Here is a 72,089-nt window from a genome sequence, read left to right as displayed (position 1 = left end):
GAGTCCTTCAGAAGATATTTAGATCCAATGGAGCGCCACGTATATCCATATAGTGGAAGTGACTGGGGCACCGAAATGCAGCCTCTAAATAACGCATTATCTGCCGCGAAACTCGTACATTTCACCAATATTTTGTTATGATAGACTAGTGCTATTCCCCGTTGAGTCCAGAGTTTTCCCGTTATCATCATCCAGGGTCTGTAGATTGACCTACTAACCTCTGACCTGGATGATGTCATCTCTGAGCGCCGCGTGTACCCGCACGGTTGGCTTGTTTACATGTAATTTGCTACTTCTAATTTTTTCCAACATGGCTGAATATTTTTCCGATTCTGAGGTTGTGGACGACGACTTTGTTTATGATGGACGTCCTTACCGTTTTGAGCCAGAGTATATGGATGAAGAGCTCGTTGAAAGGAGGATGCGGAGGCAGAGAGAGGAAGAGCTGGCCAAAGAACAACAAACCGCTGCACGTCCATGAATAGATAACAGTTAACTCCGGACTCAACGGGGAACAGCACTAGCGTATCATATCAAAATATCGGTGAAATGAACGAGTTTCGTGGCAGATAATGCGTTATTTAGAGGCTGCGTTTCGGTGCCCCAATCACTCCCACTATATGGATATAAGTGGCGCTCCACTGGATCTAAATATCTTCCGAAGGACTCCAAATAACACCAAAGTTATATGGGAGAGTAAACGATTGTATTATATGCCAGAAATAAGGTCCAGGTTGTAAAAAACAGTAGTTCCCCTTTAAGACTTTTCAAAGAGGCAGGATTTAAAAATACCACTACGACTGCACCTAAATGTGATAACCATTTACCAGATCACTGGGGACAACAGTCCCTCTTCGGTTTCTGGTGGGAAGTCAGCACACACAAGCAAACGGGGTCGGTGGGGCCTGTGGCTCACGACTATGACATAACCAAATAGTTGTCTTTCACCCAGTTTAGATTTGAAAGAGATGAACTGGAGAGTAATCCTCTTTCAGTTTGATTGATTATGGGAGTAGGTCGTTCCATTCCTTATTTTCATGCAGCAAAATGAGATCCAATAATTCATAGGATACTGTTTTGTTTCCTGCGCCGAATTGTTTACTGGCAGCGCTTGAGTGCATATTTCACTCGTCATTGAAAACATTTGCCAAAGCAGTCTTATGAAACTACAAGTGTGGTTTTAAAACGATGTCCCGTGAGGGTTTGACATTCACAAACTACAAACACACTATTTCTTTTGCTTTTTTTCCCTCCACACGCCCACTCAGACACACTGCAGCCCTATCATATAGCGAATGTAATGGGTGAGTGTGCTAATTGCTGCAGCGCTCCAGAGCAACGAGAACAGCAAGGCCTCGCGACCACATGAAATCATCTTATTCCACAAGCAGCGTGTACAGAAAAAAAAAGACCATCCATCAAGCTGTCAGTCTAACCTCTCTTAAAAGGTAGAAAGTGAAACTCTGTCTCGCTCTCAAACACACGCTTACTTAATCCTCACAACGCACCAATCATTACATGCTGCAGCTGAGAAGTCAAGCTCGACTGAATGAATAATTTGTTTTGTTTTAATCCGGTTGGTGCACCGGACGGGCGGGCCTTATTGCATCAGGGTAACTCGAATTGTTCCAAATGTGCCGTCAGCCACGGGAGAGCACAAGGATTTGATGTGCAGACTGGCTGAGGATACTGGAGCTCGTGCCAGTGTGTTTCCATTTGGTGCTGCGCATAAATCAAAGACTTACTAGGACATACCTCTGGAAGCACAAATGCATGTAGATCAGAAGCCGTGCACGGGATGTTCAGTGTTTCGAACATTTTGGACATTCGCGGCGTCCCACCGCAGCGTGTGTTGCGGTCGGATCGGGTTAATCTTCAGCGCGCCGCTCAGCTCGCGTGATATCTTTTCTGCCTAAGGAGGAACCTTTTTAATGTCTGAGCAAATAGCCACGCTGCTGTCATCCGTGTTATCTCAGCTTGGGTTTATGGCTTGTTTAATAGTGTGGAGTTTGAAAGATGTGAACCTTTATTACGCAGGGAGGGTCTAACGAGACCGTGCATCTGGCTGCATTGTGGAGGTTTTTTTTTTTTTTTGAAGGTTTCGACGCCTTGCTGAGGACAAAAGGTCAAGATACAGGTGTTCTCTTTAAATCTTGCATCTCACAATGTCTTTAATGTGAACTGCAATACTGATGCGGATGCTCTTACAAGGTTGAGAGACTTTCTTTCGTCATGTTCTCCTATATTTGGATGAATTCATTTTAGTCAGTTAGCCAGAGTCCAACAGAATAATGAATGAGGATACAAGAGGTTTGGGGTTTGCCATGAGCTAAATCCTCCGGCTTCAAGGCTCCGCGGAGCAAACAAACGAATAAACATATGTGCAAAAACACTCAAACGAGAAGAAGAAGTACCTCAGCACGCCTCGCTCCAAGCCAACGAGGGTCATTCAAGTTCTGGTCGGAGCTTTTTTTTTTTTTTTTTTTTTGGACACGTCAGGGGCCACCAGGTGGCGTTGCGCAGGCTCACACACACTGGTTTTGGTGCCATTTGGCAGAATACCACCGGCAGCGGCTTACCAGCAGAGATAGGATGAAAGTTTGGCTCTCGGCGCTGATCGCTGGCAAAGATATGCAGCTGCTCTGCAAATGGCCCGTTCTACAGAGGAAAACTACAGTAACTATGGCATAGCGTGAAGCTGCAACTGTTTTTTTTTTGTGTGTGTGTGTGTGTTTTTTTTCTCATCCACCAAATCTCTTTCATCTGTTGATCAAAACCACGGTGGGCTTCTGATACGTGGAGATTTTGAAGGGGGTTCTGTGGATAAAGCTGGACTTCTGCTCAAACACACTCACCACTCCGGGTAAAATAAAAAAACAACAACTGATAGATATACTAGATGTCCAGCTTCCACAAATTCGGTTCAGTAGAGTGAAAAGCAGCTGCAGTAAGGGGACACAGTGACAGACGTATGGATGCAGCAGACACATGTTGTTGTTTTTTTGGCATTGAGAAATAATCAAGCTGCACTTCTTTTCTTACTGACATGAGATATGATCTGCAGGACGGAGAGCAGAGCGCAGGGAACGCTTGAGAGCCAGAAATTAAATGTGCACGTGTGTGCGCGTACACACAAACAGAACATTTATAAGGGTTTTTTCTTCTTCTTCTCTCCCTGTTTTCTCCTCAGACTGGACTCTTTAAAAAACAGGGTTGAAAAATCAGAGAATATCGCTCCAGGTCCCGAGTTTCACTGCCAGCCTATCAAATACACAAAGCAGTTAAATCAAATGACTGGAAAGTGCACTTTGAACTCAGCCCCTGGCTGAGGTCCCATTCAAGCAGAAATGTAAAAGTTCCTGTCCTTGGTGGGGGCCCCCCTGTTCAGAGGTGTCCCCATAAAAAGACTTATAGCTGGTTACAGCGGCTTGGAAAGGAGCCCATAGATGGCCCAACAAGCCTCGACCGGCATTATTTCCTACCGGTCTCTTTGTTTGGTGAAGCCTTTTTTTTGGCAGGGTTCCTATTGCAGCGCTCGACTTCCCATTGAGAAAACAAGCCCCCCCTCCCTCCCTCCTCCACCTCCCACCTCCCACCTCCTCCTCCCCTCCACCACCACCACCACCGGCGTGCATGGCACTTGCAATTCAGCTCTGTGCAGCTCCGAGCTGAAACCCCAGGTTTCTGGCCTTGTTGTTTCCTTAAACAAATTAGTCAAAGCTCATTTATTTAGCTCGTATTTGCTTCATTTTTTAAAGCACATAAAGTGCGTATTTATCCGTGATACTTTTTATTACACCCCCCCCCTTCCAGGAGTTGTCGGCGTAAATGAAATGGCACCTCCTGGTTATTGTTTTCACTGCTTTTTATGAATGAGCCGTGCAATCAAAGTTCACTATTGTTTTATTGTGGGGGCAATTCATCAGCGTTCCAGGAGTTAATGGTTTCCTTGCCTGTCTCAACAGCTTGTAAAGAGCCGGAGCTCTTAATTAAGTTTGAGCCCAATTTATATTTAACTGATAATATAAAGCTGCCCTCTATTACCATACGAATTACCTTAAAAAGGTTCTGAAAACAGTTACATCCACTCGGCTTTATTCACCCCTCGTGAACATTTCTGAGCCGAAATGACTCTTGGACGGTGGACGGAGTCATTTGAAGTAAATGAGCCGCGGGCTTAAAGCAGGTTGGCACGGCCGGGAATGTCAGTCACAGTCCACAAGCAGAGCACAGTAGCACCTTTCCATGTTGCCCGGCCGCCTGTCAGCAGCTACATTAAGCCATTACACAAGTGTGGAAACCGCCCCCGTCGCTGGCCCACACCGGCACACATCCGCTCAGGGATACATACCATAATTATCCCCCCACTTCATACTCATCTCCCCTGGCAACTGCAATCATACAGCCCAAATAGCTCGGACTAATTCATTACTTTGGTGGAGGGAAGTTGGCTGCCTGTAATGACACCAATTGCCCTGACCTAAACGCTGTAATAGGACCTCTCGGTACACTGGCGAGGAAATGGCTGCAATTGAGGCTCTTCCACTTCCTAGCAACCGAAGCTCGGGCCTACAATTTGAAGGGGGAAATGCTTTGCATTACCTGTGCCCCGCAGCTTGAAATGCAGCCTAATGAAGGCGAAATTGTACGAATTAAGCAGACTTTCAGTGGGGAGGGGGGGGCAGGCAACAAACAGAAAAGTGGAAGCATGTGTGTCAAATGGGTTTTCTAGTTAATTCAGTGGCTGTCTAAGAGCTAGATTAGAGCCGACCGGAATTTGCCTGGTCGCGCAATCAGGAAAGACCAGAGGGGAAACAAACACAGGCCGTCTGTTTGGCCCCTACTGGACAAGGAGGAGGAGGAGGAGGAGGAGGAGGAAGACGAGGAAGGGAAAGGTGATGGAGGTGGTAAATAAGAGGGGGGGTGGCGGGGGGGCTCTCACTGCAACTCCAAAGAGTAGAGCCCAATATTTGACAGTAAACTGCGAGGGCTAGTGTTTCGCAAGAGTGACCCGGGTCAAATAATATTAGCAAATACTTTTTTATGATGTGTTATATACTGCCTGGGTGCCAGATGGAGAGGCTGCATGCACCACGCCGGGCAATGTAAGGGGTGACGGAAAGTTCAGACGAGCCAAGGGAATGTTTCTGAAGCTGTCAAGATGCAACCGACAGTCTGTAGTCAGTAAGTCAGTAAGGTAAACAGCTCCCGGCAGAGTCAGAATGAAGCTAAAAATGAACATATCCGCAAAAGCGAAGACGGGAGGAGCGAGGTGCGCCTTAAACAGACAATATGCATGCTTTCGAAGGGACGCCAACAATTAGAAAGACCGATATTAATAGAGCTACGTTTGTCAGGGCAGACACTCGCCATGTGGACATCCGCGCAAATTTTCCGCTATTATTCCAAAAGTACAAGATGCTCCAAATATATTCCATGTGGCGCTTTCTGATTAGGTCGTGTGGGATATTAGTTTTAGGAGCATTTTGGACGTGCATTCGGAATACGAGTCTCGGTTGGGTTTGGGTTGTTTTTTCTTTAGTGTTTTTACGATAGTTTACGACACTCAGCCTCTTGCCTGTTTATGGACGCAGCTCTCTGTGTGTTCGTGCGCATAAACCAACCGGCCAACACTTTGCAAGGCTTCGAGCGGAGGCGCATGCCCAAAATATGAAGCAACGTTTCAGGTCAGAGGTTTGAAACAAAAGGTACGTTTTTTTTGGGGATGTGTGCGCGTCCGTCGCCGACCTTTCCCAGAACACCGTTGAGGGCGTAAGAGAGGGAGGCTGTGCTTGCGTGGGAACGGGAATATTGGTGGAATATAAATTTAAAATAGGCACACATGAGGCTTAGAAGGAATTCTGTCTTTTTCAGAATAAACCGAAACAGTTTGTGCATGTGAAATAATAAAGAGGCAACTTTTTTACCTTGTGTAAGCTGAGAAAGTGGTTCTTTTTCTGACAGAACCTGTCCTGCATGCTTCAAAATCTTTCTTAATCTCTAACTTTACATTTAAGTTTAATAACACTGATGCATAAGATACAGTTCATCCATCCAAAGCAGCATTTAATTGCTGCAAAGACACTGTCGCAGCACAGAAAAGCAACCTCAGCCCGGCAGCTGTGTGCACGCCGACATTCTATCCCCACTCTGCATTACCTCAACACGCACCACAAAACACAGGCAGGCCCCCGTTTTGAGCGCTGGCTCACATCTCCGCTCTCCCATTGGTTGGCTCTTAATAAAAGCAGCAGCGCTCCTTCTGCAGGCTCATCTTTTGGAAAGCCTACCTGTGGGGATGAGGTACGGGCCCCGGCGTCGGATTGGTCGGGGAGATAATGTTATCTGGACGATCTTCAGTCAGGCGGGACGGGGCCAGCAGGAGCTGGAAGGGGCCAGATCAGCGTTCCAAAGGTGGACTGGTGAGCAGATGGAAACCGGGAGAGTTCAACTTCCCGCTGCAGTCCAGGTGAAGGTCCAGCAGGTGAACCGCCTCACCCTCCTCCTGAAACCTGAGCACACGGACACAGAGCCACGGTCATATTAGTGACGTTAAAGCGTAGATGATTTAGTTTTTTCCTGCAGAATAAAGTTGATAAAAGGTAAATTTAGATTTATAACCTCTGTCTCATAAAACAAAGAAAAAAAATCTATTTTTTAAAAAAAAGCACAAGCTCAATAAATCTAACCTTTAAATGAGTTTAGAGCTTACTTGCAGTCCCGTCAGTGCAAACATTCTCCAAGCCCGTTTAGGAGACGCTGAAAGTTGGAAAGAACTTAAAGCACTGGATGTCTGGAATCAATTTCTTTGAAATCATCCGCAGGTGAAACTGTTGCTCGAGAAACTAAAAAACACATCAAATCGGGGTCAGCTGCTGACGGACAAGAAACACTTCTCTCCGTGAAGAAGGCTTCCTGAGGCCACGTAAACCTTTACTCCCGCAGGAGCTGAACACTTGATAAAATGTTTAATTTTAGAGTTAAAGGCCTCTTGATTCATTTTGAATCACTTCCTGGATGTGATGCAGTTCCTGTGTAAACAGGAAGTTGTGAGTGGGCTTTGTTAGCCAATGGGATTTGACTCTGAAAAGGAGGAAGTAGTTAGATTTGGTGGAAGATGCTAAGAGCTGGACTCTTTAAATGTTTGCTTGTACAGAATCTCCATTTTGTTTGGTTTTTAAACTAATATCACAACAAATTAAATTTTATTTACCCATTAATTTACCTGGAAATACAAAAATTCGGTCTGCACCTTTCCTTGCCCCCATGCACGCCCATTTATGGAGTCTGTAAATGCTTTTGAATATTTCAAAACATCACTGCAAAAAGCATATTTGTGTGTGCAGTCTGTCGTCATATCATTTAAAAGTGACTCATGTATGCATGTAGCATCTTAGCATTTGAAAATTATGTTTTTGGACTTTATTTTGTAGGAAGCTTTTGTATTTAATTATGTTTTATTGTTGAAAATAACGATTAAACGTCTCAGTCTCTGCATCTGTTGTCATGTTTTTGAATCAAAAAGCAATTTTTCTGGCCCAGACCCTTTTCAGTTTGGAAACCAGCTGAGGTTAGGATATTTCACGTGTGCAGTGTGCAGCACTGCTTCAGTAAAAAAAATAAAATAAAAATCCAGTGTTTCCAAGTGGCGCACTCTCGATCATGAAAAGATGCACCATTAAATTTCAAAGCTCAATAACTGGAAGTGTGTTTTCTTTATTTTAGCCAGAAGCATTCTTTTTATTCATTTTTATTTGTTTCTTTTCACATAATTGGTCCGGTTCAACACACCGTGGAGCAAAGCACACTCTAAAAATACCTCAAACGGCTTCTTTAATCTTCCCCAAACTCGACATGGTGGATTCACCAACCTCATAATGAGAGGACCAAAACTTTGCATAGCGGCAGTTGAAAAGAAACAAACTCTCTTCTCCTCTTTTGTGCTTTCCATCTGCAGGCTGCGCCTTGTGTGCCAGTCTGAGAAGTGGGTCAGAGCGGCGGAGGAGCCCACCATCAGTCACTTTTGGCCGCTTCAAGTCACGTCACATAAACAATGGCACTTCATGGGTAGAGGCTCGTCTTCCTTCCTGCCCGGCTTCCTGTCGATCGTTCTGCCTGACTTGGCAAACTCAATGCGTCTTGCTCCCCCACCCCCTTCCTCCTCCTCCTCCTCCTCCCCCTCCTCCTCCTCCTCCTTCACCCCTCCATCCCAATCACCCATTCCTATCCCTGCAGACCTCCCTTCCTCCTGAATCAGACAGCGAGATTGTTCAAAACTGAGGAAGGGAAGGAAAAAGAGAGTAAAGGGGGGGTGACAATATGACAAAGAAGAAATGATAAATGACAAGTAAGCTACAAGAGGCTCCTGTGGAAGTGGGACATACCAAGTCAACAAGCAGGCTCCTTTGACATGTAGATGGCTGGTGGTGGTGGCAGGGTGTGAAGGTATTGAAATGTACTGTTTGGCACCTACAGTGCAGTAAACTTTTAACCCCGCCCACGACCTCCAGCTCCTTTCTCATGCAGGCCCTTGGGAGCAGATTGATGATAGCGGTGCACTTCCTCTGCAGGGAGCGCGACCTCTGCTTGAATAATAGCTGACCGTTGATTAGCCCGTCTCATTAACATTCAAGGCTACACGTCAGCAGCGCTTCCAGTCTGGAAAATAACGAATTGCAAAGATATTAGAGTTAACACGGAGCGATAATTCACACGCGACACGAGATGAAACTTGTCCAGGTTTACTTGTCCTGTGTTGAAGTAAAGCTCCCTCGCGTGAAGAGAATAATACCTTTTTGTTAGTATTTATTAATCGTTTAATTCCCTTCCTTCTGTTTGTTGAGCAAACACGTCGCCAGATAAGGCCGTAAATTAAATGATTGTTTCAAGATTCGGCCAAACCCGCGCTTTAAACGGCGGGGCCCTTTGCGACGTTATTCCCCTTTTAGGAGCTGTAAACTCTCACAGTGTTCGTGGCGTGCACTTCCTCAGGATGCCAGATAACGTATCTGTTTTATAGACCTATTCGGGTCAATACCAGTTCAGCGCGTCTGGCGTTGGACTGAGTCAGAGGAGAGCAGCAACCTTTAGCATGACGAGTTACAAGTTCATTCCGCTCGCGGGGCGATTTCTGCTGCCATTTTTTTTTTTTTAACGGCGGATCCCGATGACTCGGTTATCTGCGGCTTGGATCGCAGATAGCAGGCGGAAGTCCAAAGGATACCTGAGAGCAGCGTGACTGATAGCGGCGGCCTGCACGTCCACAGACACGAGGGGAGGCTGGAGGGGACTAGCAGGTGGTAGTTTGTGTCAGATTTGTGTCTTTACCTGTGACTAAAGTTCATTTATTTTTTTATTTTTATTATATTTATTACCCATGCTACCTCTGCAATAGCATGTACATATATAATCCCTGTAATTCCTGTTTACATTTGCACTTTATTCTCTTTACTCCTGCAGTCATGTTTGCATCCTCCATGGACAGTTTGGAAAGTTAAAACATTTACGGCATAGTTTTTTTTTGTTTTGCTTTTTGTATATACTGTGTATTGTTCTTTAAAAGTGTCTTGTACTTGCAGGTCACGCTGCTCACATGTGCTTTAAATTGCCCTCCCCAACCTCTCATTTTACTTATCAAGAGTGTTTTTTTATGTGCAATTACGCTACAGTGACCGAGCAGTTTCCCTTGTGGATGAATAAAAGTCTAAGTCTAACCTTCTCCATCTGTGTCTCTCTTTATCTCTGTCATTGTCCCCCTCTCCCTTGGTCTCTGTGCGTTTCTGCTCTTCAATTACCTCAATGACGGTGGAACCACTTGCGAGGGGTGGTGGTGGGGAGCTAGTGAAGACATTTGTCATTTGCAGCTTTTCATCTTGGGCTTCAGATCTGGACAAACTTCTGAAAGGACCATCCCAGAAACACAAAAACTTAAACTCAGTGAATGAATAATCAAATAAAAAGCATCTTCGCAGCAGTTTGATCGACATCCGTCAGAGCACGTGTCAGTGCAAAACTGTTTTCCTTGATCACTCCTACAAAGTCAGAGCTCCATACCTCAATCACGACCACGACGTGCAACTGATAGCATGGAAGTCAGCGTCTTGGCATCAGATGCAACAAAATATTTCCCCGACTCTAAAAAGGATTGCATGAGAAAAAAAATGCAGAGAAAAGAAGAAGCAGGGGAAAAACATAGAAGGGATTTTTTATTATTATTTCTTTCTTTTTTTTACTGGAGGCTTTCAGGCTGCCTTTAGTGAGAGCTCTTTTAAAGTTGCACCTGTACAGCACGGTGGGGGTGAGTCTGGAGGCTTGATGTGGGCGCAGTGTGACAGTGTTCCCTCAGGAAAGGAAAGAATTAGAGGGGGCCTTTGTTGTCTACACCAGCTACACCTCATATATATTTTAAAGGCACAAATACAAGCGAGCAGTCTGACTCCACCACCTCCTCCTCCCCTTCCCCCTCAAAAATCAACCTTGGCGGAACATCTCTGATATTCCTGTAAAGGCAAATTGAGCGTTTGATTGTGGCTACACTTGAACGTGGCCGCGAGCATGCGCCGCTGCGCCGTCGTAAAGATGAGGCACTTCCAGACAGCTGGTTTCACTTTTTCCTTCACTCTCTTCCTCCCTCTCTCTCTCTCTCTCTCTCTTGCTTTTCCTTTTGTTCGACCCAAAGCGTTCCTCTTGCGATTCGTCCTGAGTAATGGTGTGAGAATCGCAGGGCAGCTGAAGTTTCCTTTCAACTTCTCACACGGCCTCCACAGCTGGCCGTCTCCTGAGATGCAGATGAAAAACTATAGGCGCCTGCCTGACAACCACCTTTCTTTTTCCATCTGCCTTGCACCGATGCCAGGAGGGACAAAAACTCAAAGGATGAGTTGATATTATTGGAAATGTTAATGAAAATCCAAATTAACTGAATCCATTTGGAATCTGACATAATAACCCAACAAGAATCAAATAATTTTTAATGGCGCAGACCATAGCCTGTAGAAAAAATGCATGATGCGTCTCCACTTCCTCCTATTGGTCAAACTAAGGCTAGATTTCCAGGGAAATTCAGAGTCAAACTCACGTTATCGATGCCCCACTGATGCTTTTGCATTGTTATTCCTTGCTCCTAAATTCCTAGGGGACTGTGTCACTGAGCGGTTGTCATTAGTAACTGTCAATCATTATGATGTCACATCCTGTTTCTGTAGCGTCTAATAAAAAAAGAAACTTTAGTGTTTTAGTTCGGCCCAGGTCCCATCCACTAACATGGAGGAGGTGGAGCTTATGACCTATACCTCGGCCAGCCACCAGGGGGAGCTCTACTTGCTTTGGCTTCACTTTTGAGCAGCTGTCATGGCGTCCACTTTTTGTACAGACGATGGTACAGACGCAACAAATTGAGTTCAAAGAGCAACGAAGGCCAACAGTGACGTCGCCTCGCGTCCCCTGTGTCTGGACCGAAAATGTGACCTTGAACACACCGCAAACACTACAGCTGACGGCCAGCTGGCACACAATGCTTATTGCTGCATGACAAGAAATAACTCATCACACCAGCAGGTGGCAGTAGTCTGTATTCGTCATGTGAAAGGGGAGACGTCCGATTAGCTGGGAGGCTAGGAAGCTAGGAAGAGAAAGGCCCCAGACAGGGGTCCGACTAGTGCCACAGGTGTTCATCGACAGCCCGACACTGGCTAACAGCTAACCGTTGAGGCACTCAAATGTGAACAACTCCGTTTTTAATGTTTGGTTTACCTTGATATATACTGCGAACATTATGTTCAGCAATAGAGGAAGTGTTTTTAAAACGCTTTTTAAAAGTTTCTCATTTCAAGAATGTGCTCGGACCTCGGTGCAGACTGGTGCAAGCTTCAGTGCACATCCATTAATATTAAACAAGTCCATGTTTTCATCTATAAATAGATAACCAGAAACACATTCACATACCAGCATGATAAAGACCAGATAACGCCCCCACCCAAATAATCTGCAGAATAAAGAGTGCCATATTTCTAAAGTCGCATTGAGTGTTTTCAGTCCACATGACAGAAAGCTAATACAAAGATTAACATAGATCCTAAAAAATATTATTGAAAAAACTTTCAGATGTTAAAGCTCCCTTCTTTTTTTTTATGGTGCCAAACTTTCCTGAGGTCCTGCTCTGTCAGGAAAGGCCAACTGAGACATTTTATCTGCTGCTGATTTACTCCTCTAAAAACCTGGAAAGGTTAGCCCGGCCCGCACAGTAGTCTACAACAACAATTTGGGGTTTCAAGGAAAATCACTTTGGAAATTTGGGTCCGCCGAGAGAGTTTGAAAACCACTGAGCCGCTGTATCTGTTCCACAGGACGGCGTGCAGGCCCGCGTATCCGCATGTGTGACGGATCAACATCCAGCGTTGCTTTTTTTCCACGCGGAAACGGCTTTGTGCAGCAAAAAGCCAACCTCCGGATCTCTTTGCAACCAACACTCTGGCCGAGCACCGGCGCGGAAAAGAATTCCTCCAGCATTTCTGTATACTCCCTCGGAGCCTGCGTAAGTCCTCCGAGGTGCCAATCACGCGAGGGCCGACCGTGTCAGGAGTCCTACCGAGGCCCGGTGACTGACAGGTCTCTTTCTAAGAAGGGGTGTGGTCTGGAAAGAGTCAAGCTGGGTTGTATTATGGAGGGACATACTTAATAAGATCTACAGCAGGGAGAGTGCCTGCCCTTAAGGTCCAATTTCCCCTTCAGAATAATACCGCCATTGAAGGAGATGGAGATAGAATCGCGCCTCTTGCAGAGTTCGAAATTGAAATGTTAAGGACCAAGCGGAGAGGGAATAGAAATTATTAGAGTCTCTTTACACGAGCAAGGAAGCAAACTTGTCCGACGCCACCAGAGAAATAAAAGTCAGAGAACTAATTTAACCGTCGTTGTTTTCATTTTTCCCATTTAAGCGTCCTCTGCTCTTAGTGTTTGCTTTCACTTTTAAAGCACCCCTTCTAAACTGCACATGAACACATGAACACCACCCCCCTCCTCCCTGCTCCACCTCCCGCGAGGAACCTCACCACCACCACTTTCAAAGACCTGTGGGGAAAAAGAAAAAAAACATTTTAAAAAAGATGAAACGAAGGAGATTCAGCGATCCAGCCCTGTAATTCCTTGACACGTTACTAGAACCGTGTGCTTGATCTTAAGCCTAAAATCAACAACAGATAAGCCATTTCTGTGTCCTTCCCCTTTGATCTAGAGACCCCCCCTCCCAGCACGGTGGGGAGGGGGCTGCCCCTAAGCTTCCTGTTCAGGGACCCCCCCTCCTCATCCCTCTCTGCTCTGGATTTGGGGTTTGGAGACCCTGGAGGGAATGAAGAGAGGAGTGCAGGGCCCCTGCTAAGCAGATGCCGCCTCGCTCACAGTAATAAGCTGACTGTAAACACTCTGTAATACGATTTTTTTTTTTTTAAAGTATTTAAAGGAACCCGATACAGAGCTGCTGTCATCCGTCCTGACGGGCGTCCATTTATTTAGGCTGCCAGACGACACTCGAGTCGGTTTCGCTGTAATCGTCCGCAGGCAGGTGAAGACGTAGCAGTTAACTACAAAGGTTTTACAGCGATCCCCTGACATTCTCTGAGAAGCTGATTTGATGTTTTTTTTTTTTTATGACAGCCACGCGGAAGACAGATTAGTCTGAGACTAAATTATCAGCGAAAGACTGAAAGTGGTAAAGAATTTATCATTCGGGTTAAATAGCTGAAGAATAAAGAAGAAGAAGAAGAAGGAGAAGAGGAAGAGGGAGCGACATGAGGTCAGCCCCTTTATGGAGGTAATCAGAGTTGTCTTCCTGTCTATTCTCCCCCTATTCACACAGCCTGGCCTTCATTCCCAAACTGAAACTGGACACCGAGGGTTTTGTTATGGGTTTACAGCTCCAAGAGGACGAGGAGACAAACAAGGCAGCAGACAGAGAGAGAGAGAGAGAGAGAGAGAGAGGGAGAGGAAAAGGCCTCCTGTCTACCCGGCGTTGTAGCCCTGCTGTAAAACTGACACTAAACTCAGAATAAAAAGTTTGACTCGACTCTTCCTGTTAATAAAGACAGCGGCCGGATCGCTGAGGTTTTCTTTCTTTTTTTTTTTTTTCTGAAGCTAATTAAACTAGTTTGTGAGGTCGTACGACTGAAGAGCGCGACCACAGCAGCGGGAGGAAAGAAAAAGTTGTGGGCATACATGTCACGTCCCCTATTGGGAAACGACTTGACTTGCGCTCAGAGGGGATTTGAAGCATTACAGATGATTTCTAAACGTTTAAATCATGTCAGGGAAATATCAACAACGCAATTTAAAGCAAAGGAGATTGATTCCAAATCTAAATGTAGATTACTCAAGATTAGATGCCTTAATTATAAATGGAAATTCACCACAGTCTGTTCATTCACCCACTTTTTCTTTATCCCTAGTTGAGCCTGAGCCATTACCAGCATTTAAAACATCAAAATGATGTAGTATAATCAATTATTTTAAATTAAACTATGGCGATGAGTGGATGTCCTTGCAGATGTGAAGTCAATCTAAGAGAATCATCTGAGAATAGTTGATTTAGGTGAAGACAACAGTAATCAATCTGGATAGAAGCTGAGGGAACGTGGAGCTGGAGAGCAGAGGGAGCTAACAGCTGGTTATGTTGGACCACTTTTTTTTTTTTTTTTTTAAACCAGATTACTGGTTGTTGTTGTGGCAGGAGATTTGTCCCTTCAGATATAAAAGCCCAAGACAGTACATCTTCTACTGTGTACATGGGTTTGCAAGTACATGTGCATGCATTAAATGACCCCGTTGCAGCTTTAATAAATGGTCGCGCTTATGAGAAAAGTCTGCGTGAATTGCGCCCTCTTGTGGTAATCACAATCTCGGAAGTTGTCCGATTTATTCGAAACCCTTTCTTTCATTGTCCTTTTGCGTTTCCTAAAGTTACCTGGTTGTTAGCTTGCTAAACTGTGGCTTTTAGACGCTAAAGCAGAGTTTATGCGTCTGCGGGACCAGAAGTCGCAACTTACGTACGTAGCCTACGGCGGTGCGAGTCATTTATACTTGTGCACTTGTCAGTCCTGCTCGCTCTGTAAAAACGCCGCCCAAACACTAGTCGGCGCTGTGTCTTTTTTATCCAGTCGGGTTAATTTTGGTTTCTACTTCCTGTTTCACTTTCTACAATGGCGACCGACACTTTCGCCGAATTTTTGCCTGAAGACGAGTCATGCAAACGTTTGTACCTCCGAACCTCCTCAGTTAACCTTTGATCCAAACAATCGATTAGAAAATTGCGGAGATGGAGAAGCAGCCGGAAATACGTTTCTACCAAGCGGACCAGTCACAGCTCTTGTGGTCTGTGTTGACGCGGCACGTAGTTACATTTCTAGGGAGGTACACGTCAGGCTTCGGTGTTAGGGTCTGCGTAGGGCATCAAATTGACGCAGAAGCATCAACCGTCTATAACGGTAGCCTAGCAGCAGCGACTTATGCATAACGTTGTGTTCCCATTGGGGAATACACTTGGAAGACACTTGAATGCCAAACATTTAGTTCCATTGACTTTAAACTACAAGCTCACAAGTTCAGTTCAAAGGCAGCACGAGTCATTTTTCGTGTGCAATGAGCAGATTGCAAAAACAGATTTCTCTAATCGACCTCCTGCTCTCCAAGAATATCATATGTTTCTTAAAGCGAGCCTCCTTGTGTTGGACCCAGAGCCAGTTAGAAAACAAAGAAGGAAGACGTTTGGGGTCTGCGCCTCGCTCGGATCAGGGCTGAATATTTGCAGGGGAACGTGGGTATTTAACGGGATCAAGACCAGCCTGATCCAAAGCTCCACAAAGGCCAGAATATCTCAGCGAGCCCACCTGTTGGCCGACCACACAGCAGACTCAAAGGCCCACTGATAGCGCAGGAGATTAAAGACTATCTATCTGTGTCTGGGGGAGGCACTTGAGGCCGAGGGGGGTCATCAGGAAAGGAAGGAGGAGGAGGAGGAGAGGGAGGGTCGAGGGGTGAGCTTCCGGCAACTGGGAGGTTAACCATCGAACTGGGGATGCGATGGAGGCTTTTGGGGGAGGGACGAAGGGGTTGCAACTTCCACTCGGTCGGTGGCTGGCTGACTGATGAAAAAAAAAAAAAAAAGGAAAGTCCCTCATGACCCCCACCCTGTTGCCCCCCAGCCGAGAAGAGCCGGACGGGACTAAAGCCCCCCATTGTTGTCCCCTCACACAGGATCACCAAGGCCCTGGCAGTAAGAGAGGGATGGGGGGTTGGGGAAAGGATGGGGCTGGCTGGTGTGGGAGGGGGCGAGTATAGTGTGTGAGTGTGTGTTGGGAGGAAAGGGGGTGGGGGTGAGGGGGGGTTGGGGGGGGGGGTCGGCCCGCCAGCTCAAACACAATCGTGTGATAGGACTTGGCCCTATCTAATCAAGGGCAGGAGGTCACTTCCGAACAACTGGGCAATAAAAGATTATTTCCAGCCACATAACAGAGGAGCCGTTGAAGGGGGGGGGGGGGGGGGGGTGGAGAGGGGGGAGAAAAGAGAGAGAGAGGGGAGGGAGTGAGAGAGAGAGAGAGAGCAAGAGCAGAGGGGGGAAGAGTGGCTGTCTGTGACGAGAGGAAGTGAATTGAAAAAAGCCAGCAGACGGGAACCATCTGTCTGGATGCATAGTCTAATCTCAGAAAAAGAGGCAACGCAAAGAGAGAGGGGGTGGGGGGTGAAGACCGAGCTTCCCTTCTTCCTCGCAAACAAGCGCTAACACGGATCTGTGTATCATGCTAGCTATCTTCCTACCTAAAGTGCATTTGTGATGCTTTTTTTTGTTGTTGTTGTCCTTGGTTGAGATATCAAAGGGGAAAAATGGAACAAAAGTGGTTGTAGGGGGCCTGGAATGCAGCAAAGACACCAAACCGTCCCCCGGGGGTTAAGCTAACTCAGGGTTAGGCTAACTCTAGAGACTCTAGCGCGTGTCAGAAACTACCTTCAACTTGAACGCTGCTGATGAACGGATCGTTTTAAGGCGAGCGGGTTCGGACTTTTCTGTCGTTGTCCGTCCCGAAAGTCGTCCCCTGCAAAGCTCAGGTCTTTTCATTGTCTCGTGAACCGTTACGCGGGATGATGTCTAACGACTCCTGACAACTTTTAGTTTCCAAACAACAGTCTCCGGCAAGAGCAACAGAAACGAGACAAACACCCCGCTGATTTAATTAGCGAGCGGAATGCAAAAATCACTGGCTAGGCTATCGGGGTTGGTTGGTGTGTGTGTGTGTGTGTGTGTGTGGGGGGGGGGGGGGGGGTAGTGGCTTTTGCGCTAACTTTGAAGAAGACAGATGAGTCAATCACGCTGATGAAACGGCAGCCGCTTGATCAAGAGCAACATCTTGTCTGCAGCAGAAACGACGCCAGGGACGTTAATTTCCCCAAAAAAAGAAGGATCCCGCCTAATGATTGTGTACTGTATTGATCCGCTGGTGCCCCCCCCCCCCCCACCCTTCCTCCTTCTCATGACGATCATCACCCCCATCCGACGGGCCTTTGTCCATAAAATGACAGACAAAGACAAGAGACAGGAAGGGGGCTCGGAGAAGAATGCGGTATCAGATGGCCGGTAACGCTGCATAGACACATAGCGAGTTGAGAGGGGAGATGGGAGGAAGGAGGGGGGGGGGGGGGGGGGGTGAAGGTTTTACACTACGTTCCTCTGTGTGTGTGTGTGTGTACCCAGAAGCAAATGCTTTAAGAGGCTCAAGCCCCAATGAAACACCTCCACCCTGAATGGCCCTTGACACCTGATAAAACACTGGGTCGTCCCTACAGGCCCTTTATGGCTCCTGAGGAGGAAGGAGGCCGCTAAACGACTGTCTGTCCTCTGACAACACTGCTCATCTGAGAAACAGGAAGCGCGGACGGCGGCTAAATGCTTTCTCTTGTGTCGTGTTTGTCACCAAAAGACACTTTGAGACGCTCGTCACTCAGACGCATCACGTGAGAAGATCAACTTTAATCGTGTTTCTGCTTCTAGAAGTCTCTCCCGGGACGCCTCAGGAGAAACTGGTCACGTATAAAAAAGAGATTCCAACTTAACCGCTTACGTGGACGCTAAATTAAACCATCAGCCACAACATTATGATCCCAATATTGTGTAGGTCTCCCTCGTGGTGACTCATCAGAGAACGGACATGGGCCTTCTGAGGGTGTCCTGTGGTTTTTGTGGCTGCATCCTGCTGGGGATGGCTGCTGACATCATGGGGTGTCATTGCTATGGGGGTGGGGGGTGCCTGGTCTGGACTAGGTGGGTGCTACATGTCTAAGTAACATCCACATGAATGAACACCAGGTCCAGAAGTTTCCCAGCAGAACACTGAACTGTCACAAGATGATCAATGTGGTTTTAATGTTGTGGTTGATCAGTGTAGGTGTTTAAATGCTCCTAAACATCAGGAAATAACACTGAATCTATTAAATAAAGATAAGGAGACCAAGATGGAGCCCAATTAGCTTCATCAACTGGTTATTTTCTACCTTCATGTTTTGTAAGGGTTACCCTACGTTGGGCAAACATGCTCAGAAAGATTCATTCCAACCACAGGGAGAAATGTGTTTGCTCTTAATCTGACTGATTCCTTCTGACCAGCTGAGTCTGTCCTGGTCACACTGGGCTCTTTCACTCCGACCATTAATGAATCACCAGCGTCTATTTAAACCTGGCGTTTCTGAAACACGCGCTAAAATTAACCACGACTAAATGCGTCCCATTGTTTCTGCGGCGGAAGCGCGGAGCTCAGGAGCGGATGTCTGAACTCTCCGGGAGGATTAAACCGAAAAGAATCGGGGCCCCGGCCGAGCTGCGTGATGAGAAAATGTTGTGATTTCTGTTCTTTAATCCGTCCGGAAATCCGTCTGTGAGATTTCCTAGTTCTGTAGAAGTCGAGCGGCTTTAATCACATTCGCCGTCTTCAGCTGACGGTTAGTCGGAGTGACAAAGCCCGTTGGCCAAGCTCTTTCTTTTTTCTTCATATCTTTTAAGTTAAATTGAAGGATTACATGTTCCTGTGCGGGTTGAGAAGTTTCTCCAACCCAAACCCCGTTACATAAACCCTGGAACAAGTGGTGGTCGAGGCAAACAACGGTTCCGCTTCTCTTATTTACTAAAAGGTTTACATTTGCGACGGTGGGGATGTTTTTCTGCTGTTCGCATGTAGTGAACTCTATCAGTGAACTCTATCGGGACCTGTGCTGAGATGTTTTTACAAATTCTAACCCAACGGAGGCCAAGTGTGGACGTTGGCTCGGCTTCCGAGCTCGAAAAACCGAACACCAGCGGAGGAGATAGCTCACGAATACTTCGGTCATCGTCGCTCAAGTCCAAAAAGGGCGCCCGCCTTCCCCTCTCCGAGATCCGCCAGCCCCCACATTTCCCCTGATTGCTAATTTCTATTTTTATGCCACGAGGGGAAATAATGAAAACCAGATGAGCATGAGCGGAGGAAAGCTGAAGCAGGCCTTTTGGTGATGAATGCTGCAGAGGAGGAGGAGGAGGAGGAGGAGGATGACTGTTTATAGAGTATCCTGCTCCGCCGCTGGCCATGCAGCTCTTGCGGTGCCCTGGCTAAGAAAAGGACTGCCCCGGTAGGATGTGTGGGACGGAGGTTCCATCATGACTCACTTGGTAGTCATGCATGTTTGCACTTGTACGGCCCCCAAAAAAAACCCCAAAGCTGCAGCGAGGGACCCGCCAAGCCTGACAACTCCAAACAGCATTACGTGGGCGTGTGGAACTGCTAAATTTACCCTGAAACAAGTGCAAAGTGGAGGCAGCGGAGGGTGTGGAGGTTGTCACCGTTCGTACCGCCGAGTTACTTAATACTGACTCAGATTCCCTTCTTTTATTTTTTATTTATTATTCTGTGACTAGTAAAAGAAATAAAATATGAAGTGACGCGGTTGCGGAGCAGCTCACGTGGCAGGGTGACTGAAAAGTGAAAAGAAGCCATTCACGGTGCCTTCGAATGTTATTTTAGACGCCCCCCCCTCCCCTCCCCTCTCTCCTCCCCACCCCCCAAACCGGCTGATTAGATCAGAGATTTAAGAGACATGTTAAGGACTTAACGGAGCCAAGTTCTGGAAATGGTGGGAGTAGGATCTGTTTCCTTATTTGGCTTAGGCTGGAAAATATCAAGTAAACACTGTCTTCCTGTTCGCTTGCCTCCTGAATACAGTTTAGATCTCTTCCATCCCCCTCATCCGTACGGAGGGAACTGTAGTGAAACCTGGAAAAAGAGAGAGAGAGAGAGAGAGAGAGAGAGAGAGAGAGAGAGAGAGAGAGAGAGAGAGGCCTCCTATTGTTTGCTATCATCCAGCAGCCAGGAGCAAATGGGGGCTCGAGTTGCAGTTGTGAAAGGTAACAGGAAATTGACAAATCGCTAATCCACTCTTTAACTATTCATGGCAACAAAAGGTAGATTGCACCACCTTAAAAAAAAAAAAAAAAAAAGGAAGCACCCTGAGTACAGAGGGCCCATTTGGAGGGACTTTTTTCTTTTAATGCAAACTGCTGACAAAACTCGCCGGGCGACAAAACAACCTCCTTTGTGCCCGTGTTTATCATTAGCTCCCTCGCCTGTGAAGCATTTAAACAAGACCGCTATCTCTCTCTCTCTCTCTCTCTCTCCTTTAAAAACCTGTGTGTACGTTAACTCTTCCCGTTTGCCTGAATCTAAAGATCCCCGTGCTCGCCGCAAATGCCACCTGAGGGCACGGCGAGTCACATGTGGCTGATTACAGACCCCGGCCTCCTCCGCCGCCGCCGCCGTTGTTGTTGTTGTTGCTCCGTCGCCAGCTCTGCAAACGTAAGCCGCGGCGTATTTTTATCCCTCTCCCCTTTTGTTCCAGAGAATTTCCTGGTCACAGTTTGTGTCCCCACCCCCCATATACACACACACAAACACACAAACCCCCCCCCTCTTCCCCAAGAGCACAACTGTTGGCATTTCTGGCTGACCAACCCACGTCCAAAGTGATGATCTCATCCCCTGGGGGCCCCGGAGGTGGAGAAGTGCGTGGGTGTCAGTGGTGGTGGTGGTGTAGGGTCAGCGGACTTCCCAAGTGATAAATTCACTGACAAAAAGAGTCGGGCCAAATGGGAGGCGGTGGTGGTGGGGTGGGGGGTGTAGGTCAGGGTGGGGGCTGGAATTGGCCCCTGTCATTGCCTTTAGTGCAGGAACCACGCCATAAAAGCCCAGCATTGATAGCCCCCCGGTTTATTATCTTTGAACAGGTGGCCCCGGCCACTCGTAATGGTCGCTCCAGTTTCTGGAGGCGAAACACACACACACATTTTTTGGGAACATCCCGATCCGGGGCCCGCGATTAAAGCCCGGGGAATAAACTAGCAGCAGCAGCAGCAGCAGCAGCGCATAGTTTAGCGGTGACTTGTTGGCGCAGCGCGGCTTCAGAAGGGGAGCTACTTCCTGCGAGCATAACTCATGGAAAACGCGGAGGCTCTGTTGATGCTAGCAGCTTCGGGGCTAATCATGTCAATGACCTGTATTGTTTAGCTTTCAAGGTTACCGAGGAGAATCGCAGCAAAAGGAGCCCGGCAAGAATGTAAACAGTCGCGTTTTGAGCTACAAGCTGTTTCTACTCGCTGCTTGATTTTTTTTTTTTTTTTTTTTTTTTTTTTTAAACCCAGGAATTCCTCACACCCAGCGTGAACACACACACACACACACACACGCATGCATGCATGCTTGCACACATGGAACAGTGATTTGCTGTTCACCACCAAGAAAGCAGATCTTTCACTCCTCCAGCCGGTTGTTCCTCCAGCAAGGGGCAATCAAGACACCAGACAGCGCTTATGTTTTTTTTTTTTTTCATTAATTAATATATTTTCTGCATTAAAGTTAACATAGTTTTCTTTTGTGCCACCCTTTAATTTTTTTCAGTAAGTATTTGATATTTTGTTATATTCAGAAATGAGTAAATTTAAGACTGTCTCTTGCAATAAATATCATAAAATAATAGAACTTCACATAATAAATATTTTTTTTTTTACAACAAAAAAAAATGTTTTAAACAGACATTTTTTTTTCCTTTTAAAAAATAGCCAGAATTCCTCTTATGGATTTTTGAGCATACAATTTACACAAAAATAAAAGAGAAAAAAAACAAAAAAAAAAACATGGGAGAATGCCACAGAATGAAAAGTTCAGACGGGTGGAAGGAGAGAAACATATCCAAGTGGAGAATACTATGAGATGGATGTGCTTTCATTAATGCAGCATGAGCATAGGAACCACGGTTTTAGTGTGGCAGCAACCAATAAATTCAAACATACCTGCTCGCTATGAATACCAGGTAACAGCTACATAATTGCCCTATAGTAGATCGTCCTTCACAGATTTGGTGAGAGGCAGCCCCCTCGGCCGGGCACACAGGCCCAGAGGAAACTGCCTACCTAAAACGGAAGAAAAACTTTTCCATATATATTTTTATATATATATATATATCTATATATATATATATATAAAAAATAGTGTTAATGAGGAGCTGAGGACAGACATATAAACAGTTAAGGCAAACACTGGTCTGTAAAAACATGGTCCTGATCCAGAGAAAATAAAAAATAAAAATAATTGAGTGGTTTTCGTTTACTCCTTTGCTTAGCTCCTTTAGGGTTCTGCAGCGAGGAGGGGAGGTGGCTGGGAGGTGCTTTAGAATGTTTGATAAACATTAACTTGTGACTATCATCATCAGTATCATTGTCATCGTAAGATCCACGTCGAGAGTCTCCCCTCACGCACGCACGCGACCGAACACGCAGGAAGGAAGCGATCAGGAAGGTTTCTCCTGGGTCTGTGGGGCCCAGCTCTCCAGTTTACAATAGACAGTGTTGGAGTTCTTGCAGCGGCAGCCAGGCCTGTTGACCCGGTCGTAGCAACCCTGGCACGCCTTCAGACAACCCTTGACAGGTGGGTAGCATAGCAGACAGGGGAAGAGTACCGACATTAATCCCATGCACAGGAAACGAGAGCAGCAGTGGGAGCGTGACAGCGAGCAGGGGTGGTCAGCGCACGAGTCCCCCTCATCGTCATTGGAGCAGTGGTAGAAGATGCCCTTAACCAGGCACATGCATGTGCCGTGCTCCAGCGCGCTCTCAGCAGAGCAGAGGCACTGGCCGTTGCACGCCAGACACGAAGGCAGGCTCCTGGGAGCCGTGCATTCGCTGCACTTGCACTTCCCACAGCGCTCGCAGATGAACTGGTGCCCGGCAGTCACCACCCCTTTGCCCGAGCCAGAAAAGTCTGATTTCCCTTTGGCCTGGGGCTTGAGTGGAGCCTCTAGTGGAGGCTGGTGGAAGTGAGGTCCCTGCTGGGGCTGTAAAAGGGCCTTGGGCTTGGGCTGAGTCCGAACAGGCCGATCTGCTCGGTGGTGGTGCTGTAAGTTCATGCCGGGCCTGGTCGGGGGCGAGCGTGCCAAGAGTCCCTGCTCAGAGGAGGCGCTGCTGTTGCTCCCTGAGCTGGCGGCACTTCCTGTGCTTGTGGAGCGGCTGAGCCCCGGCGCCCGGGACCCGCCGCACTGGTGTCCTCCGGCCACGACCACCACGCCACCCCCATGATGATGGTGACCTGACGGCCGGTGCTCATAATTGTTGTTCACATTGACGAGGATGACCTCGTGAGTCCTCTCCTGCTTGTCCTGCGGCCTGGGGGCCATGCGGGGCGCCGGGGGCCTCCGCACCACCGAGGGCCCCTCCGTGTACTCGTTGCTGGAGCGGGTGGCCTTGATTTGGTACAGGGAGGCATGCTGGAGATCCCGCTCGTAATCCGACCTCTGCCGGCTCTCTAGGGAAGGCTGCTGGATCACCACTAATGAACCGCCGGGGCCATGTTGACTTTGGAGCTCCATCTGGGGGGATCACCACTTCCGACATTCACCGTGGACATGCATCGGAAAACCTGCCACACAGAGGGGAGGGTGGGGGGGAGAGGACAGAGGCCGGGGAGAGACAAAGGAGAGGCGGGGAGGGAGGAGACATCATCAGAGGGAGCTCAAACACGGCATAACCAGGAAACACAAACTGTCCTGGTGGAAGATCAACACAATTCCCAGGAGCGCTCAGATTCAAAACCAGTGAAAACTAAACCTCAGCGTCATCGTTCTCAGCAGCACAACACGAACTACTGTGCAGACGTACGAAGCTGAACAGAGATTATAACTTAATGTGAAATAAGTAAGCTGTGTATTTTAGCGTCTGCATTGCTCTTTGGCTGTTTGGTTAATCCACACTCACTGTTTTCATCCTGTCAACATGACAATATGTCACTTTTGATCCCGTTAAGTGAGGCAACCCGGAGGGGGGGGGGGGGAGAGAGGGAGGGAGGGGGAGTTGCAGAAAAAAAAAAAAAGTTGACTATTAACAAGACTTTTTGTACCTTTCTCCCCAATACGCACACATCTAAACTTCAGCAGGCCCTACAAATACTTCCCCTCCTCATTTACATTTGTATGACTAGTTAACATTTAAATGCACCGCGGCGACGAAATGAGGACACGATCCAAGGGAACTAAATGAGCTGCCTCACTTAGTATTCTATTACTACACACCGAAAAAAAGGGGGTTTCAGGGAAATGGGGACAAAAGTGGAAGCTAAAAAAAAAAAACTTAAGGTCAGAGCAAAGTTCCGACAAAATACTAAACTTTGGTTTTAGGGAAAAGAAAAAAAAAAACGCACGGAAATTCTGTCCGGATTAAAACGTCGCCTCACGCTGCAGAAAGACGCAGTTTATGGAGTTAATATGGCGCATATGATCGCCTCGTATGAGCGCGTTTAAAACGTAAATAGCATCATGAATTTGGTTTTTGAGTCTTCGGGGATGTTAGGGAGCAAAGGCGACCTGCAGGAGGCCGCAACCTATAGAGTTTGTAATAAATAAATAAATAAATAAACTTAAAGGCTGTCTGTCCCTTAGAGGACGCGTTAAACTTGGGAGAGAAAAAAACGCAGCGAGTCACAAAACTATCGATTTTGCAGCTTTGTAAATAAACAAACGTGTTTCCTAAAAAAAAAAAAAATTGTGCGCACTAGATATAAGCGGCACAGGACGCGTCCAGGCGAGGAGACGTCGTGCGCAGCAATAAAAGCTGGATCCTATAATAAAAAAAAGCAAAAACGCCTCGGAGCCAGAGATCAGGAGACATCGGGGGACGCATCCAAACAGACGGGGAAAACTTATGAATGAAAACAACCGCCGCGGGGGGAGGGGTGTTTGTTACAACACAGCCACGGAGCGAGACAGGCAGGCAGGCAGGCAGGCATGGAGATCCATCATCTTCGCCAGCTAATCGCGATCAATTCAGCCCCACTTGTGCAGGGTGTTTATTGGGGAGGGGGGTGGTTGTTGTTTTTTTTTTGTTTTTTCCTTCCTGAGCCGAAAGCGCAGAAAGTGACACGGGAAGTCCGGGGTCTTGTGCACAACTGCCGAGAAAACATTTCTATATCGCTGCTGCAGCGGCGCTCGCCGGATCGCCTAGTGCTCTGCTACATGGGAGAAACGCGCAGCGCGGAAAGCCAAAACTAAAACACGCGAAACAAGTGTGAAATGGTGAAGGAGGTGCGTACCTATATGCAAGCATCCATAACGTCGAATCCATCAACCAAACAGACTAGCAAAACTCCATCCAAAAGGGGAAGGGGCAATGTCCAAGCGCAGACTGTGAGGTCTAATGCATAATATTCAAGTCTGTTAATCCAAGTGCGAGTGTATCCCTTTGCGTTATTCCCTTTTTCTTGGTTAGTTCAAGCCTGCGGGTTACGCACGCATTCGTCCCAGCGTAAAACCAAGTAAATCCACGGCGGAGCTCTTGATGAAGAGCGCAGGGAGGGAGGGAAGTCACCAGGGGAACTGCTGCGCACTTTGGAGGCCGATCTTCAGCAACGGCAACACGGCCCAGCTATAGAAGTCCCGTAGAAGCAGTTGTAAAAATAAAAAATAAAATCGTCTCGGAGCGGAATAAAAAAAATAAAACCGAGCGTGCGTAAATCCAAAAGAGATCCCCTCTCTCTCTCTCTCTCTTCGAGTTATCTGCTGAGCTCTGGCTGTTACTTCTTTTTTGTTTTTTGTTGTTGTTGCTGCGGGGGAATCTGCGCTCTTGTGCACGAAGCGTCGTCGGGTCGCAGACAGCAGCGGTGCGCTCTCTCCAGCTCTGCGGGCCTGTTCAGCACTGAATGAATGGGAACGCAGGGCTTAGTGTTTGCTCGACAAGCCAACTCCCATTGGCCATTCACTCCACTGAAAAAGGATACATCGCATCCGCTCCTGATTCATTGGGCAGATGTGGAAGGCCGGGCGATAGAGATGTGTGCGCGAGTTAAGGTGGAACGGCTTTTTATCCCGCGTTGCCTCAGACGAGGGGGGCATGGGAAGAAGAAGTCAAAAAAAAAAAAAAAAAGTACGAGTTTCCGTTCTTGTGCGTTATGAATAGTGACGTGAATGTTGTTAATGTGACTAATGGTGATGTCACAAACGCCCCGTTTATTTATATTTCTGCTGATTTGTCATTTCTGGGGACAGAGGTCACACGTACACAAAAGCAAAGCCACAAATATAAGAGCAAATACAGAATTTGGATACGTGTTTCTCTGCTTCTCATGATCCATATAAAACACAATTATCAGTAAAACATGCTGCTGCTGCTACTACTACTACATTAATTGTAGCTTAATAGAGAACTGCATATGCCTGTATTGACCAGGAACAACTATTCATATGATCCTAGAAGCAAAAACTAGAAGTCTAAACTTATAAACTGTCTAACAAACTGTAAAAATTCAGTTGTTACTCGAGCATGTGATTGAGAAATGAGGAGTCTTTAATGTCAAAGAGCCTAAAATATTCAGTGTTTGACTAAAATTAGATGAGATTGATTAAAAGTGGCTCCCGAACTACGCCCTGATGTACTCCAGGGGGGTTTAAGTTGATCAGAATAACCCCTTTAACTTGTGTCCACGTACATTCCCTCGTTATTAAAGTCTTCATAAATAATTAGAGTTCACTTGGAGTCTATAAAAAGGCCCCGCTGGTGCTGGAGCCCCTCTTTGGAAAGTTGTGTTTGAACACAGCTGTGTGCTTTTACCAACAATTCAGGGAGGAAACATCAACAGGATGTCCTCTGTCCTCTCCGGAATGTTCCCATTACGCATTTACGCACGGTGCATTTTGCACTATTCTCTAATATGGAATTACGCAGCAGCATTAAAGGAGTTCCACGCTCCTTTTTTCTTTTTCTTTTTTGCACGGGAGGGGGGTGGGGTGGGGTGGGGTGGGGTTCTCGGCTAGCCTCGGTCCACCTTAAGAGAAAAGCGGCCCTGCAGCCAGGGGGAAAAGGCCCCCCCCCCCCCTCCCCCTCTCTATTCACTCCTGCCACCCCCCCTCTCCCCTCCTCTGTTCCTGACTGTCTGGTTTGATTGGTGTCGCGGATGCGCTACATCCGGATCCATGAGAAAAGGAAGTTCAATACAAAGTCAATTTATCCTATTCAAATGGAAAAATCAATAGATGAATGGCCCCCGGTGCCATTTCGGGTCAGCACATGCTTAAAAAAAGAACACAACAAAAAGAGTTACAAGAGTTAACGGAGTGTTAAAGTGACTCTGCGGCGCAGTAATGACTAAGACGGTTTTTTTGTTGTTGTTGTTTGTAAAGCTTGATGTAGAAATTCAGCTTCTTGGTGATAAAGCAAATCCTGGTAGACCGACAGATGGCCGCCTGGATCCCTGCTCTTAGTGGTCGGAAGTGCGGACGGAAATCTCACGATTACAGCAATTAGCTGATTTTCCATGGATGGATGTGATGAATCTACCAGCCGTGGATACCGAGCAGCGGTTCACCAAACTGTTTTTTTTTTTTTTATTTTATTTTTTTTTTCAGGGAGCTTGAAGGGGGTCCAGAGAGTCCCCAAATAAATGTCTAATCCCACCGTTTAATTCCACAGATGATAGTGTGCAGAGCATATGTAATATGTGATTAGAGGGTTCAAGCTCTGCAGCAACATCAGTTAGAAAACTTTTTTTTTTAAAGTTTTTTTTTTATTGCAACCTCCTCAAACACGGACCTAGAGTCCGTTCTGCCCAGAAGATATTAAATAAAGAACACTTAATATTTAAATTGATAAATAACAGGGGGTGCCAGGGGACGGACGGATCTGAAAGAGCAAGATAAACCTTTAAAGCAGTTCTTTTTAGGCGTGGGATTTTCTTTCTTCTTTCCTCTTATTAAGTTCAAATATGGAAAACACAAGACATCAAATACATAAATGATGCATTTAATACATTATTAATATTTTATGTAATCAAACGTCACACAAGCAAATTCTTCAGAAGCAGAAAATAAAATAAAAGTGTCCGGCTGGTACTTCCAATTCTGCATTTTCTGTTTGGTCTGAAAGTTTGTGGACTGAAAACTGAGCTGCTGGTGCAGAGGTCAACCTTTACCGCCGTACAATGCAGCAAACCTACACTTCTAAAATAAAAAAACAAAACAAAGCCTAGTCTTGATTTGTCGTGGTCAGAAGAAGCACAGGCCGCTGTGCCGCTGCTGGTAGCTGATATACGACTGGATGAGAGAGTCGGGGATCCGGGGCTTCACCGCGTTCAGGGCACTTTCAAAGTGTCTGGCCTCGACGCGCTGAGCTTTGATGTCCTCCTGCAGGGCCAGGAGGGCGGCCTCTCTGCATACTGCCGTTATCTGGGACAGGAAACAGACACAGATATTCAGCTGTCAGGGGGGGCAGAGCCGGTCCATTCACCGAGCGCCGCCGAGTCACGTGAGCGGCCGCAGCCGGGGGGGCCGGCCGGCCTCAATGACAGGCCCGCTTCCAGTGTTTTGGCCAGGGAGCTTTATTTATCTGAGGAGAAATGCCTTTATCTCACGAGCATCAAAAGCCACGCAGAACAGAGGGACAAACACAAACCATTTATATCTGGACAGACTAAACAGACACTCTGGGGTTAATTAGAGTAGCATTTACATAAAAGAATGAACGCAACCAAGGAAGACTAACAATTACCAACACAAAGAGGATGAGAGATTTATAAACTATGTTCCTTTGGCCCTGTAAACAAGATATAAAGGAGGTTTGTTTGACAGTGAAGTAGAAGAGCTTCCAAACTGGTTGGAGTCATTTGGAGCGAGGCCAGAAAACACTAATAATTGGAATTATTGAGATACTTTTAGATGCACGGTATGAAAACAGGTGAAACAAGAGTTTAAACAAGGATAAAGCAAAACTAAAGGAACTCCTTTAAGTTCAAATTTAGCTGAATAAACATTTTGCAGACACAGTTCTTCTTACTTAACTTGCAAAACAACAAGGAACTTAAGCGCAGATACAATCCTCTCGCAGCCTCTTCGCTGCAGCACCGGCGGCATTATGCAACGGCTGACACGGAGGAGTGACCTTTGAGAGAGATTCTGCGCACGCCAGAGGAGTGACTCACTTCCGAATCGGTGGCGATGGCTGACGAAGGCCAGGCACCTTTCCCCGGCAGTGCCACCCTCCTCCTCCTCCTCCTCCCTCGCTAGAAGCGCAGCTTTGTTCTGAGCCGGGGCAGCTTCACACAGCTCCCTCCGAGGAGAGCCTCGCAGGAAGCCGTCCGCCGCGCACAGCCGTTGATAGCTCCCCGGCGGGAGGTCAGTGGGACAGTGGGGTAGTCATGTGACGGAGTATTGAACGGCGAAGGCAGGGAGGCACGCAGAAGAGAAATCGTTCAGTGGACCCGAAGAGCTGCCGGTCGCTTCCCTTCACGCTGGGTAGCATGCAAGCTGATAGCAAACCCTTATCGATAAAAGCGTCAGTGTAGCGGGAGGCCGTGCATTCGGGTTCGTCGGTAAAGGGTTCAGTGTGAAAAGGCCGGGCTTCCAGCTGCAATTACTAAACTTTAATTTGGATTTAGTGAGTGAAAGTATCGGGAGCATGACATCATCCCGAGCAGATACACTGCGCAGACTTCTTGGAGACAGGAAAAAACACAGCGGAGGTCGTCAACTGCTAAAGCGCCTCGGCGGTCATGGCGTTCTTCAAGGCCGGAGAGCGAAATGAGGGGAGATGGCTGAGCGAGGGGCGCGCTCTGGCTCCGCTCGCATGCACGGCTCGGGACAGGTGCTTTGCAGATGTCAGGATGTGGAGGCCTATTTCTCCCCCCCCCCCGCCAACCACCCACCCATCCACCCACCCACCCTCACCCCTTCTTCTTCTGTTTCGAGCCAATGAGCAACATGATTTAGGCCGGGTAAACACACGGGGCTGGGTTCATTTTCGACGAGGGCTTCCCATCATTCAAGTCATTTGGGCCTGTCAGTAATAATGATGCAAAACAATGAGGCCATGCATCCCGGGTCGCCTGTTTACGAAGGGGGAGAGAGAGAGAGAGAGAGAAAGGGCCGAGCGAGCGGTGGGGCGGAGGGAGAGGGGTGTAAGCGGAGGAGAGCGAGCGAGAAGAGGTGCCACATGTTGAACAATGCGATTTTGTGTTGTCTCCGAGCAACAGCCGTAAACAGGAACAGACAAACACGGCGGCACAATCAGACTGTAATTTCTTATTTACAGTGAAAGTCCACTTACACAGGACGCGTGAGCCCTTCCACCGCCACAATGTCACGATTCAACGGTTAATAATTATTTGCTTGTTTACTTCCACATCGCCCCTCGGGTTTATTAAAAAAAAAAAAAAAAAATGTCCGGCGTTCCTCTGAAGTACACACACACACACACACACACAGGCCTTCGCATTCATACCGGCTGGGTTTATGAGCTGTTCTGCGAGGGCGATCAACAAGCCAGTGTTTCCCCCCGGCCGCTGTGTGTTTGCCTGTACGGGGCTTGAAAAAAAAAATAAAAAAACTAAAGCCACAAAGGCAAACAGGGCGAGCGAAAGAGCCGGTTTGTTTGTTAACGTGAAGGCATTCCAAGAGCAGAGCCGCCAAAAGTCCCCTCCTGCACCACCTTGATACCCCTAGACCCCCCCTCTGCAAAAACCTACCACCCCCTTAAAGATGGGGCCCCCGTGCTCCTAAGAAGGGGGAAAGTGGAGGAAGGAGAAAACTGCAAACGCACAGAAATGAGATGTACGCGGTGGAAGGGTCGGCCCGCGAAGAGTGCTGACTTGTGGCGGGCCAAATAAATTATAGATCTCTCTTTTATTTTTTTATTTTTTTAATGTTATTGCAATGCAGACTTTATTTTTCATTCCCTTCATAAATTATGTCAGCAATCACTTAAATATATGGAGGGGGACTGAGCCGATGCATTGCAGTGGCTGTGCTGTCTGGTGGTGGCGGTGCGGGCGCACAAGCTTCGAGTTCCCCCCGGCGGTGGCGCGCAGCCAGTCGTAAAGGCAAAGCAAACGAGAAGAAGAAAAAAAAAAAAAAAGCAATCATCAAGAGGCTCTCAGTTCGGAGACGGGGCTGAAACTTGCTGACTCAAGATGACCTGAACGTCTGCCTGGGAGCGAGTCAAAGGGGTTTTGATGACGAAGCAAGAAACTGTGTCAAGTCGCGAGTTGTGCGGCGAAAACTTCCATCGTCTCTCGCCGGTCCAGGTTTGAACAGTGATGTCTGTGACTGGCTTTGAAAGGAGTCACTGAATTATGGTTTTCAATCTGTTCATTCACAGACGGTGATATAAACATTCACGGAGAAAAGTCTGGTACCTGTCTATTCCAAGTTATATCTCGTAAATTTAGAAAATTGTTGTCATTCTTGAAAAATTAGATACTGCAGGTCTTTTTAATTGTGGCTGCCTGTCCACTGAAAGGTACGTCTCAACCAGACTGAACTCTACTTGCTCCTTTTGAATACAATCTGATGCCTTTTGGGTGCCACCTTGCTCAATCTGAACTGATACCTAAAGACGACATGAAAACATTGCCGACCACTGACTGGCCAGAGAGTATCGCCACTAGAATCGCCGCACGTGCTGCGTCACGGGACATGAAAGCCAGCGTTTTTAAATCGGCAATCTATTGGCAACACCTGCCACAATCTCAACTCGAACTACAGGTAAGTATCTCGTCGTTAACGGACCCTAGTTGCGCAAGTTTCAGATGTGAAACACCCTACTTGGATGAAGCGTCTTCAAGAAACCCCTCAGGTCCAGTTGGTCTTGTTTCAGCCAGTTTTGTGGATCTCTTTGATTCAATCTATCGTTCCTGTGTTTGGCTCTGATTAAAGATGTACGTCTACCAAAAACCAGTGTAACGTCAAAATGTGCATTGTAAGGTCTTCCACACTTTTTCGATTCAAAAGTTCAAGGTTCCAGGTAGACATTCACTTAACTGTGTTTGGTTAAGATGGCTGATGCATCAACACAAAACCAGTCTGTCTATCAATGCAAGCAATGCAAGATCTTCTTTGGTTCCAAGTCTGAGGTTCCAAGCAAACGGAGGTGACAGCAACCATTGACGGGTCAGAGAGAGAAATGTCACAGGACATCAACTACCAGCTGCTTCATCAGTTGGTGAATTGATGATGTCCAGACATATCACAAAATATGAATGTCTTCCTAGATGTCTCTCAACTGTTGGCTACACATGGATACCAAAGGACATCCCAAGAGTCATTCATTCATTCATTTCCCGTAACTGCTTGTCCTCTGGAGGGTCGCGGGGGACTGGAGCCTATCCCAGCTGTCATTGGGGGAGAGGTGGGGTACACCCTGGACAGGTCTCCAGTCTATCTCTATGAACCTAACCAGCATGTCTTTGGACAGTGGGAGGGAGCTGGAGTATCCAGAGAGAACCCATGCAGACACAGTACCCAGTTCCAAATCAAGAGGAGTCAAGCTTTGCCATGAAGAAGAACCGAGGGTTAATTCTGTTGCTGTCACCTTTGGAGCGGATCCAAAGCGTTAAAATCATAAAACCTGTACCTCACACATTTACACCTGGAAGGCACTTGTGTAAGCACTCTTATACCGATGCCAAACGAGATGATCTAATGTATGGCGCCCAATAAAACATAAGGTTCACAAACAGACGTCACAAGATGGAAGTGAAATGCTGTTAGTTGTCCCAAAAAAGACAGTGTTTAAGGCAGGACAAGAGGCTCGTCTTTCTGACACTTCTTAACAAAGACGTTCAAGGTGTTTTTTTAAGGGTTTTCTTAAGAGGTGAGGAGAAGTTATGTAAATAATAGTGGATTAGTGCAATGGGGGAAGGGATAATAGAAGTTTAACAGAAGGTAGGCACAGTCTTATATCCAGGGAATACGCTTTCTGCATTTTTCTGAGACTACCATCAGAAACGTCTTGATTCCTTAAATCCGTCATTCCGCCTTAATAAAACATCAACCGCCACTTCGACCGCAGAGCTTTTAAATAGGTCGCTGGAAAAGTGATAGAAACTAAATTGGAGTGCCTGCCACATCCTTGTTTCCACGTATCCCTCTAATGACAAGTTTCCCCTCGTGGTTTTTTGAAACTACTCTGAAAACCAAGGGTCACGGGCATGAGCGTAAAAACACATATCCTTAAACACTACGATGTAGACAGGGACACGCGAACTGTTGAGTCAAAGGCAGCAGTCAGACGTCCGTAATGACCTGTTTTATGGAGGCTGCCAGTCAGATTTACCTCTGCCATCTCCTGCCAAATGTTTGACCCAAAGATAAATGTGAAAATGTTCAACAATATATTTTAGAAGACGAAATGAATTACCAACCTGCCCCTCTATCACCTTGAGGAAGGAGGCTGTGTGCAGGCTTGAACAAAAAGTCTGGAACAAATGTAAAGTTGGTCAAGCTCCTACAAAGTACAGCATACAAGCCAAAGGGCTGGAAAGAAGTAATGCTGCCAACAGTTTTTCAGGTCTAGACCCTGACTCTTGTACATCTCAAGTGGAATATGGAACAATTTCACTTGGAAATGCATTAAAGATGGACACCAACTGCTCAAAACCAATCTAAGAATAGACTGGAAACATAACGAAGTCTGCAAACCAACATTAGTAATACTTAATTCACGTGAAATCACAGCGGTTACAGTCACTTTTGGTGAATATAAAGTATTGTAAAGTACAGTGCATGCTTTTTCGGTGCCCTACAACGAGAAAAAGCCACACCGGTGGTAATGGCCATCGATCGCTTTGTTTTATGTGTGCGTTTCTGTTCCTTCTTTGGATGATCAGACCATTTTCAATTCTCCTGAGGATATAGGAGCAAACTTACTGCTGCTAACGCCGCTTTTTTTTCCCAGCCACAATCTGGTAAATCCATCCCCATCGACGCTGGTTGATATAAAACCATCCCAACAGCGTTTCCTTCGACAATATTACATATTTAAAACTTTGATGTACTGCAAAACTCAAAAGAGATTTACCTGGTTAGCTTAATCAGCATCGCATGAGCTAATTTGACAAGTGTTTGAATGAACTAGATGTTGCTTTGTATTTAAAGTTCCTCAGACTTGAATAGATTTTATAGATCTGTCACCAAGCAATTTCCACAAGGGATTTTGCTTGGTGACAGCTCAGTTGCACATAAAAAATAAAATAAAATAAAGAAATTAAAAAATTTAAATTAAAAATAATAAAAAAATACTTAAATAAATAAATAGAAAAATAAAAACATATAGTTATAAAAAAAAATAATAAAATAATAAAAAAAAAAAAATAAATAAAATAAAAATAATAATAATAAAATAAAATACTTCTTATTAGAGTTTAAGCTCTTAATATCAGTGATTGGGAGTCAGCCTATTAAAGACAAATTCACGCGTCATTCATGTGATTTTTTTACAGTATCATTAAATGTTTAGAGATGAAATTAATAAGACAAGTGTTTGTAAGATGCAACTTGCTGATGTGTTAGGGTAAGGGTTAGGCTACAAGTACATATTAAAATAATAAAAATATAGCTTTAGCGATCAGTTATAAACCACTATAGAAGCTTTTGGCTTTGCAGATTGCGAAAACCACCTTACTTATGAACATTTTATGAACATTTCCAACCCGACGGATTACGGATTACATTTAAGAAATTGAAGATTAAAGAGTTAATTATTTTTTACAAAGTAGAACCTAAACTCCTTTCCACCGACTTCCATTGCTTTTATGACTGCAATGCTTCATGGCTGATTAGAAAAGAAGGAAGCCCATTTATTAGCTGATTGCTATCTGCAGTCTTGACGGTTTCCTGTTCTTTACTGTTAGCAAACAATTAATAAACTTTAACAGGTCAAGCTTTTATTACAGGCTATCCACTACGGATGCCAATAACGCCATTAACAAAAGGTTTTCACAATTTATTACAGACTTTTCAAAGCACTGACTGAAATGATTTATTATACGTATGTCGTGTCTAATTGCAGCTTTGTTTTAGTGTCTATTTTTGAATTCTTATATTTGAATGCAAAGGATTCTGGTCAGCGAAGTCATTTTAATGGGGTTATTATGAAATGAGGACGGCCACTTCCAGGGCTGCAGGCCGTCGCTGGCCTCCCACGCTCCCGGCCATTAGGGTGCCACAACGCTGAAACCCTGGATACAACAGCAGCCTTTATGCTCTATTGGTCACCGTACCGCACTTCCCTCCCCGGCCACAACTGCACCCTGCATCATGCTGCTCCGGCGCACACAGCCGCACCGCGCTGGCACCAACGTGGAGTGATATACTGCAGCAGATCCAGCGCGGTACGTGAGGTCCTGTTGTCCTTGTAAGATAAGACACAACTTTTATTGACTCCAGTCAGGAAATTAGGCCAAATGGTAACAAGATACAGCGCAGAATAACAGAGTATAAATAGGAACATAGGGAAGTGGGGGTTAAACAAACACACCTGACACTTTTTAGCACTGGAGGAAAAATATGAGCGGAGTAAAAAGATACTGCATTTACTGTACACGGTGATGCAAAACCGGGGCGGTAATATTCTCAAAACCCTGACTGTAAATTGACAAGGTGCGTACAGGTGTGTTGTAAAGACGAAAGCACAACTTTGTTCCACGTTACGGAAAATATAATAAATATGCACAAATAAAATCACGTTAACTTGCGTCCCACTGCTGAACTCAACTGTAAAGTCCGCACATACAACTCTGGAGCTTGCACGCCGCTGCCAAAACCACCAAAACACACCACCGTGACACTCCAAAAAACCCTCTACATGCATCCGACGCAGCAGAATAAGTATGCTAATCTATATTTTTCCCCCTGCAGTATTTCCCCAGAGGAGGTGAAGAGGGGCGCGTGCCATGAGACAACCTGTTCCGCACGACGAAAATAAACCCTTCTGGAGGTGGAGGGGGGAGGAAAGAGAGGGCTTTGCGACTGCTGGCAGCGCATACCAACGTTCTCAGGTCAAATCTGTCTGGTGTACTTTTTCGCTTCCTACTCCGACAAAGGCGCTCAGTGAGTGTATCAGACGGCCTTAATGAAGGGCTTGTTAGCCGGGCTACCGGCAGCAGATCCACTAGACCCGGAGTGTGTGTTTACTATCAATCCAGCCTTGTGTCTACAGCGGGCTACATCCAGCCCTCCCCCTCCCGCCTCACCCCCGCCTCCCTCCCTCACACACAAACGGCCACATTTACAGGAACGAGCCCCGACGGCTCCCCCACCTCCACCCGCAGAACCTCTCCTCCATCACTCCACAAGTCCTGCACACATAACTCTACAGTGCAAAGGCGCACACTCGCCCTCTGCACTTGCTCGCTTGGTGCATAACACACAGATATGGTTTATAGGTCAACGTAAAAATAATAAGTAAATGGCGTACGTAATCATACGTGCAGATAACATTTATGCACACAGTACGTCTATAGCATGCAAAGACATGAAATTCCTGGAAAGTGTTGCACGGAGCAAACACATGCAAGGTTGCTAAGCAAACAGTTAAACACTCGTTTAACCTTCAGAAGTCACGGCAAGCAGAAATTGCTTATTCTTTGTTTTTATCAGTCACAAATTGTAAAATAAATAAATAAATGCATAATCAAATTCAAAAAATGCTCATCAGTCAGTCACATTGGCGATATTTAACTCTATGGACGTTGGTTAAATGCAGGAAATGGCAGCTGATCTTAATGCATTTTCTTATTAGAAATCTGAATTTTTAAAATAACATTGTCACATAATCTATGACTATGGGACGCCCGAGCAACCATAGACTGAGGCTACAGTCCTCGCTGCATGGCATCTCATCCCGTCACCCTCAACTCACCACTTCCCCTCTCCGTCCACTAGAAACTTTCAAATAAATGCATAAAAAGGCCAATTTTTTTCCATTAATCTAGCGTCGTCTTCATGACAAATCGGTTGATGACGGCGAAATAAAACATCGGAAAACAGTGAGCGGATTTCCAATGTTTTCAAGGCCAATTACCACATGTTGAATTTTGTTTTTGGCCGACCAGTAGTCCAGAATTTAGTTTATTATGCTGTAAGACAAGACAAGCTGCAGATTAAATTTCTCTCGACTGACAAACAGATTTGTTTCAGCTCCCTGTGCAGAAAAAGAAACTAAAAATGAAAAGATGAAAACAAAATTTAACTTTCAAAAATAACCGTCCAAGTTTAACCGAATATACGGACGTATCGTATCGCACAGATCCAAACAGAAAAAACACCTAAAGCCAGATGTTATATAAAGTCTAAGAGCAGCTCTTATGCTAAATATCACCCCCGACCACACCACAGCATCACCACCGAGCCTTCGCTAGAAAAAAAAGAAAAAGAAAAAAGACTGCGCTATGCTGCATCCAATTTTCAGAGAGGAAATTAAATAATGCATAAATCAAACGATGTCGGGGGTGCGGAGACCAAACTCTCGACCAGAAATAAAACATTTCATCCTCCAAAAAGGCAAAGAGGAAGTGTCTGCAGTGACATGCCTCTGCCAAGAGAAACAAGGCCTGACCACAACTCCATGTGAAACCTATTTAAGATTACAAGGCGAGAGTGAGGACGAGAGAGAGGGAGAGAGAGAGGGAGGGAAGGAGAAGGTTAAAGAGAGGGAGGTGAGGTTAAGCATGGAGGGAGGAGAGTCACGTGGGGAGGAAAGGGGGGAGAGAGGAGAACGGAAACATGGCGCATGATCATAAATAGCATGGAGTGTGCGGGGCGGGGATGAACGTGCAAGCGCTTGAGCTCTCGGCAGAGGAATTTAGAGTCCGTAGAAAACTGGGGTGATGAAATTGAGACAGAAATACGTGACAGCTGAGACAGTAGAGGAGAGAAGAATATATTAAGTATTCCACCAACTTGAAAATTTGATTGAAAATTGAACTAGAATCACACACTAAAGATATTGGTCTATAAATGTGCCATGTATATACATGCAAGGAACGTGTCCTGTGCATTTAACTTGTCCAGGTCGGCACACTGTGAGTGGTGGGCAGCCATGCAAGGCTCCCAGGAGGGTTTAGGTGCTTGCTCAATGCAGCTGGACCTTATTTCTGGCATAAAATACGATCGTTTACTCACCCATATACCTTTGGTGTCATTTGGAGTCGTTCGGACGATATTTAGATCCAGTGGAGCGCTGCGTATATCCATATAGTGGAAGTGAATGGGGCACCGAAACGCAGCCTCTAAATAACGCATTATCTGCCGCGAAACTCGTTCATTTCACCAATATTTTGTTATCGTATGCTAGTGCTATTCCTCGACTCATTTAGGGTACTGTGGGACTGGATGCCGTAACCTACGTACGTAGCCTACGCCGGTGCGAGCCATTTATACTTGTGCGCTCGTCCGTCTGGCTCTCTCTCTAAAAACTCCACTCAAACACTAGTCGGCGCTGCGTCTTTTTTGTCAATTGGGTTAATTTTTGTTTGTACTTCCTGCTTCAATTTCAACAATGGGGACGGAAACTTTTGCCGAAATTTCGCCAAAGACGAGTCATACAAATGTTTGTATCTCTGAACCTCCTCAGTTAACATTTCCTCGATGTGTTCCATCTTTATTGATTTAGAACGATCAATTGGAAAATTGCAGGGCCTAAAGTGCCTATTATGGTTCCGAAGCTACTCCTCTATCCACGAGCTGACTAACTAAATACCTTCAAGAAGACCGTTCCTACGTGGTTTGCGGTACTTCTCGTGTGTAGATTTCAGTACAACACAAAAATGCCTCATGTAACCACAATCAGATTGAGACGGGTGGTGCAAACCTTCGATAGTCTGTTCAATAGTAAAACATTAGCACCTAATAACCATATAAAGACTTGATCTGATTGTTTCTATCTTGTTGGGATAATTCTTTCTGAGCGTGTTTGCTCTACGTGAGGTAAAACATCAGGTGACGTGATAAGTTTCAAGAACAACCACTTGTTCAAACAAGAAAAAAATAGATAAAGCCAGAAACTGAAGTGTGCTCTGCAGTGCTCCTGTGCATCTGTGGCTGTTGATAAAGTTGAGGAGAAAAGTGCTGAGTGTTGTCAATAAAGAAACTTTATTCCTTCTTCTTCTTCTGCACCAGCACATAGAACCACGTATATTGTATTTTATTTAGTTCATGGAAAGGAACGCAAAAAATGTAAGCAGCATCGCCTCTCAAACCCATCTGAATTTTGACAAGGTGTGACGGGACTTCTTGAGGATTTAGCGCAGCTCCCTAACACAGATGGAAGTCATTAAGCGTTGTCATGGGCAGGTTAGAAAGATGGTACGGATTAAAGTGAGGGGAAATGTCTCTTTTATGTTGGAACCATGACAGATTGATGTGCTTTACATTTCCGATTACGGTAACGCGCTGTTTTATGCTGTGCTCACCTGAGATGAGATCTTCAGCTGGTTGCTAGAAACAGGTACTAATAGTAAAGTGTTGACTTCATCAGAATTACGCAGATGTGTCATTATTGTCTGAGGTTATGAGGTTATGAGGAACTACACTGATCAGGCATAACATTATGACCACTTACAGGAGAAGTAAATAACACTGACCACCTCCCAGCAGAACCAATTCAATGTTCTGCTGGGGAACTTTTGGACCTGGCATTCATTAATTTGTGTAGATGTTACTTAGACATGTAGCACCCACCTAGACCAGACCAGGCACCCCCACCCTATAGCAATGACACTCCTTGATGGCAGCAGCCATCCCCAGCAGGATGCACACACAAAAACACTTTAGGAACAACTAAAAAAACAACAACAGCACAAGGTGTTGACCTGGCCTCCAAATTCACTAGATCCCAAACTGATCAAGTATCTGGGATGATCCACAGAGGACCCTCCCATTGAAGGCCTCCCCTACTAACAACATCCTGTTGCCAGACACCACAGGACACCCTCAGAAGGCCCATGTCTATTCTCTGATGAGTCCCAACTGTTTTGGAGGCACAAGGGAGACCTACACAATACTAGGAAGGTGGTCATAATGTTATGCCTGAACAGTATATACACTAAAGCTCACACCTGAGAGAATGCTTTAAAATAATCTCAGTTTGTGGTATAATTAATTCCATTTCATGAATGCTGTTAAATAATTAACTTATAGTGTAAAAAAAAAGGAAAAACTGAACAAAGTAATTAGTTTAGCATGAAACTCTGAGTTTTCTATCTCTCCTATAAGTTTTGGTTTAGGCGCGTCTTAACTTTCTAAATAAAATATTGATTCGTACTATCATGACATATTCAGGAGGTGAAATTATAGGACTTAAAAAAGTTCCACTGCTCCATTATCCAGGTAGATTTAGACCAAGGTTGGAGTTATATTAATATGTATAAAGTATAAACTGAGTGTAGAGAAAGACAAATATTTCCAGAACACGCAGGAAATGTTTGTCATAAAAGTGGAGGATGTTCCTGATATAGAAACTTCCTACAGCCGCCACCAAATAACTACCACGTCGGGGTTGTGGCTTTTACCCGCTCCATGTTTTGAAAAGACCCGTGTGGGATAGCACCTGTGTTGGAGGCCACACAGTGTTGAGGTTGTGCGTGAGTGCGTCGGGGGGCGGTGTGCGGCCCGGGCCTCGTCTTTAAGGGCATATTTGTCCTCGCCCCTTAATCAGACGAATGAAAGCTCCGCATTCTCCTTGGACGTGGGAAGGCAGGGATGGCATATTTACCAAACACACCCACGCTGAAGTGACCTGGAGACAGACATGTGTGTGTGTGTGTTTGGTAAAGTCAAGGTAAGGGAAACTCCACCTGTGTCATCTACTCCTTAGAAACAAATAACTTTACCACAGCTCTTATATGACGCACAAACTCGCATATACGCAGCAAATGTCCATGTGTCTTAGTGATACTAAAACATACACAATCACATGTTTGCTGGTGTTGGGGTTGGCTGATCATCTTGGAGAACCGGTGCAAGAGAAGAGATGCATTTAAAGGGGAATTACTGTTTTTTACAACCTGGACCTCATTTCTGACATAACACACGATCGTTTACTCACCCATATAACTTTGGTATCATTTGGAGTCGTTCAGAAGATATTTAGATGAAGCGGAGTGCCGCATATATCCATATATTCTATTCTATTCTATTCTATTCTATATAGTGGGAGTGACTGGGGCACCGAAACGCAGCCCCTAATAGCACTAGCGTATCATAACAAAATATTGGCGAAATGAAGGAGTTTTGCGGCAGACAAAAGTTATTGAGAGGCTGCGTTTTGGTGCCCCAGTCACTCCCACTATATGGACATACACATTTTTAGTAGTCCACAATTTAAATACATTCAGTTTATTACGCCGCAAAACAAGAAAAGCTGCAGATTAAATTTCTCTCGACCGACAAATGCATTTGTTTCAGCTCTCTGTGCAGAAATAAAATAAAAATGCTGAAAATGCATGCAATCCATGAACAGATAAAAACACATTTTCAGCAAACCCCAAACAAAATTTAACTGCAAACATAACCATTTAAAGAGGAACTACTATTTTTTACAACCTGGACCTTATTTCTGGCATAAAATACGATCGTTTACTCACCCATATAACTTTTGTGTAATTTGTAGTCCTTCGGGAGATATTTAGATCTGCGTATATCCATATAGTGGGAGTGAATGGGGCACCGAAACGCAGCCTCTAAATAATGCATTATCTACCGCGAAACTCGTTCATTTCACCAATATTTTGTTATGATACGCTAGTGCTATTCCCCGTTGAGTCCAGAGTTACCTGCTATCATCTACAAATGATACAAAAGTTATATGGGTGAGTAAACGATCGTATTTTATTCCAGAAATAAGGTCCAGGTTGTAAAACCAGTAGTTCCCCTTTAAGTTTAACCGAATATACAGACAAAAACTGCACAAAAACCAACATTTGAACAGCTGAAATCTAAAGCCGGATGTTATGTTGAGTTTAAGAGGAGCTCTTTAGATGTAGGAAATTCATCAAGAGGATGACAACACTGAGGCCCAAATAGATCTCTTGAATGCCGTTCATAATGTCTAAAAAAAAAAACTCACCAAGTAGCATTTTATAAAAACTGACACCCCTCTCATTTCTACTTTTACTATGGAGGTACCACTAGTAGCTGGCTAACTTAGCCAAGCATTAAGAGAGAAACAGCTAGTAGTGTGGCTCCGTCCAACGGTAACAAAATCTGCCCATGAGTGTAAAAACAACAAACCCCTGTTTTAAAGAGGGTTAAGTGCCGGATTATTTCTCGTTTCTGATCATTTGCCAGACAAGTGGACTCCAGAGAGAGGCTCCATGAATTGAAACGGAGTTAATGGTGTGTCCTTGTCACTGTGTATTTCCTTCTCAGTCCAACTATGGTTTTTCTGGTTTTATTAGCTGCTTTCAGGTTGGTCTGCTGCGTCCTTTCTTTCCTCTTTCTCCACAATCTACGTCTCTGCCCTCGCTTTTTTTTGGCTTCTGCTGCGCAGGTTTCTGTCTTCCTGCGTGGCCAAAGGAAACAGCCCGTCGGGTGCGCTCGAGGGCTCGTGTTCCCCAGGAAAAATTCAATCGGTGCTCACCACGCACACGCACACGTAAACCACAGCGAAGGATTTATATATAAAATGAAAAAAATAGGCCCAATTGGAGCCTATTTCCCCGCCGCTGAGATCGCCGGTCTATCGACAGCCACAGCGGCCTCCTGGCTGCAGCGGTGAGAGAAATGTTTTCTTTCTTAACCTTTATTTAACCTGCAGTGTCAAGTAAAAACAACACATTCACAATGTCAAGAGCCAAAAGGCTTGCTGGGGAGGAAGTGAGGCGAGGCGTTTCACAGTCACACAGAGTTGCAGAGGTGTGAATGGCTTCTTTTTTTTTTTTTTCTTTTTTCTTTTTCTCACGGCCTTTGTTGAGCTGTTGACTGGGTTTTCCATATCAGCTATGTCTTTCTGAAGGGGTAGCACGGCTGCGGCGGTGGTCGGCCACATTTTGGAAAAATCGCTGCCGAGCTTCAGACCTCGTCAGACACGCATTCCACCAAAGCTGACATGTTTATCTGATGACGAATCCAGATCTTTCCTTTTTTCTTTTTCTTTTTCTTCGACAGCCCTCGATGGCGTACATGAGCTGCGTACGTTGTGTAATGTCGCTATGATTCAAACGGCAACACGTTTTTTATTGATGCATTTTTTTGCGCCTGTGTCCTTGGTGATAGGAATCTTTGCAACAACAAATACCGGGCCATAAATCAGAGGCGACACACCAGAGCCAGAGGAGGTAGAGCCACAACCACAACAGGTGTTAAGAGGAAACCATTTGTCTTCCTGCGAGGGTGGTTTTACTATGGGTGTGTGTGTGTGTGTGTGTGTCATTTTACAAGGCCTCAGTTGTGATCCAACTCTCTTTATGGTTTTTAATTGTTGCAAACAAGCTTCTGCAAACCCTGCGTGTCTGCCCAGGCTTCTATTTTTAAATGTGCGGTTCGACAAAAAAAACAAATCATCATTTACAATTAACTGCAGCAAAAATGCACGTCGGCTTTATCAAACCAAATCGAACAATTAAAACTCAATACGCACTGATTTTGCGTAGAGAGTTCGGTAATCTAGTGGAAAAGGGATATTAAGCGTCGCACGCAGCACGCTGACGTCACGCTGACATTTGTACGGCCTGCATTCGAACAGACTTGCTCTTGGCGGTGTGAAGAGAAAAAAAAAAAAGGGCTAAGAAAACAATTGCGCCAGTGAGTTTGAATGGATGTCAGCCAAGCGTCTCAGACACCTGGGCTTGGACCAAACAGCTCTTCCCCCGTTGGAAGGCAAAAAGAACCACCGCCATGGAGGTCGCAGCCGGTCAAAGGCATCTGTGACTGAACACAAAGATACTCGGATACGCCTGAACGCTGCACCTTGAGGTTTTATTAAAAAGCCTGAACAACCGCCCCCCCTCCTTCTTTCTAGATGGATGCAAGAGCACCGTGAAATCTTGAGGGAAGGCACGCAGCAGGGTTGGAGCTACCAGTCAGCGGTTGTCGCCCTAAATGTTCTCTATCTGAACTTACTGTGATTTTCTTTTTTTGTCAACAGCCTGTCAACATCTGCCAAGTGCTCAGCTCTGTGGTGTTTTTGCACTCCACTTCATGGAGGTTACATGTCAATCAAGCACAACAGGGGTAGCTTAAAGCGCCTTCCATGTCTTCTAATGAAGTTTAGAGTTTTTTTAAACATTGTCCACACTTACCAATGAAAAGAGAAACCCTTTTGTTCTCATTTGCAAACAAAGTTCCAAGAATTTTGATCGAAATTAAGTGGGTTTGCTGGTATTCAGAGAGAACCAGACACCGGCCGGATCCGAATCACTTCTTAAACAAAGCTGAAACAGAGGACTTGCTTGAGGTTAATTGAAGGGGATGTTGTTCGGGTTTGAATCTCACCTCGTTCAGGTGAGCACTGGGTCATTAACAGGACACTAGCAGCGAAAGTGCCAAGCTACGACACATTTTTGCGTCCGGCGAGACCTGGCTTCAAAGCGTCAACCAATCATCATGCGTTTACTTCACCTGTTGCCTTTTTATACATCATTGCTCGTTCCAGAGACACAAAGTGCTTGAGTGACACTCCAATGGTCTTACTCTGTCTGAGAATGGGACTGTTCGTATTTTAAAGTACCGGTGTGATGGGTATTTGCAATTTCGTTGAATCATTTTTACAATGACAATAAAGGTTTTTTCCACTAAACTCGAGAAAACAGGAAAAAATGGAGGAGCAGTGAGTTGCTTTGTCGTCCAAAGACTCTAATCTTTTACTGTCAATATAAAGAAGCTCGAAGGAAGTTTAGCCACCGACCAAACTGCAGTATGAAAAATAACTAATTAGCTAAAAGGTTATTGGTTCTGTTGTTCATGACCAAAACTGGTGCACAGACAGAGACTAAAACCAATCTGTGTTGGTCTAAAATCCCAATCAGTGATGGTCATTGTTTTTAATAACTTTCTAGTTTATTCCAAACAAATGCAACTATGTATTTCCAAGAAAAGACCTAACAGCACTAATTTCCCCAAACTGTATATTTGAACTATCTGGAAAAGAGTGCTTCATAATCCCATATTTTAGCTGGAAAATATAAGAAGAACAAATTTGGTTTTCAGTTGTTATACTATAAAAAATTCTGACTATCTCAACTAAAGATTTGGGAATCCAAAGATTTGTCAGGGAACCAGTATTCCCAGTCCGGTAATCACCTAGACTTGTCATTGTGCCTTGCCTCATTACTCTTCTGCTATCACGTTAGTAGTGAGCGGTTAACAGGAAGCGCCTTTCAGGTAGAACCAAGGAGTTATTTCTGTATTCTGTCTGTAAGCTGACATAGAACAATCTGTACAGAACATTACGTCCCTAATTCTTATCCCTGCATTCAAAGCGGAGACTGGCACGGTCGGTTCCCAAAGGTGTCAGAAAACTGAAAGACTTTCTGCAGGACCTGTAATTTTTTTCTTTTTCTTTAATGGATTAAGCTAAAGTATCACTTTAAACAATAGGGTCTATTATTTACGGTAAACCAAAAAGACAAAATGTGTTATTTTGCCGGTGATGCTGAACTTTCCCCAGACTTTGGGAATCAGGGATTAAACGCTGATTTCTTAAATAAAACATCTAAAATTCCACTTCTCTAAAGAAGCACCTGTGGGGTCAAATACTTGCTCTTCATTTTTACCCCTTCAGCAAGAAATGAAACGCCTTGATATCTACTATTTTAGAGAAGCACTGTGTTGAAATCTGATAGGGCTTCGGCTTTTCAACACGACTACAAACAAGGCCTGGAACCGACTTGGTGCATCTGACAGGGTACAATAAATCCTCCAGGTCTTTTCCTGTCAGGGCTTGATCATAAACAGAAAAAAAAGAGAGACGTGGAGCAGCATCGCACCTTCTTTCAGGAGCGAGCTAAGCCTTTCTTCTTCTTCTTCTCCTTCTTCGTGACAACAGTGCGATTACAGTATCAAATGTTGCTTCTGTTTGGAGGAGTGATGGCAGAGGTGAGGGGAAGCAGAGCCAGGAGCAATTTTCTGGGCTGAGTGCGAGTTTAAAGCTGTGTTGTTGGAAGAGGAGGAGGAGGAGGAGGGTTTAAGGGGGGGAGGCGAGGGCTGGGAAACCAGGTGTCACTCCGGGCAAGTAGGAAGACAGGTGATTTTAACAAGCTCCTAGCTCCGCGCTGACAACAACTGTATCCTCCTTCCCCTCTTGACCCTGCCTCCCTCTCCTCTCAAACAAGTCTGAAATCCCAAGAATGTAATTAAAGTCAAACCTTCAGGTAGTCAGACTGCCAAGACTGAGTTCTGAATTGGGCTGGATGCATCCATTCGTGCATCTCTTTCACGGTGTTGTGCATAAAACAGGACTAGAAAATGAAAATGCTTGTATTTCAGCTGCTACATTTTGACACATCATGCAAAGACATGGGCTAATTATCAGTCAAGTCTATTTAAACTCAAAGAAGTATCTTCACACTCACTGGCGCCATTGTACCATGGACCCACAAGCTGCTTCTGGTTCAACAGTGAGACAAATGTACTGGCATGAAGGATGGCATTACAACAGACACAAAAAAGAATAACGAAACACCAGAAGACACAAGATTTTATGGGCTGAGTGGCAGGTCTTTGGTCAAACTAAATTATTTGGCTTCAACAATGGCTACACGGACACTAGTCTCCCACTAATAACCAGAATAATAGTCTAATCAGGATAAAAATGTCCTCGTGCAACCACCTCAGTCAGAAGAGATTGGCCTGATCAGAATGAATTTCCAGTCAGATCGAGACGGGTGACGTAAGATATTCAACAGGAAAATATCAGCGCCCAATAACCACGTCAGTGTTTGATCAAATTGTTTCTCTCTGGCTGGAATAAATCCATTCTTTCTAAGCGTGTGTGGCCTCCAGGCTTCAAAGAAACAGTTGTTTGAAAAGATGAATGAAGCCGAAACTGAAGCCTGTTTTTGCGGTGCCGTTGAAAGTCTAGGTCTGGCTCATCCCCTCATCTAATGAATGTACACCGATCGGCCACAACATTAAAATGACTGACAGTAGAGGTAAACAACATTAACCATCTTGTGACAAGTCAGTGTTCTGCTGGGAAACTTTTGGACCTGGCATTCATTGGTGTGGATGTTACTTAGACATGTAGCACCCACCTAGACCAGACCAGGCACCCCCACCCCATAGCAATGACACTCCTTGATGGCAGCAGCCATCCCCAGCAGGATGCAGCCTGACACAGGCACACACACAAAAACGCTTGAGGAACAACTCAAAAACAAAAACATGAAGAACAGCACAAGGTGTTGACCTGGCCTCCAAATTCACTAGATCCCAAACTGATCAAGTATCTGTGGGATGATCCACAAAGGCCCCCACTAACAACATTCTGTTGTGTTGCCAGACACCAGTTGCAACTGTTTTGGAAGCACAAGGGAGACCTAGACAATATTAGGAAGGTGGTCATAATGTTATGCCTGATCAGTGCATATACAGTCAATGGTCAAAAAAGTATTTTTCTGTTGTCATGGATGTATTAGGACATGCATGCTAAGTCCATGTAAACAGTTAAGTTGAAATCCCTGATCAGAACTATTTAAGTCGGGTTGAAGAAATATAGTCCATGCCAGCAAAGTCACTGTTTGAAGACTATCAAGCTCAACACGTCATGGCTATCGGGCAATAGGTTTGCTTCAAACTTGGCTGCAACAGTGAGGTTGCGACAGAAAGAACCCTGAACCAAATCATTGCCAAAGCTCCGACTGCTCTGGACAGAAGATTTGTGACACGACTGCAAAGCCTCCGTTCGACCGGAGACGAGGGCGCGATCCGAGGAACGCAATCCGAGTAAGTAAGAGCGAGAAGGTGCGAGACAGCGACAACGTGCACGATATGTAAACTGAAACAAGACCCGGCCTCGCAGCCTCCAGCTCCAGTAAGGATCTCACTGTTGATTTATGAGACCCCCCCATCCACCCTCCACCTCCCCCTTCCTCGTCCAGCTTGGTCCCTGGCAGCGGGCGCTTGACGCATGGCTGACCGATGCTGTGGCTCACCCGGCTGCCTGCTGCATTAGCGTTTGTGACTGAGTTCGCTGCTCAGCCAAACAGAGATGGAGCAGTCTTCAATCCATTAGAGAAAATGTTCTCCGAGTGGTCAACGGTGTATGAAGATCAGATCTGGAGGTTAAACTGGTGTCTTTCTGCTGCAAGGAAACACAAACGCTTTAGGGTTTGTGTGGGGATAATGTCCAAGTGATAAACAAATCAGTTAAAGAAAGTTTAAATTTCAAAATTCTTCTATGCTTAAATATATTACTCGTTAAAGGGGAATTACTGTTTTTTTACAACCTGGACCTTATTTCTGGCTTAAAATACGATCGTTTACTCACCCATATAACTTTTGTGTAATTTGTAGTCCTTCGGGAGATATTTAGATCTGCGTATATCCATATAGTGGGAGTGACTGGGGCACCGAAACGCAGCCTAAATAACGCATTATCTGCCGCGAAACTCGTTCATTTCACCAATATTTTGTTATTATACGCTAGTGCTATTCCCTGTACGGAGTTACCTGTTATCATCAACTGCTATGGTTCGTCCACAACCTCAGAATTGTAAAAGTATTAAGCCATGTTGCAAAAAACTAGCAGGAGCAAATTACAGGTAAACAAGCCAACCGTTGTGGGTGCGCGTGGCGCTCAGAGATAGCACTAACATATCATAACAAAATATTGGTGAAATGAATGAGTTTCGCAGCAGATAATGCGTTATTTAGAGGCTGCGTTTCGGTGCCCCAGTCACTCCCACTATATGGATATACGCAGATCTAAATATCTCCCGAAGGAATACAAATTACACAAAAGTTATATGGGTGAGTAAACGATTGTATTTTATGCCACAAATAAGGTCCAGGTTGTAAAAAAAAAAAACAGTAGTTCCCCTTTAAGGCTCATTTAAAGTACATTGGGACACAGGCGGCGTAACCTACGTATGTAGCCTACACCAGTGCGAGTCTCCGACCCTCCTCAGTTAACCTTTCGTCGATGTGTTCCATCATTATTGATCCAAAACAATCGATTGGAAAATTGCGGAGATGGAAAAGCAGCCGGAAATACTAAAGAAGAAACACGCTGCTACCAAGCGGACGAAGTTACAGGTGTACGTCAGGCTACGGCGTTAGGGTCTACGTAGGCCCATAGATACAACCTCAAATTGATGCAGAGGTATAAACTGCGCATTACAGTGCATATGCAAAGTGCCTTGATGTCAAAACGATGTCCTACTTTTAAATTAAGGAAAAGCCACTCAAGCTGTCACTGATCAGGCGTAACATGCATTGAGTTTGGACATTAACTTGTTTATTTACTTGCCGATTCCCTGTATTTGTCCCTTGGAGCTTGTTTCTTGTAAACACGGCATTATCTTCAGCACTGTGTTGCTCCGTTATCTGTATCCTGTTTTCTCCCAAACTTCCCCTCGGTGATCAGGGGAGTTTAGAGTTTCATCTAATCTAATTTGATCTATAGCGCTGGTATGTTAAGTATAATACACACACACACACACACGCACACACACCTGTGAACTCTTATCAGCTCTTCTGTGGCATGCCTTTGAATTTTTGCGGGGTTTGAGGAACTCGATGGCAAGTGACTGCAAAACCTCCATTCCACGGATGAGACACTACACCAGAAACCCCGATGTCAGACCCAACACCTGATAGCGGGGGATATGTTTCTTGCTGCATACCTCCTCCAGGTGTACGCCTGCTTTAGGCTGATTTTTGGGTGGGGGCTGCCGAGTCAGGAAACGAGGGGGGGTGGGGGTGGGGGTACTTTCTGGATACAATGAGGCCTCGTAGATAACCTCAAACCGCCCCAGAGAGGATCAAAACCTCAAAAGAGAAAACAGAAACACTTCACTGTCCTGATCAGACTTGATTTAGGACGAGTAAATGGTTTTCAGAGCCTGAGGTTGCTGTCTACCTGCCTAAATGCAAACATATACACCAATCAGCCACAACATTATGACCACAGACAGGAAAAGTGAATAACATTGACCATCTTGTGATAATGCAATGATCTGCTGGGAGACTTTTGGACCTGGCATTCATTGGTGTACCACCCACCTAGACCAGACCAGGCACCCACACCCCAAATTCACTAGATCCCAAACTGATCAAGCATCTGTGGGATGACCCAAAGAATCAGCTGAGATTCAGGGTTGGGTTGTGCGTCGTATGAGAAAGTTGTTTAAATATGCACATGTCCATAAGGATTGCACACACTGGTCCACATGTACTAGAGACTAACAGATTGCACCTTATGACTGCACCAATTTCTGCACCTTAAAGACCTTCACGTTGATGCAAAGCCATGTGCTTTCTGCACAGTTGTTCAGACCAGTCAGCTTCCTGTGAGGAACTACTGGAGCTATGCCTGTGTTTTAGGTTCACAAACTACCATGGTGGTTTCTCAAGAGGCTGGTGAAGGTGGTGTTAAAGCATCAGTTACATAAAAGCTACGGACATGTTCACTCCATAGTCATCTCTATTGACTACCTCCTAGTTTTCAAAGCTTCTCAGACTGCGGCTTGTTGTGTTTCCTCTTTAGCTTAAAATCTCCTTTTTCATATTGTTTGTCGACCTGATTGGTCAAAGCAAGCCCTTGACAGGCAGCTGGTCCATCAATCAAAGCGCCTGCCCCTTTTCCACAAAGTTTCCGAGCATGACTTCTCAGATGGTTCTGTGTAACGAGCCACTGGGCACGCCAGGTTTGACCCCGACTTCAAACGCGTGGGAAGATCATTGTGAGAAGTTTCAGTTAATATGTCCGCTACTTGTCTAAATACAAAATCTAAAAACTGATCTCACGGATGGTCACAGTTTTCTCGATACAGCGGTGTTCAGGGACACGTCACACGCAGAAAGCATGACTGTGACAAAAGAGAAATCCGTTTATATTTTTTAACAGCCTGCCACCGAGGCACGCCAGCATGTGAGCCTCTTAAACACGGTTGTTTTCCGAGCCCTGTCAGAAGACCAGTGTGACATTTCCATCACGTCCGCTAGCCTTGATGTCTAAATACGCAGCAGGGATTTTACAATCCGGGGGAAAGACATACTGTACATTCTACATTTACACAGGAAGCTGTGAACTATGAACCGAGGGTCAAGGAAAAATGTGATTACCGTGGAAAAAACAGAGAAAGTAAGAAAAAAAACTAAGTCTTTACAAGTCTACACAATCCTACCAATTTAAAGTAAGTGAATTAGTCTATTTGATTAATATTCTTTTCTAATCTGAGCTCTGTTTCTTAGAAGTACTTGGTTATTCGTGTCCCAGAGGACAGTATCTCTCTCACGGTTTCTCGAGACAATGTGAATCACGCGGCCGACAAATCCAGAAAGACAAATCCGTCACACAAAGGAGCGTTTGTGCGTTTACTCGCGGTCCGACGTGAGATCACGAGGGCCGCTCCGTGACACAGCACAGACACGACTCAGACATCATGGAAAAACGCGGTAACATCACCCCGCGATGCACCATTTCTCATTTTGGAAGTCAGAAGTAGTAAAAAAATAAATAAAAATCAAATAAGTAAAGGCGGGCCTGCACTTTGAATAGTTGGGGTTCATTTCCATGTAACTATTAAACATAAATCATGAACCAAAAACGAGTTTTCAGCTTGAGCTGGCGGGAAACAAGCCCGAATATTTGGATGTGAAACCGTTATCCATAAATTGGTGGAGAGAAAACTTTACTTATTTTAACAATCAGGCCAAACCTTAAAGTTTTGGAGAACAAAACAATCTTTCGGAAAGTGTAATATTTTATTCTGATTTGAAGAGTTTGTTTCTTATTAAAAAAATGTCACTTGACTCTGGAAAATGCATATTATTGGATCGTATAGGTCCAGTTTCAATGCTTTGAGTCAGTGCAAAAGAAAATACAGATTCTCCGTGCAGCTGATTTCATGAACATTAAGTAAAATGAACCATGTGTAAACGTGGCTCACCTCGGCTCCAGAATACTTGTTGGTCCGTGTCACCAGGTCATCGAGAGACACATTGTCAGCCACGGGCATGTTACGGAACTGGAGGGAGAATATTTCCAGTCGGGTCGGAGCATCTGGAAGAGGCACATAGACGATACGGTCAAGGCGACCTGGACGCATCAGAGCCTGTGGGACAGACAGAAGACAGAAAACAGCTGCTTTACCGGCATAATTCACAAACTGTCACACGCGGGTTCAAATGCGCTTCTTTGACTGAAAGTTTACCAAAAACCTTCTGACGCAACACTTATTTTTTCAAATTCTTCCCGAGTGCACAATAACTTGGGTGTTTGACCTTTAACCTCTTTACTTGCTATAGTGGAGACATTGGAACTGAAGCCTACTCCACCCCTGCATCGTTTGAACGCCTACTTTAGACGGCCCCACGCACCGAACGTCTGAGAAGCAAACTGCGAAATTTAAGTTTCCCACTTGTGGCAGTCAGCGCAGGCAGGAGACAGCGTTGACGTTATCTGATGAACCCTCCACTTCCTGCAGGTCGCATCCCCGTGACCCCAAAACAGACCTCGAGTACCCGAAGCCGTCGCTGTCTCGCTTGTCAGACGTCGTTAAGTGGCAGGCGCCTCTCAAACGCAGACGCGCAGACGGACGGACAAACAGGCCCTGTCTCCTGTGACGGTCTGCGGCGCGGTCGGCCGGCTGACAGGCAGAAACACAGCGGCGGGCATTGTGAGGATTGGGAATTAGCACCATCAGAAGACACCAAACGCAGACTGGAACAACTAAAATGTTGTTCATTTGCCGAGACTTTTCGGTTGTTAAGATGGAGGGACCCTTGACTTGACAAAGCCGGAGACCCATGCAGATGCAAGACATGCAGGTTGACAATAGACATGTTTAGTGTCTAGTAGCCTTGCTAAAATCTTGCTTATGTATCACTCTGCTATTCCTTCTACTCCTCATGCATGTCTTGAGTCTAACAGCCTCCTTGGTTTTAGATCTGTACTATAAACCACATCTACAGCGCCTTATCCCGTACGTCTGACGGGTAGAAAAGGACAATCTCTCCAAATGGGAACCCAAACTTCCAGGCAGTGCTGAATCATGGGTACTATTACTGAATAATCTTTTAGGTCATTTATCAAGAGTGACACATCAAATATTTGCCAGTGGCAGCGTCCCAAGGTGAAGGATTAAACAAACTATAAGCAGATTTCCGCAACCGGCGTGTTCTTTGTTATAGAACCAAGTCTTTTTGGCTGATTGGTCGGACAGGACGAGAAATTTAATGCGTTGACAATTTTCCCTGTTTTTTTTCCTGACATTGATCGTGCTTGAAATGCTTTTCCAAAGCCAAGAATAAACTGAACGGGAACAAAAAGACTGAAAAAGGTCAAAAAGTTCAGGGTCTAGTAGTCACTACACCAAAAACTGTGACTTCACCGGAGACTTTAACTTTAAACATTTACAACTCCATGACAGTTGAGCTGCAGTCAAACGTTTGCATCGTCAACTGCTGTCTGTTGTGGTGAAGAATAAGCTTTGGGGCTGCAGCCATGATGAAAAAAAAAATATACGTTTGATCTCCGGCACCGAGCGGCCCCCGTTTGCATTTTAAGTCCAGCGACATGACAGAAAGCCTGCCTGCCTTTTATTTGTTGCTTTTCCTGTGTATGTGTACGCAACCACGAGGGGACGGAAACCGGAGACAAACACGGCGCAAGCTACCCTTAGGTAACCACAACAGAGAGAGCGATGGATCATGAGAGGAAGTGTTGTTGTTTTTCAGGTCTCCGGATTCCTCCGCATGTTTATGGAGAGCTGGGTGGCTGCGAGTTACAAACTATCCTCATAAAAACGGATAGAGCGGAATAACGTCACTGTTATTCAAAGCGGGAAAAGGGTGTTTTGTTGGGAAGACCTGCTGGGAGATGGACGGATGGCAGCATTGAAGTCATAAGGGCCGGAGAGTCAAAAAAAACGCTGCAACTGGCACAGGAGTGATAAAATAACACACATGTGGAATCGAGTTGGTCGCACTTCTTTCCGCAGGTTAATGGATGCGGCAGATACGGGGCTTGTGTGTGCAGGTTGGGTGCAGCGGGGACTTCAGCCCGCGCTTGTTTGTCACATCAGGTCGAGCCAGTTGCAGCAGAGCTTATTGCATTATGCAGAGGACGTGCCAGGGACACTTCCTGAGTTGCTCTCCCTGGAAGTATCTGGCGGCTTCGTGCCAACACAAACCTGCTGACCTCCGGCTAAATAACTCACGCAGACAGTGGCTAACACGCGCGCCGGCAAACACGTGCGCAGGCATGTGTGTGTGAAAGCACATGTGAATTCTGTTAAACGCTGCCTTGATTGATCTTTTTTAATTTTGGATACATTTTTCAAGCGCAAAAAATAATAATAATATTAATAAAAAAAAGGCCACTCGCTGGATCGTCGGCCATTAATTCTCCCCGCACGCATTATGGTGAAGTGCCTGTGGCTTCCAGGCGCTCGGGCTCCAAGGGTTCCAAGGCGCTCCCAAAAAGCAGAGCCGACCCTCAGCTTTGAGACTGCTAAACTCATCTGACTGCCCTGAGGGGAAAGAAAGGCTTTTTTTTTTCTTTCCTCCCAGCAAGAGCAGGGGGCCCATCCATCACTTAACAAGATACACTTCCTGTTCTCAAGGATCCGGGGGAGGTGGTGGTGGTGGTGGTGGTGGTGGTGGTGGAGCGAGAGAAGGAGGTAAGGGAGGGGGACCCCGAAAGACAAATGCGCGGCTTGGCATGCCGGGCAAGCGTTGACGGGCTCTTTTCGTAACGGCATCACTCTACCTGAAGCCTTGGCTCGAACGGGAGAAGGCGAGCGGGAGGGTGGAGAGGACAAAAACAGCCAGGCCGAGGCAGAGCACCGGGACAACCCACTTGAAGAGACTGCAGGACCAAAATCCCGCAAACAAACACAGATAAGTGCCGTGGGAGACGGCGAACCTCCCCCTCCCGGAAGACAAAACCCCGCTGGAATAAATTCTCCGCCGTTCCAACGCCTGCATGACGGATTGCATGCACCTTGTTGCACCACTGACACGATAAGCATCATTACACACGAGCCATTAGTAATTAGAAATGCCCCCAGGTAGGTGAGAACTAGCTTTAAGTCAACACTGAACCCTTTGCTAAATCTGGGTGCGCACCGGAGGGGGAGCAGAATGGGCCTAACCATTCTGATCCAAGCTGATCAAAACACACAAAGAAAGAAAGAAAACAGAGACAGAAAAAAGGGGGAAAACTAAACTCATCCGCTCTCTCCGCGCCAAGTTTCACTGCCGATAACAACAGTAATCATTCCAGGCATTGCAATCCTCCTCAAGAAGTGATTACCCCCTAATGACAGACGACTTCCTATCTCCGAAGGCCAGTACCTCTCCTTAACCACTGAGGAATGCCGGGAATCTTCTTCTTGGAGCGCATTCTTGGCCAGCTTCAATCTGACCTGCTCCGATCTACTCACTGTTTACAAACGGACGCCCCCGCAATTCAGGTGTCTTATTCTTAGGCGGGGAAGACGCGGCGCGGCGGCTAAATTAAGATCAGATCTGCCTCCGTGACTCACGCCGCTCGCAGATCAAACGGAAAAATCAAATCAAAACATCAGGTTCATGAGACTGAACGCGGTGACTAAGTCGCTCCCTTTGCACATCTGGTGAAATCTCTCTTTTATTAAAGACTATTTTTGTTGGTGTGTTTTTCTTTCTTCTTTCCTCCAGCGTGCAACATGCTAGCGAGGGCCGTCTGGCTGAATTAAGTGTCTTGCCCGAGGAGACGTGAGTTGACTTTGTTCCCTGCCCGGAGGCGTTTGCTGTACGCGGTTTCTCAACCCGTCAGTCCGCAATCCTCAGGAGCCTCGGTGAGTCATGCCGACTGGGAGACGGGCCACCTTGGATTTATGTGGTGTACGCGCTAAACAAGAAAGTGCAAGAGAGCGCGGAGGGGAACGAACGTTCACGGAAAGGTCAGAGAGGTCAACGTCTAGGGTTTGGATTTGGAAATTTGCAGGTAAATGTTGGCTGTACCCAGGTTAGCAACTATCTTTTAACGGCAGTAGTTATTCTAAATAAATCAGAGGAATTAGTTGCTCAAATCTGGGATGTTGCAAGGTAAAGTTGTGCCCTGATACATATCCTATGCTCCAGATGGGAAGAAAAAGTCATTTTTTAAAACTTGGACCCATGCACATGTATCCAGACCCCTCTGTTTGTTTCTTTCTATAACTTGAGAGTGTACATTGATTGTGCAACATGCATTTACTGCAAGACTGTATGCATTACACAAACTTCACATGATAAAGTCACACCATTGGCATGTCCAGGTTCTGGTGCACACTTTGCACCGGTAATATTATGCACACAAGACCTTAAGTTGTTGCAGCGAATGCTTCGAGAGCGCGGTCTTATTGCAGACACATCCTGTTATTCAGCTTCTGGTACAAGGATATTGATGTTCATATCTGTGCCTCTATTTTGAGGTAAGCCAAAATTGGATTTCGCCAAACCGCACCGGGACCCCCGGAGAGAACGGCCTCACTGCGGTTAAAAAAGCCCTCGAAGTGCGCGAGAACACCCCAGAGCTTCATTCGGCCGCTCTGCTGTACGTCAGGGTACGAAAACAAGCCATCAGCCTCCTCTGTTTTTCCAGATACTTCACAAATCCCGCGCGCTAGATTTATAACGCCCGTTGACGGTTTCCGCGCGCCGCATCCCTCCGCAGAGATGACATAATGTTGGACGCGGCCGCGCCGTCTTCAGAGGGACACCGGGGCCTGCTTCGTGTCAGGCCTGATTTTGATGCGGGAGAGGATCAGAGGAGAGAAAGAGAGAGTAAATCAGAGAGAGAGAGAGAGAGGGGGAGAGGGGAGGGGACAGGAGAGAAGAGGGAGATGAGAGTGACAGGGGGAGAGAGAGTAAGTGGGTGAGTGAGTCGAGGAGAGAGAGAGAGGGAGAGAGGCAGAGAGAGCGAAGAGTTGGCAACCAGTCAAAAACATGAGAGGCTTTCACTCTGGATTTTGCCCTTGAGTCAAACTTACATCCGGCAGGCGAGGCCACCGTGTCCAAGAACCAAATAACTCTGGCGCTGTTAACCCCCTACTGTCCCACATACTTCGCACGGCCCGGGAGGAAGTCAAGATTTGTGGCTTTAAAATGAGGTATAAACCATTTGAACAAGTGATATTTTCCTTTTTGGAAAAAGAACTTTTTTTTTTTTTCTTTGGCAGAGCGGTGCAAGCCTGTACAGGGATAAAAAAAATAAATATTAAATACAGTGCACCATGGTGGAACCTTTCATAAAGCAAATGCATGTAGTTTAGGATCTAGAGATTTTAAATAAAGGCATTTTACAGGAATAGAGATCAATTGAAGTTCTGCACAAATGCTGCATGACTTACTACAGCTTTTTTAAATGTAATAGTTTGGGCCTGAATTGAGACAGAAATCACAAACTGCTCCTAAAAGTGCTTTAACTTTCATTTTCATCTTCCACATAAATTCAGTTTAACTGAGTCTATTTTTGTTTGATTGCGCGTGTCTGCCGTCCTTTTGCAACGCCGTGGCGTTCCGAGATTCGGCAGATCCGGTGTCGCTGATTACAAAAACGAGACGTGATCTGCAAGAGACCGGAACGTTCCTGTAACGCCCCGGACAGTTTGGTGTTTGTTTAACTCCTAGAGTGTCATTAATTCTCACAATTTATTTTTTAAAACGTGCGGCCCCAGCAGGAGTCAGGCCCTAAACCTGCAGAGACCACAGTGGTATGTGTGTGTGTACATGAGGGAGTGTGCATGCACGGTGTAGCTGAACATACAGTCATTACAGAATTAGATGTCACACCTCTTTTACCTTTTATGGCGTGTGTGTGTGTGTGTGTGTGTGTGTGTGTGGGTCGCAATCATATGGAGACCAGGTGAAGGAGCTGAAGGGAAGGAAGGAGAGGGGGGAAGAAGTAGCAGCAGCAGCAGCTGTGTTGCTGTTCCTTTTGGGTCCGTGGTGGAGTTAGAGGGTGAGGACGGGGGAGGCGCGGGCCTCACACCCCTACAGCTGTCCTGGGGGGCCGCAATAAAGTCCCCGAATCTGTCAAAACAACACAGGATGCCTGGTCCTCACACCTCTACGAAAATAAAAATGGCCACTGACCAAAAAAAAAAAAAAAAAGTGGTCGTATTTTGATTGGTGGGCAGAGAAAGCGTGCGTTTGGTGTGGGAAGAATAAAATTAAAGGTGAAGAAAAGCAGAGGAAGTTAGGCCGAGGCCATGTTGAAATGTCGACTCACTGGGGCTCAAAATAAGAAACGCGCTTAAAGCGGCTGCCATGAAATACGTGTATGTTTGCTTTACAAAGAGGCGTTTCCTGTGAGCTGTCCGCAGTTCGCAGTTTAATTCTACGGGGCCTTGCGTTCGGTGTAAACTCGCCAGGTCTGGTTTCCATAATCTGCCCCAGAGCCTGTGGGCACCCTCGAAAATGTCTGGTCGAGTCGCCGCCACAGACAAATCAGCAGAAACAAACCAATGACCGACGTTTTTCCTACAACAGCTCCTCTGACTTGATTCATTTGTCTCATTCATCACTCCGGGCTTCCAGCGCTACCGTCGCCCTCATTGCCGTCTCCTCTCGGTGCAGTTGTGTGTACAAGTTTGTGTGTAGGAGCGTTGGAGATGGAGGCAGAAACCAACAACAACAACTAGCAAATCTAACAGATGGTTAAAGTTAAAATCCTGATTCATTCTTTTAAATGTAAAGTATCTTGGCACCAAAATTTGATTTAAACAAAACTAGAAAGGCTAAATTTACCTAATTAATGTGCAAATGAAGCTATACTGAGCGATAACATCAACTTTTTAGGGACATCACAAGCCAAGCTGATGGTCAACCATTGACCAATGTTGGGCCGTCAGTTGGCGCCCGGGGCTTTAGTTTTTGCAGCGTGTCCTGCACAGTTGGCACTACTTGGACCCAATTTGGAGCTTCCTGACGATTGAACATATGAAATGTGAACTAATCCACAAGAAGAGAAATGGAAGTCACGAAAGTAAAGCTTGTTACATACTCTGCGAGAAATTTGTTCTTGTTCTCAAGGTGAGCAATGGCCAAGTCATTTAAAGGTCAAGAGAAACTCAAGCGCCGTCCTCATAGGCCCCTCCCACTGCAGGATTCGTCTCAGGCACTAAGCATTGTGGGAGATGCGGGAGATGGATGATGAGAGGCACTTTTCTTATTATTTTTCTTTTTGACATAAGTATACCGATCTCTACCCAGGAGCGATTAGCGTCCACGCTGCAAATATTAGCATCTGGGAGCTCACAGAGTGGCTGCTAGCATTTCCGCTTTTTTCCGCATTAACCATGCCCACTTCCAATTTCTGACCAATCACAGAGTAGTTGGCGGACACCGCGCAAGAAAAAAGTTATGCCGGGATGACGTGTCGAGAACGAGCTGCGAGAACTCCCAAACGAGGGCTGCGAGAACAAACTTCTTGCATCTCGAGCAGCATGTAACAGCCAGCCTTAAGCCAGCCAAGACAAGAGGACGCACAGTGAAGGTTCTTCTCGTTTCACCTTCATCCAATCTCGAATGATGAACAGAGACTACTGCCACCTGCTGGTAAGAAGAGTTAGATGCAGAACACATGAGCCCGCTGGCTGTTTGGTTATTGTCTTTGCGATGCGTTCAAGGGCAACGTTTTGGTCCTGACACAGGTGACACGATGTGACACGATGTGACGTCAAAGTTGGCCTTCTTTGACGGTTGTTCTTTCATAATTCTTGGTATGTCAATGTCTTTACACTTCCAGTATATATATGTTTTTATTTGCATGCTGAAACCAAAATAAAAAAAGCTAATTACTTAATGAATGCATTGCACATCCATCTTTGAAGGATTCAAACCACATATCTATAGAGATAATCAGCTATCTTCAGTCAGTTTTATTGGTTTAGTTAACATGTTATTATAACCATTAAGAATTGTATTGCTTTGCGCTTCCCATACATTATCTCGGAACGTGTTGTGGTTTTCCGGATGGTTAATGTGTTCGCTTCACTAAGCAATCATCGCACTACATCTCCAAACGGTGATTCAATTCTTGGCAGACGTCCTAATTGCACCGCCTAACAAGACACACGCATGCAGAAACCCATATGCATATACAGCGTCTCTCTGTTTGCAGCACACAGAAACACTCGTACACCTCACACATCCCTTTCCTAAACACACACACACACACACACACTAATACACACACGCAGAGGCCCCACTTCCCCCCAGAGACAGACTGCAGGTGCCAGGCCCACCTCGGGGTCCCTGCCGGGCTCTCGTTAGGCCTGGTGCCATTCAGGCGGCTCCTAACACGCAACCCCGAGCGCCTTTGTGTTCCTCTGACAGCCCTTGTCGTCCTCTGCACGTCGTGGTGGAAAACAAAAGGGGAAAGAAAAAGAGGACGACTTTGGATAATTGCATCACCGCTTTTGCACACTGCAGCTCATCTGAATCGATTGCAGTGTTTCATGACGGGTTTTCTTTTTATTATTTGAGGTAAAAATAAAAAAATAAAACAAGCGCAAATGTGCATGCGAGATAAAATGGTCCACCGTGGAGCGTTTCAAATCAGATGGATTTTGATCGTGATAAACGTCCACCGGAAAATCTCTGCAAGTTTACTTCCATAAAATGAATTAGAAACGAGGACTGAATCAGAAATCTATAAAATATAATCTATATAAATCCCATTTAGAGGCCTTTTAAGAAAAAAACAATACTTTGTGGTAGAATGGAAGAAGAAGACTGACAGAACTTCAGAAGCTCAGATTGTGTCTCGTGATTGCAGCACAGCACTTTCACGACCAGCATCACCAACTTCACCATCAATTTATCTCCACCTCCATCTTCTCTATGGCCACCACCATCAACAACAACATCATCATCTTCGTCATCATCATGAGGGCCCGGCCTGTGTCGGTGGAGGACGTCACTACCCTCCACACCCCCCACCCCGCCACCCCTACAACAACCTGTTTGCGACTTCCCTCTGCGCTCGGAGGCTTTGCGCCAACAACGCACGACAGAGAGAGAGAGAGAGAGAGAGAGAGAGAGAGAGAGAGAGAGAGAGAGAGAGAGAGAGAGAGAGAGCTGAGCGCTCGCATATGCCGCCACTTGCAAATACTTAACCAAAGAGGAAAACATAAACAGGATCGTTGCTGAGTGACAGGGCCGACTCGGACGGATCGGTTTCCCCTTCCGTGAAATCTAAACATCAGCTTGTTTACCCTGATCCTGAGCTGAGAGAAAGGAGTGTGTGTCTCCACATCTCGGGTTTGTGTGAGCGTATGTCCAGACTGAGAGACAGAAAACCGGGTGAGACAATGCCCGGAGCTGGAGCAAGGGAAGAGAAGGGAAAAAGACAACCCAGATAGCCCTCTCTTCCTCTCAGCCTTCGTCATAATTATATCACATATTGGTTTATACTTCTGCAACGGATCTACGCACGGCCGCTGTTGTAGCCTGTTAGTATACAGCTAAAAACTGTAGTATGTGTCTAGTAAGCTGTCTGAGTTTCACAAGTGGATCAGGTTGGAGTTGAAGGTAATCAGTGCAACAGAGAAGAGAGGGAGGAACAGAAGAGCAGATGGCGTGTAAGGGGCAGAAGGAAGAAGAGTTTTCTGTGCTAGACGAAGAAGTGCATTCCGGACCAATCACGGCTGTTGCGGTCTACGTCGTGTTGTTATATTTCTGACGAGGTGCAGGCCAGGCTGTAGCGTACAGCATAGATCTGAAACAGAAGCATGAATCCAGCTTTGCACTTTTTTTAACACAGCTGTCAGGAGAGTGCAAAGTGTGCAGCGAGTAGTGCTGAAATGATCAGGTATACAGATGTAAAATGCCCCTAGACAGTCCAACTGAAGTCAGTTTTTTCAGTTTATCCTTATTAAATCCTCATTATTTCTCACCTTTCTCACAATTCCTAGTCACTTGATGTCAGCTAAGCTTCACCATCCTGTTAAATCTCTGTTAACAAGTGCAGAGTACCTTGTACAAGACAAACTTTGCTGTTAGTAGTTAGATAACAGCCTCCAGTGTTGTTCATCTGAATTGCTTTGCTGGATTAGCTTGGTGTCCTTTAAGCAAACAACGCCAACATACAGGTTAACTGGCCTTCCCAACTTGTGCTTGGTTTATACCTCTGCGTCAAATCTTAGCTACGGTGTCAACCAAGACCCTACGCAGACTATAACGGCTCAGGTTACGTTAGGGCCTGGGCTGTCGGCGTAGCTACGGCGTCAAATTGACGCAGAAGCCTAAAGCACCTAGAACGGCGTAGCCTGTCCGCTTGCTAGTAGCATGTTTCTTATTTTTTTCACGTATTTCCGGATTCTTCATCTCCGCAATTTTCAAGTTGAGTGTTTTGGATCAATAAAGATGGAACACACCAAGGGAAGGTTAACTGAGGAGGTTCGGAGATACAATCACTTGTACGACTCGTCTTCGTCGAAATTTTGGCGAAAGTTTCAGTCGCCATTGTTGAAAGTGAAGCAGGAAGTGGAAACAAAGATTAACCCGACTGGCAAAAAACACACAGCGCCAACTAGCGTTTGGGTGGAGTTTTTACAGAGCGAGTCAGACTTGACGAGCGCACAAGTATAAGTGGCTCGCACCGGCGTAGGCTACGTACGTAGGTTAGGGCGTTCTAGTTCCGCAGAGGCATAAATGAGCCTTTAGGCCAACATTCATAATAAGAACTTAAGCATAACTAATGCTTCAAAACAAGATGGTTTGAAGCATTATAATAAGAGTTTCCAATGCAATTCTTACTGCAGCATTCAACTATTATATCTAAACAGCAAAGTTGAGGACACCATGCATACTTGTTTTAATTATCAGCTAAATTCCTTTCACATTTAAAACCAGTCTATGTTATGTGCAGGACGGGTGTTTTCAAACAGTTTGGAGAACTTGGCTCTAGTTCTTCCGCGGATCTGGGCCGTTCCCGTGTCCTCTGTCTCTTCACGTAATCCCACAGTGATGCAATTTTTTGGTGGGGATCAAACCAGCTGTTGTTCCTCCCCTCGCCCGAATGACCGGCCGTGTATTCACGGTCACTGTCACGCTACGGAATTAACCTGTGACCAATCGGGAGCTTTTCCGACGGTGCTTTGCGCTTCGGACTTAAAAGAGACGCCGAAACAGGCCGCGATGGTCACAGGGAACCGAGCCAGCTGCCCGAGCCCCTGCACGCATAACTGGAGCCACAGTCGCTTGCACTCGAATGCGCCTTTGAATCGCCCCGATGCGAAATTCTTTCACGGCATTGACGTTTCACTTTCTTTAGAAATAACACAATGGAATGTATTTGGTTTATAGATGGAGCAAAAAAACAGCAAATAAATGTTAAACCGGAGCCTAACAAAATAAAAAAATAAATAAAAAATGGGTAAATTCCAAGAAAGGGAAAGCTTCTAGGAAAAGTTGTATCTGCGCAAAGTTCAAAATGTAAGTGAAACTAGAGTCTAAAACTCTGTTGACAAGGAAATTAGTTCCACTTGCTGAGAGAAGCCAGTTTGTTGAGTGTTGTTAATGCTTCTATGGCTGATGCATTTAATCTTTGCAAGTACCCAGAAAAAACAAAAAACAAAGCAAACAATCCATTATTTTTCTCTGGCATCTTTTTCTTTTTCTTTTCCTGAGATAAGTCATATTCCCACAGGGATTGTTAATGTTTTATTTCTGTCTCTTAGCGGTGAAAACAGCTGAAAATCTGCATCAAATGTAAAATCCGCTCTGTATCCTCCCGCTAAGATACCTAATTCCCCCACATTATGTGGCTTTCCCTTAGAATTAATCAGAGTGTTAAACCATATCTGCTTTTACGTATGACTGCACTGCGCACAATAAGGGCTGCACGCTAAATGTAATCTACAACATCAGAGCAATTAGCCACCTACTGCAGGAGATAACAAGACAGAGACGGAGGGAGGGGGGGACGGGGGAGGGAGGAAGAAGGGGGGGGGGGGGGGAGAAAAAAAAATCCCCCACCCAGCATGTGAAAACCTGTGTCAGATTTCGCCACAGACAAGGTCACCCTCTCTTGGTCTCGCCTCAATGCCCTGGCTTGGTAACCAGATCCCGCGCAGGATGGCGACAAACCTGTTCTTGTCATAGGAGAGGTGCCCGCTTGGTTTACACGCTCATTGTGTTTACAACACCTTTACATTTTTATTTCTCTCCCTCACAATGAGCTTTTAATTCACCTGTGAACGGACTCGAGGCTCGTGTGTAAGCGCCTTCTCGAACACGCGCGGCGCTCACAAACACCGAAAACATTAAGACGGTAAATTAAAAGGCTTGTCCCAATTCCCGAGCCAAAGCATCATCATTGGTGTTATGCTACACAGCCAAGTTAACACTTGGTATGTTTGTAATTGTGCTGCCTATGAAACTGCACAGTAATCCCTTCCAGCTGCCTCCCTCACTCACCCATCCACCTTCCTCTTTCCCCCTCCTCTCTTCCCTTTCAGAAACTGTAGCTGCAGCCCTGAGTATGTTTTCCATGGGCCCTGGTGGATTCATCCTGTTGACAGCGCCAAGCCTTTTATGCATCGAAAACACAGTATTCCCTTTCAGGTGGAGAGACGATGGAAGGGAGAAGGGGAGCTGAGTTGTGGGAGGTGGTGGCGGTGGCGGGGGAGAGCCAAGGACAGTCCCTGTAACAGACTTCAAACTTCAAAATCTTGGTCCTCATCTCTTCACAAAAAAAGAGAGTGAGAGACAGACAGTGAGAAGGGAGGGGATGAGGGATCAAGAGGAGAAGAAGGGGAGGCAGGAGAGGAGGAGGGAAGGAGGAGGAAAAAAAAAAACAACGGCACAAAGGAGTGCGTAATTAAGACAGGAAATGGGAGAAGAGAGGAGGGCTCTGGGGGCTTTCAGAAAGAGGCTGGCCGGGGTCGCTTTTCCAGAGAACGGAGGAGTGGGGCCGATACCCGAGCCGTCTGAATGGAAATCAGATAATCTGTTAACACAAGGCATGGCCCAGATCCTGCCTGCAGACTGACATGGATAGGCCAGTTCCTGTTCCAATCCGCTGCTGTGGCACAAAGTGTTGCCAAGGCAACCAGCTGTTCCAGCCAAACTTTGCCTCTCTCTCGGAGCCCGGCGGCAAAAACGACAGGTGGGGCTGCGAGGCGGGCAGAAGCAGCGCTGAGGCGCTTGTGAAAACATAAAGCGAGTTCAATGCTGAGGAGACACAGAGGCAGGAACTTAACACCGGTCACCGAGAAAACAAAACGCCGCCGGCTGCGGCCAACAAGTCGGTCTCCATCGTCAACAAGAAAAAGTTCACCAACACACCTTTGTTGCGCAGGTGAGGCAGGGGGGAGCAAAACACATAAGAAGAAAATGTGTTTTCCTGCTCAGATTCAGTAGTTTTGAACAGGATCTTTAACTTTACACCAAAGAAACTCAAACTGCTTCCAAACAAAAAAAAATGTAAGTCCTGCTTTACAGTGTCACTGTTGCTAGGTTAGACGAATAAGAGCAACGAGAGGGCCCATTCCCATAGAAAAGCAGTGAGAAGCTGTAGACTTAGTTAGCATTAAAACTTGTAATTACGACGGCAAATTGCAATTTTCCACACATCTGCCAGCATTAGCACGGTTGCTAACATTAGCGCAGTTGCTGACGTTAGCCGTCTCGCGTCCAAGTCGCCTCCAGACGCTGTTTGCCAACATTTCTGGAGCCGGGGGTCTCGGATATCTTCTGAATGTTGACAACACGGATGTCTAAATATGCTGTGGAGGATTATGTACATGATGTGATATTCACAGCTACATCTAGAAATGCTAACTGCTACCAATCCATGAGGAAAAAAGACAGAAGCCTCATTTGCCGTCTATGGAAGTGAAGGCCAACGACACTGTCACAGCAATGCACAATGGGATAAGTTGGAAAACAGTATTTTAATATGTTCCTGCTGCAAAGAATATTTACCACTCTTATCCTTTCTCCTAGATCAGAGGTCTTCAACCTCTGCGGAGGTACTGCAGAGGGGTCGCGAAAGTTTTGGTTGATTAGACATTGTTTTTAAATTCCCCCCTGCAATTTTTTCCACAAATTTAAATGTCTTTAAATACACATATAAATAAGTAGGGGGTCCCCGTTCCATCTCTCCATCAGTTTGGGGGTCCTTGGCCTGGAAAACGTTGAAGACCCCTGTCCTAGATGATAGATATTGGATTGAATCTGCAGTTCTTGTACTGGTGCTTTAGCGCCAATTATGCTCTTGGATAAATATTAAGTAGGGAGACGTTTAAACTCTGGTGACTAGCGGTTCTCTTGAACACTGAACTGCCGGTGGGGTCGTCCACACAACTGAATCCAGTGGTGAAATTCCTCAATCTAAAGTTTCAGTTTGGTTGCAAGGAGTAAAAACCACTTGAGGATTGCGTTCTGGATACTGTGACAAGAATCCCACGCACACCCTCTAACCATTTTTTTCGTCCGCTTCTCGCTCCAAATTTCGATGTGTTGACGAAAAGAGCTTAGGTATGTTAAGAAGCGTTAGGAGGCCTCTGGTTGGTGGGCTAGCAACCAATCGAAAGGCCAACAAAGCATTTCAATTGCAACATTTCCAGTATTTCTGGAGATACTGCTGTTTGTCAGCGTTTCGTGTGGACCCGGTGTTGGCTTTAACCTGACCGATCCATGTCAGTGTAATAAAAATGAATGGCCTCTGCCACCCCTTACATTTACTCAGCCAGGGCATGCCGCCAAGTCCATTTTTTAGTGGCACAGCAGTAGCTGGCCTCATGTTACCTTTCATAAAAACCTCCTCAGCGAGCACTGTGAAACGCGCAGATGTGGCATCGGATTCATAAAGTGTTGACACTGGGACGGAAACAAAAGTTGTACGAGTGCACTGCTGTCTTAAAACGCTCAGGTTGGCTTCCTGTCTCTTAATATGATCAATCCTTATCAATGCAGACCTGCTGACGTATCACATCTGGATTAGAGATCACATTTTTTTATTTTTAGCGTGTCTTCCGTGAATCTAGTTCAACACGTTCTACATTTTCACAGCCTGAAACACTACAGACGGCTCCCTCTGCCAAATTCAACAGTCTCCCTTTTCCACACGTTCCCAAATACCCCGATTTTGCAGCTTTATGCTCATTTACATTTTTGTGTGCTTCGTCACAGTATCATTTGCTGCCGCTCTGAAAACGGGCCCAAAACCGACGGCAGCGGCGGTGTTGGTCCCGATGAGGTGTTAGGATCAAACTGTCCCCGAAGTACCATAAAAGTGTTATTTACAACGGTTTGAACAAGTTTATAGATTCCCCCGGAGGTGAGCAGGAGGCTGAGGCTCTAAATCAAAGCTGGTTAGCCTCCTTTTCAATCCGAACCGAGTTCATATTTTAAGCGCGCCGAGTTCACAACAAGAAGGAACAAATCTCTGGCAATAAAGCCGCACCGCTAGACCCGCGTTGTTTCCCCAGCCTCCTCTTTGATTACTAAATATCTGAGCTGGAGGAGACGGGGTAAGGGGTGGGGTGGGGGGGATACACCTCCTACAGGACCTCCACCTCTGCTCCCACTTCAAGAGCGAGGCGGTGCGACATGCAGCGGCGTACCGCAGCTCAAACTTCCCCTTCCTCTTGAGGGGAAGCCATTTTATTGTGTTCCACTGAGATAATTGCCAATCCTTTAAATGAAAGGGTTTTCTCCGTGCTCTGGTAATTACTAGATACGCAGCAAGGGTCTGGTGAAGGAGGGGGTGGGGGGCTGGGGTGGGGTGGGGTAGGGTGGGGGGGAGAAGAAAACATGACAGGCAGGTATTAAAATTCAATGGGTGGGGCAGGAAGGAAGTCGAGAGAGGGATGTGTTGAAACAGAGAGAATGAAGGAGGCTGGAGGGAGGTAAGGAGGGAGGGAGGGAGGGAGGCACGCTGAGCTGCTGTAGCCTCCGATGTGGGGTTGAGGAAGGACATGTTTATGGTCTGAGGGTTGGGCCTTCTTTTTTTTTCTGATCCGGTATAGCACTCTTGTGCCAAGTGCCAAAGACACATCTGCTTCTGGGCAATCTTTTGCCATAGTAAGGTGATTTATGTGGCGATCGTTGACCTCTTTTCCTAACTCGCCGACCTTTTTTTTTTTAGGAACTTCCCATCAGATTTGCAGCAGCTGAGCCGAGCTTGAATAATTCCCTCAGACAGCGCAAATTACACACCGCGCTTCCTCCTCGGCGCGTTGAGGAATGTCTCCCGGTGATGATGGAGAGATTGAAAGCCGGGGCGAAACCGTGACTACGCACGCGGTTGCGCGCGCCCCACAAAAGGTTTTTCTGGATGCGCTGGCACGGTTTCACAGCGCGGCTCTGTGAATCACCTCAGGTAAACACACAGGGGGCCAGCCAGCGGCGTAATTGTGGGGTACGGTTGCGTTAGAATCGCGCACTTATTAATTATCGCCGGGTTCGCTGAAACCTAAGTTTAGTTTCCCCTTTGCACGAATTGATAAAAGATTCATATGTTGGCTAATATGCCAAAATCCTTATTGGCTACATCTGATTTCAAGACATTTTCCACTTAGCCAGGTGGAAAAAGTAGGTAATCACTTGAGTACAATGTCCATAAAGGTAAGTCCTTGGTTTGGACCATGTGCTGCAGAGGGGAGCTCATCCGCCATGGAGTTCCTACTATCGTCCGAGTTAATTTACCTCGCACAATGCAGTTGTCCTGTAGTGTTGACAGGTACGTCTACCTTTCAAATGGTCTATTTACATGCCATCAGGTATCATTTACACACTTTCCCTTGTGGTCCCTGACCCTGGAGAATGGCCCTTCAGATGCCCAGAGAGGCTCCGGGCTCGTCAAAGGATCGCCTGTTGAGGGCCTGCTGGCCTGGTGGAAAGAAAGGTGTGCTCTTAGCTTGTTATGCGACACGGAGGGGAGACAGGCCAGAGGAAGGTGAGGGGAGGAGTGGGGTGAGGGGAGGGGGGTGGGTTGGTCGAGGCACACAACAATGGCCCCTCTCAAGTCAGGAGGGCCCATCAGTTAAGTGTATTTTCCTGCAATTTGAGAAAGTGGAATCTGGTCAAATTGGTGTCCTCTTGAGTTCCGATTGCTTGAGTTATGTGACTGGAGGGGGGGGGGGGGGGGGGGGGGGGGGATGAGGTGAGTCTGTGCATGAGGGGGCTGGTACTGCCTTAATTGATACTTTCAGCTCTTCCGAAAAAAAAAAAAGGAGTGAAATCCGCAGTAGTGCTGAACAACGGCATTCCAGGTCAGACTGGCTGTCTCCATGGCGACGACTCGGGGCAGGGGGCGAGCGGTGCCTTTCGCGGATGAGATTGGATGCTGGAAATGGATATGGAGTGACAGGTCAGCGCCATGAGCCACATAACACACTGCAGCCACAAGGTCACCGGACTGAGGCGGCTTAGGCATCTTTCATTCGGGGGCGAAGTGATTCGATAGGGGGGTTTATCCGGAGGGTCAGGGGCCATCACAGCATCACGGCTATGGATATACTGCACGTACTGAATGCAAAGGCTAATCAATGCAGACAACTGATAGCCCAACTCAAGTGAACATTCCTTACAATTATCCATGAAAAAAAAAAAAGGACTTCAAGCTGTTATGGCAAAGACAACATCGGTTTCAACCACGCTGCAGCTGGAAGCGTTCCATTTTTAACCCTCATGTTTAAACAGATATCTACTTACGGCCATGTCAAAGGATTGGTGGAGGCGCATTTTGTGAAATTAACCCACTGACTGTTTATAAAGATGGACAAACCAGTCCAAAGCGACACCACCCAAAGAATATCAGAAGATCAGTTTAGAAGCTCAGCGTGGTGTCACTGGTGGTTTCCATCTAGACAGTGCCTCAACTAACTCATGGCTACTTCTAATATTTTAAATATTCAATGAAAGGGGTTCGGTGAAAATGTCTTTTCACGAGTGTTGGACAAATTAGTCGTGGCGCAAGTTCGCATTTGATTACAATTATCTGCCCTGTTAACTCCACAGACTGGATGTAAGGATGGAGTAGCCATCCGTAACGTCACCCTTAGGTTTCCAGAAAGATCTGTTTTGAAGCTTAGCGTGGCGTCTCCCGCTGTCGCCATTTTTTCCTGCCATTTAAGGGGAACTACTGTTTTTTACAACCTGGACCTTATTTCTAGCATAAAATGCAATTGTTTACTCACCCATACAACTTTTGTGTCATTTGCACTCATTCAGGAGATAATTAGATCAGCGAATATCCATATAGTGGGAGTGAATGGGGCACCGAGACACAGCCTCTATATAACGCATTATCTGCCGTGAAACTTGTTCATTTCGCCAATATTTTGTTATGATATGCTAGTGCTATTCCCCGTTAAATCCTAACCTATTATCATCATCCAGGGTCTGGATGATGTCATCTCTGAGCGGCACGTGCACCTGCGACGGTCGGCTTGTTTACCTGTAATTTGGTACCCCGGATGATGATAACAGGCAACTCCGGACTTAACAGGGAATAGCATTAGCATATCATAACAAAATATTGGCGAAATGAACGAGTTTCGCTGCAGATAATGCGTTATTTAGAGGCTGCGTCTCGGTGCCCCAGTCACTCCCACTATATGGATATACGCTGATCTAATTATCTCCTGAATGAGTGCAAATGACACAAAAGTTATATGGGTGAGCAAACAATTGTATTTTATGCTAGAAATAAGGTCCGGGTTGCAAAAAACAGCAGTTCCCCTTTAACTCCTGGCTAGTTCAAAAGTGAAGAAAACAAGAATAAAAAATAAATTTGTGAGGGCACCCACCTGTCACTCGACTGCCCGACACCACTTATAATACATATATTATATAACTTTAAACATGTCTATTTCTGCTGTAAAGTTTTAACATTTTAAACACTTGCGTTCAGAACCAGCCTCAAGTGGCCATTTGGGGAACAGCAGTTTTTGGCACTTCATTACTGGAATTACTTTTCAGCCCATGATGCTTCCGCTTGGGATCAAAACTGTCAGGTTGAAAAAGGACGGACATCAAACTAAGATTTAGTGAATGTAAATGGTTCCTTAACACTTTGTTGTGTTTCTGTGTACTGTAACATATAGACTCAAGAAATTATTACCGAAAGTTGGCACAAAATACACAGTAAGACTCTGTTGTTGACTCATTATTTAATCAGATATGAAATAAAAACCAAATTTTGCTCATGTCTGACGATATTTTTTAAACGCAGAGAAACTTGGCTCCTCTTCCGACGTTTTCGCAAAATATTAAATATAGTTTCACTGGTAGCAATACGGACAATACCCTAGCCATTTCACTGCTAGTATTAAGGCCTTAACTGTGACTGCAGCTGGTGTTCACGTTCCACATTCAAATGCAGGGAACAAGATAACACTTGTTCCATGAGTGCAGCCTGGGAACCACATCGGCTGACTCTGTGTACCACCAGAGAGAGTTCAGGAACATTGCAACACATAATGTATGGATGTTTTGTGGGCTTATGTGGGCTGGCCGCCTCACGATGCCGACATAAAAACCCATCAATCAAACAGAGCTGTCCCATCGACAGGAGGCATTTAAAGATCTCAAAGTAATAATTGCATCATATGCAGTCCTATCTATTCAGTCAACTC

At 45.8% G+C, this 72,089-nt stretch overlaps 2 protein-coding genes across 3 annotated transcripts; both read right to left on the bottom strand.

The window, feature by feature from the left end:
* Positions 1-21,273: 21,273 nt before the first annotated feature.
* Positions 21,274-26,374, bottom strand: spry1 (sprouty homolog 1, antagonist of FGF signaling). 2 transcript variants are annotated; one of them, XM_084549460.1, is made up of 2 exons: positions 25,635-26,374; positions 21,274-23,969 (listed from the first exon to the last, which is right to left on the bottom strand). In XM_084549460.1, exon 2 carries the CDS (start codon positions 23,917-23,919, stop codon positions 22,846-22,848), a length of 1,074 nt encoding a protein of 357 aa, XP_084405586.1. In that variant the 5' UTR covers positions 23,920-23,969; positions 25,635-26,374; the 3' UTR covers positions 21,274-22,845. The 2 variants fall into 2 exon arrangements, with proteins under 2 accessions (XP_084405586.1, XP_084405587.1); XM_084549461.1 differs by lacking the exon at positions 25,635-26,374 and adding an exon at positions 24,305-24,338.
* A 1,959-nt stretch (positions 26,375-28,333) lies between these two features.
* Positions 28,334-52,576, bottom strand: LOC311492109 (ATPase family gene 2 protein homolog A-like). The gene is made up of 2 exons (XM_084550270.1): positions 52,416-52,576; positions 28,334-28,758 (listed from the first exon to the last, which is right to left on the bottom strand). The coding sequence occupies exons 1-2, from the start codon at positions 52,572-52,574 to the stop codon at positions 28,579-28,581; spliced, it is 339 nt and encodes a 112-aa protein (XP_084406396.1). The 5' UTR covers positions 52,575-52,576; the 3' UTR covers positions 28,334-28,578.
* Positions 52,577-72,089: the final 19,513 nt, after the last annotated feature.

The sequence above is a fragment of the Chelon labrosus genome (assembly GCF_963514085.1).
Source record: "Chelon labrosus genome assembly, chromosome: 8".
Taxonomy (NCBI): domain Eukaryota; kingdom Metazoa; phylum Chordata; class Actinopteri; order Mugiliformes; family Mugilidae; genus Chelon; species Chelon labrosus.
This window is presented reverse-complemented; position numbering and strand designations above follow the sequence as displayed.

Bases quoted from the DNA above. Each gene is read 5' to 3' on its own strand.
- spry1 (XM_084549460.1), bottom strand. From the start codon at position 23,919: ATGGAGCTCCAAAGTCAACATGGCCCCGGCGGTTCATTAGTGGTGATC.
- LOC311492109 (XM_084550270.1), bottom strand. From the start codon at position 52,574: ATGCGTCCAGGTCGCCTTGACCGTATCGTCTATGTGCCTCTTCCAGAT. The intron at 28,759-52,415 runs GTGAGCCACGTT...TTCCTGTCCCAG, and splicing joins ACAAGTATTCTGGAGCCGAG to ATAACGGCAGTATGCAGAGA.